The sequence below is a fragment of the Primulina eburnea genome, chromosome 17 (assembly GCF_022965805.1).
Source record: "Primulina eburnea isolate SZY01 chromosome 17, ASM2296580v1, whole genome shotgun sequence".
Taxonomy (NCBI): Eukaryota; Viridiplantae; Streptophyta; class Magnoliopsida; order Lamiales; family Gesneriaceae; genus Primulina; species Primulina eburnea.
In genome coordinates, this window is record NC_133117.1 from 8,357,093 (window position 1) to 8,429,181 (window position 72,089).

Genomic DNA, 72,089 nt, shown 5'->3' on the forward strand with positions numbered 1-72,089 from the left:
GTTATCTTTTGTGAGATGGAATCGTTTTTATTCTTAATAAAGTATCATTTCTAATTTGTTGTTGTGTTTATATTTTCTGCAAGTAATTTTATTGATAAAACAGCATCAATAATAATTTTAAGATAAGTCAATTAAACCAAGAATATTAGGAAAGTAAGAAAACTTAGTCTCGGGTAATGGTTTGGTGAAGATGTCAGCTGCTTGTTGCTCAGTTGAAATATACTCCAGTCTAATGTCCTTCTTCAAAGCATGATCTCTAATGAAGTGGTGCCTGAAATCTATATGCTTGGTCCTTGAGTGAAGAACTGGATTATAGGTGATGGCAATTGTGCTCGTATTGTCACAAAATATGGGCGATTCATTTGTAATTACTCCATAATCTCTCAGTTGTTGCTGGATCCAGATCAGTTGTGCACAACAACTACCAGCAGCAAGGTATTCTGCTTCAGTTGTTGAGGTAGCTATGGATGTCTGTTTTTTGCTGAACCAAGAGATCAGTCTATCACCTAGAAACTGACAAGACCCACTTGTACTTATACGATCAAGCTTACATCCTGCATAATCTGCATCTGAATATCCAACTAAATTGAAAGTAGAGTCTTTAGAATACCATAACCCAACATTTTGTGTACCCTTAAGATATTTCAAAATTCTTTTAGCAGCTGAGAAATGTGACTGCTTAGGATTTGCTTGAAATCTAGCACACATACAGACAACAAATACAATATCAGGACGACTGGCAGTTAGGTACAACAATGAACCTATTAAACCTCGATATAATGTCGCCTCAACTGATATTCCCCCTTGATCAGTGTCCAATTTTACTAATGAGCTCATGGGAGTATTTTCAGCTGAGCATGATTCCATGCCAAATTTCTTCAGCAGCTCCTTTGTATATTTAGTCTGACTGATGAATATACCAGTCTCCAGTTGCTTCACTTGCAGTCCAAGAAAGAATGTCATTTCACCCATCATGCTCATTTCAAACTTATCCTGAATTATCTTAGCAAACTTTTCGCATAATTTGGGATTAGTTGACCCAAATACGATATCATCAACATAAATTTGAACTAATAAAATGTGATCATTCTTAGCAAATTTGAATAAGGTCTTATCAACTGATCCAACAGAAAAATTATGATCAGTTAGAAATTTTGAGAGAGTTTCGTACCAAGCTCTGGGAGCTTGTTTAAGACCATATAAGGGTTTGTTCAAATGATATACATGATCAGGAAAGTTGTGATTTACAAAACCTGTGGGTTGTTCAACATATACTTCCCCTTGTAGTTGACCGTTCAGGAATGCACTCTTTACATCCATTTGATAGACTTTGAAGTTTTTGTGTGATGCATAAGCGAGAAAAATTCTGATTGCTTCCAGTCTTGCAACTGGTGCATATGTCTCATCATAATCAATTCCATCTTCCTGCATGTATCCGTGTGCAACTAGCCTTGCTTTGTTGCGCACAACTGAACCATCTTCGTTTAGTTTGTTCCTGTACACCCATTTTTTACCTATAACAGTTTTTGAAATTGGTCTTGGAACTAAGTTCCAGACGTTGTTATAAGTGAACTGATTTAGCTCTTCTTGCATTGCATTTACCCAGTTAGGATCAGCAAGAGCTTCATCAGTTTTCTTCGGTTCTAGTTGTGAAACAAAAGCTGAATAGATAAATAAATTTAGCATTTGATTGCGAGTTCTTACTGGATTAGATGGATTTCCTATTACCAGTTCAGGTGGATGTGATTTTCTTCATCTGTACTCAGTATTTGTTGTATCAGCAATTTCTTCAGTTGGTAACTGAATACAGTTTTCAGTCTCAGTTGGTTCGTCAACTGGTATTTGAATGTTATCATTATGCTCTATCAACTGATCATCAGCGACGACTTCCTGCACATCTGATTGGTCCAGTACTTCTGGTTAAGGTGTTTGAAGTATGTTTTGATTGTCATGACTTTCATTTTTGTCATCATCTTCCAAACTGATATCTGTGAATCGATCAACTAGCTCAACTTTATCAGTTGGCTTATCAGTTAGTTCAGTTTCATCGAAATCAACATGAGCAGATTCTTCAACATGTAGGGTTTTCTTGTTGAAGACTCTATAAGCTATACTAATTGATGAGTATCCAAAAAATATTCCTTCTACAGATTTAGCATCAAACGCTTTTAAATAATTTTTACCATTATCAAGAATAAAACATCTGCAGCCAAATATTTTGAAATAAGTAATTATACTTTTTCTTCCATGCCAGATCTCATATGTGTTTTCATATGATTTTTATTAATCATTGATCTGTTTTGAGTGTAACACGCAGTGTTTAATGCCTCTGCCCAAAATCTTTGAGAAATTCCAGAATCAGCAAGCATTGTTCTAGCAGCTTCTTTAAGAGTCCGATTTCTTCTCTCAGATACACCATTTTGCTGAGGATTTCTGGCTGCTGAGAGCTCATGCTTAATTCCAGCATTTTCTAGGAAATTTGAAAGAGTTTGATTGATGAATTCAGTTCCTCGATCAGATCTGATTCGATCAATTCCAACTGATTTTTCATTTAAAAGTCTTTTGAAAATCTTTATTAGTTGCGAAGCAGTATGATCTTTAGATTTGAGAAAAATAACCCAAGTAAATCTTCAAAAATCATCTACGACTACCAAGGTGTATTTCATTCCTCCTAAGCTCATGACTGGACCAAAGAGATCCATGTGCAACAGTTCTAAGCACCGGGATGAAGATTTACCGCCCTTGTTTTTAAAAGAAGATCGTACTTGTTTACCATTCTGACATGCTGAGCAAAGTTTTTCTTTTGAGAACTCTATTTTGGGCAAACCAGTTACAAGTTCATGTTTACTCAGATAGGCAATGGATTTAAATTTTAAATGATTTAGTCTCTTATGCCACAACTAGTTTTTAGATGATTTGGAAGCAATAAAACAAACTGGTGCATAAGTTTGATCATTCCAACTGACTTTCTATGTGTTTCAACAACGTTTGCCAGTTAGTATGATTTCATCAGTTGAAGTTTTGACTGAACATGAGTTTTTGTCAAAATGTACTCAGAATCCACTGTCGCATAACTGACTGATGCTAATCAAGTTATACTTCAGGTTTTCTACTAATAGAACATCTTTAAAAGTAAAGTTACGATAGATAAGCTTACCCTTACCCACGGTTCTACCTTTGGAATTGTACCCGAAACTGATGGACCACTGTATTTGATCAGTTGAGATAACGCACTTGCATCTCCTGTCATATGTCGCGAACATCCACTATTCAAGTACTATATTGAGTTCTTGTTTGTACCTGTTACCTGCAATCACACACATAATATAACTTGGTACCCATATCTATTTGGGTCCTAAACTGATTAGTCCCTTAGGAACCCACACTTGGATTAGTCTAACAGAATTTCTAGTAGCTGTATTCCAAATGGTTTTTCTCAGCTTTTGTGTGATTGGTGTGTAGTGTACATATGATACAATACGTGTTTTAGCTTTATTCAACTGATTGTTCAGTCTATATCTCTTCTGAACTGGCTTGCAGTTATAGTAATTGAAATAGCTATTCGAATAGTTCTTGTGAAACCTCTTTGATGACTGACTTTGTGAATCAGTTGAGAATTTTTGACTATAACCAATCCCATATCTCCTAGCCTTGTTCATATACTCAGTAGGTTGCTCAATCAGTTTACTGGGCTTAATTTGTTCTTGTATCACTGCTGCTTTGACAAAGTGAATGTATTTCTCTTTGTCTATTTTTAGCTTGGTTGAGTATCATTTGGATTAATTTCTCCTTGAGTGTTGAACCCTAAACCAGTTTTATCAGAAACTGATTTTTGTGAATTCCGCATCTCATTCAGTGTAGTAGATGACTTGTTACAAGACTGAATGAGCTCAGTCTGTTTTGAGTTTTCAAGAATCAACTTCTGGATTAATGACTGATTTTTGTTTCTCTCTGATTTTAACTCAGCAATTTCCCTTTTTAGACTCAACCCATCAACTGATTCATCAGTTTTGGTTTTATTGTTTGTGGGATCAGTTTGCTTTGCTTTGATTTTTTCAAATGATGATGCAAGCTTTTGATACTCATTTACCATGTCATGTAGTGTTAGAATGAGTTCTTCTCGTGTGAAATCAGTTGAGCTGAAATTAAATACATGTTGGATAGATGATTCCTCTTCTGCATCATTAGCCATCAAGCACTTGACTTCCTCATCATCACTAGAGCTGCATGAGCTTTCTAGTTCTGACTCCTCACTGTCAGTTTCTGCCCATTTAGATTTGCTTTCTTCAGCTAAGAGCACCTCATTTTTCTTTCTGAAGGACTTCTTATCTTCCTTGGGTCTTCTTTTGTGTTCATATGATTTCTTTCTTCTATCAGTTGAGCCTTGACTGTCATTCTTGGGTTTAGGACAATCAGCAATAAAGTGACCTGATTTGCCACAGTTGTAGCAGGCATTTGATTCATCTTTGGAGCTGTTCCTTTGGTATGGCTTCTGGAAGTTTCCTTGATTCTTTCTCATGAACCTTCCAAATTTTTTAATGAACAATTACATAGCATCACTGCTCAATTGATCAGCAGATTTCTCGACTGAACTGATTGGTTCTGTTCTGACAGCAGCTAGAGCAGTTGTGGCTGCAGGGGTAGATGGTTCTCCATCTCTGGTCTGCAGCTCAAATTCATAAGCCTTTAAATCAGCAAATAGATCATGAAGTTCAATCTGGTTCAGATCTTTGGACTCCCTCATTGCCATGGTTTTGACATCTCATTCCTTGGGAAGACCTCTCATTACCTTCAGTGCAATCTCTTTGTTGGTATACACTTTTCCAAGTGCATTTAACTCATTGATGATACTGCTTACTCTTTCATCATACTCGTGCATTGATTCTCCTGCTTTCATTTTGATGTTATCAAACTTTTGAACAGCAACTGAGAGTTTATTTTCTTTGGTTTGATCATTTCCTTCACACAGCTGGATCAGCTTTTCCCAAATTTCTTTGGCTGTCTTACACATCTTTATTTTGCTGAAGGTTACTTTGTCCAGCGTTTTGTACAGAATGTCTTTAGCCACATTATCAAGATTTTCTTTTCTTTTATCTTCAGTTGTCCATTCATCTCTGGGCTTTTCTATTCTTTGTGGTGCCCCTTCTGTTATGGCAACTGCTGTATTTGTTTTTAGAATCTTCATGGGTCCATCAGTTATAACATACCACATGTCATCATCTTGTGCAGCTAAATGAGCCTGCATTCTGATTTTCCAATCATCAAATTCTTCTCTGGAGAACATAATAATTTTGTTGAATGAAGTCATGCTAGCAAATTTATAGATCAAAAGTATTCAAGAACAAGATTCAACCGCTCTGATCCACTTGATAGGATCGATTAACGCAGTGTTTAGAAGGGGGGGTTGAATAAACACTCACAATTAAAACTGATCTTTTCGAATTTTGAGTTCAGTTTGGTGACAAACTGATTCTCGGAATCTTGTTGGTCAATGACAATCAGTTAAACTAAAGTAGTTGCGGAAAGTAACTGACTGAAAGATAGAATACAAAACTGAAATAAAACGCACAAGAGTTGTTTCTGGATGTTCGGAGATTTCAATTACTCCTACGTCACCCCTTCTATCTCAAGGATAGGATTTCCACTAAAAGACTTTGATCAAATACAAGATTTGTACTGACCCACTTCAGTTTGAATTTATCACTGCCAAAAGCTGAAACTCTTAGTATTACAAAATATTCTAAGTGCGTAACTGATCTTAGCACTATCGAAATTGATAATTATTACAAAATGCTAGTGAGCTCAAATTGTAGCCTTGACTACTACGAATAAACCAAGTAAGAGTGAAATAAGATTTTGGCAGAGTAACAACAAGTTTTAAATAGTGTGATCTTGTTATTTCTTCAGCTGTTCTTCTGTCATATTTATAAGCTTCCCTTCCAACGGTAACTTGAGATATTTTTGAATATTTGTATCTGTTGATTGCCACTTCATTATTCCTTGGGCATTGTTTATTTCATTTATTGTAATGCGGTGTCAATGCGTTGTTCTAAGCTGCGGCGTTTCATATTCAGTCGCAGTTTTCTATGTCTCTTTGTCGGTTGAATGTTCTTTCCCGAGACATAAGCATACAGCTGAATGTATCAACTGATCGGTTTCTAACTGATCAGTTTTCTTTATTAGATCAGCTGATTTGTTGAGTTCAGTTTGCTCGTTCAGTTGCTGAGTTCAGTTTTGTAGTGACCCGTTCCAGAATCACCTACTAATCAGAACTTAAGCATGCAAAATTAACATTTAAAACTGAATCAGGTAAACAGCGGAAAAACAGTAATACAACCCAATCGAATCTGTAAGTACAAAATACTTAAACAACCAGATCGAACTAAATACCAAGAACAAATACCAACAACTACAGGTCAACCTCTGCCAGCTCCCTGTCCACTGCCTCCTGGACCGTCTAACCTGAGACCTGCCCCATCGAATAGGGTTTCCAAAACAGAGATAAACCGAGGACGTGAGCATAAAACGCTCAGCACCGAAAGCATGAGTATACAAGACTATGACATGCATGTATGCAAAATGTACTGGATACCAGGATCTGGGTATAACGAAATACTGCTCAGGTAAATGACGTCAAGGTATGTAGCACTCTGCGCCGTCGCACCAGGAGGTGGCTCCCATACCAAATGAACCTGTGGATATACCGGTGACCTGACCACCGTCGGCCAACGGGGTCCAACCATCCACAACAAATGAGGGCTGAGCACCCTCTCAACAGGCTATCTCAAAGATAATCAAGCTCAACATGATTATGCAAATGCCGCATAATAAACCATGCATCATATGACAGATAATAATGCAACATATAAACATGCAACACATAGTAAAGCATACTCAATCCTGCTATCTCGGATAGTACTTTCGTACCTCAAACCAGTAGATCCTAGCAATCAGCCCTAGAATCAAGCCTACAATCCAAGTGATACCATATCACTAAACCACATCTAAAAGTCTTAACTAGACTAATAGATACTCCCAAATCTCAAAGGGAACCCAGAACTATACCTGCGTCCGTAGTCAGCCCACTGATGCCGCTAGCCCCCAACTAGAGCACAGCTCCGCTACAAAACCAGTAGCTCCCCGCTAGTGCCCGAACCTCGGGAAAAGACTAGAAACCCATCAGAAACGACTAAAACGCTCTGGAACTCTCGGAATTGACGAGTGAAAAGTGAAGCCTCGCGCTTCTATTTATAGACAACGATCGGACGATCCGATCCACTTCGGACGCTCCGATCCGGTACACTTCGGACGATCCGATCCACTTCGGACGATCCGAACATTGCATGTCTTCCACGTGTCCAGCCACCTGTCTTCGGACGATCCGAACCCTGATCGGACGATCCGAACTCTGACATGACATGACTCGTCTGACTCCGAACAGAACGGTCCATCCGAACCCACTTCGGACGATCCGAACCAACTTCGGACGATCCGAACCCGGTTCGGTCCTTCCGATCCCACCGAAATACAATTAATCCAATAATTAACTCAAATTAGGCATCGGGATACTACAAGTTTACTCGATCAGTTGGTTTGTAATTTCAGTTGGTTCGTATTTTGTCAAACGCCGGAATTTAGTTTCCTAACAAAACTGATTTTGGCCTCTCCAATACGCAGTAAACCTAGGTGAAGACCAAAAAAGGTTTCCAATAGAAAACTGATTAATGCCCTCAACTCACGGTCTCACGGCCAGCGGGTTGCACACACACAAAGAATTGTGGCCCCTTACTGTCACAAGAACAAACGAGAGAGAAAGGAACACAAAACAGAGAGAACACCGAAGACACTCAGTCATCGAAGGAATACGCACACGAAGCAAAGTCTCATTTTCTCTCTTCTCTCAAAATCGGCTGCTCACTCTTTTCTGCTGAGAAAGAAGCGATCAAAAGGCGGCCTTTTATTAACAGAAAAGGGGGAAGCTAATTTAAGCCCTACAGCCCAGATGCAAGAGAAAAGGTTGGAAGGAGAAAAGGGTTATGGTAATGGGTTGGAGAAAAATTGGGCCAAAACCCAACATTTCTCCACCTGTTTCCCAACACCGGTTCAACTGGTCAGGAGAGTCGCCTACAGCCATCATCATTGCCCCACTTGCAGAAAACACAAAGTTAGTAGTACCAATATGTAGCAAACACTAAGTAAGCTACACTACAGAACAGAAACAGAACACATCAATCAGAAGTATCAAAGTTTAAAATTTTTAGACAAGATATAAATTTTTCAGTTGATAAACACTTAGTTCCCATGTCAGCAGTATTAAATTGAGAAGAGATTTTTTCAAGATAGACTTCGCCTTTTGCAACCACATCACGAATGTAGTGGAATTTAACATCAATATGTTTAGTTCTATCATGAAAAACATGATTCTTATACAGTTGTATACCAGACTGGCTATCAAAAAATACTACAACTTCACCTTCAAGAAAACCAATGTCAGAAATAAGACCTGTCAACCAAATAGATTCTTTTAAAGCTTCAGTGACAGCAACATACTCAGATTCAGTGGTTGAAAGAGCAACAATGTGTTGTAATTGAGATTTCCAGATAATACAAGCACCACACAATGTAAACACATAAGAAGTTGTTGATTTTCTATTGTCCCTATCATTTGCATAGTTAGAATCCACATATCCAACCAATTTAACACCAACATCAGATTTTGAACATTTTAAACCATACTTTACAGAACTAGTCAGATATCTCAAAAGCCATTTGACAGCTTGCCAATGGTAAACACCAGGATTAGACATATACTGACTCAAACAACTCACATAATAAGCAATATCAGGCCTTGTGCTAACCATTAAATACATGACAGAAACTATAGCATTTGAATGTGACACATTCTTCATGTTTTTAACATCAAAATCAGTTTTAGGAGATTGCTCTTTACTTAGAACAAAATGACCAGCTAAAGGAACATGACTGGTTTTGCATTTGACATAGAAAATTTACTCAAAACTTTCTTAACATAAGTATCTTGATTCAATAAAATGACAGAACGTTTTCTATCCCTGTAAATGTTCATGCCAATAATACGTTTAGCATCTCCTAGGAATTTCATATCAAGTTTAGCACTCAAGCAATTTTTGACATGATCAATAGTTTTCACACAAGGACTAATCAAAAGCATATCATCCACATAGATAAGTAAGAAAACATGAACTTTAGCATTGTGTTTGAAATACAATAAATGATCATAATTACTTCTAGTAAAATCTTTAGAGAGCATGCATTCATCAAACTTTTTGTTCAATTGCCTAGGAGATTGCTTCAATCCATACAAAGATTTCTTTAACAAACAAACATGATCAGAATACTTAGAATCAACAAAACCATCGGGTTGCCTCATAAATTTTTTTTCATCAAGTTCACCATGTAAAAATGCAGTTTTAACATCTAATTGTTTCAACTCCCAATCAAACTGAGCAACAAGGGCAAGCATAATTCTCACAGTAGTAAACTTTACGACATGAGCAAATATTTCAGTATAGTCTATCCCTTCCTTTTGAGTAAATCCCTTAGCCACTAACCTAGCTTTAAATCTGACAGATTCACATTCATTCTTGACCTTAAATAACCACTTACAGTCCACAACAGAACAATTTTCAAGTTTAGGTACAAGAATCCAAGTGTTGTTAACATGCAGTGAATTAATTTCTTCATTCATCGCATTTATCCATTGCACAGAGTTTTCAGATTTTAAAGCTTCTTCATATGACTTTGGTTCAACATTATCAATTGACTCAAACACACTAAATGCATGAGAAGTCATATGAAAATCATCAAAATGTTGTGGCTGCCTAATATTTCTTTTAGGTCTATTCCTAGCCAATTGATAATCACTCAAATCACTAAGATCAATTTCAGGCATATTTTCAACAATTTCTTCATGTGCATCAATATCAACTTGATTATCAAAAACAGTTTCAGGCAAATTTTCAGGTAAATCATTCACATTAGGAGCATTCTGCACATTTTCAGAATCATGACATGGACCAAGTAAATGCTCCACCTTGTTTGGAGCAGTGGCAGGTTCAGGAGTAGGTAAAGGAACAGATAAACAGGGAAATTCAGAGTCATTGAAAACAACATCCCTACTGATTAACACTTTAAAACCAGGTTGGTCCTTTACCCATAATCTATAACCCTTAACCCCATCAAGATAGCCAAGAAAAACACATTTCACAGACCTAGGTTCAAGTTTGTCATTTTTCTGATGCACAAAAGCAGAACAACCAAAAACTTTCAAGTTTGAAATATTAATTTGCGTACCAGACTTCAAAGGCACATAAGGATACCTATTTATCAATAAGCAGCAGTACAAACAGCTTCACCCCAGAACTTTTTTGAAAGACCAGAACTTGCAAGCATACACCTCACCCTTTCAAGTAAAGTTCTATTCATACGCTCAGCTACACCATTTTGCTGAGGCGTATAAGGGACTGTCCTATGTCTTTGAATACCAGATTCAACAAATTGTCAAACGATCGATTACAAAATTCAAGACCATTATCAGTTCTTAGAATTTTAATTTTCTTACCTGTTTGATTTTTAATCAAGTTTTTCCAGTTTTTAAACTTCTCAAACACATCGGATTTGTTTTTCATTAAAAACACCCAAACTTTTCTTGAAAAATCATCAATAAAAGATAGAAAATACTCATTTCCACCATGCGTTGGCACACTAGTAGGACCCCACACATCAGCATGCAAATACTCAAGTATTTCAGAAGTGACAGAGTGTTTGGGAATAGGGAAACTCGGAAACTTAACTCTGTACTGTTTACCAGGAACACAAGAATCACAAAATGGCATACAAGACAATTTATCACTACCAAAATAACCATCTTTGTGCAAAATTTCAAGACCTTTAGAACTCATGTGACCTAATCTTTTGTGCCACAAATCAGTTTTGTCACTTAAGACAACATTCATAGAATTTTGCACACAAGGTTCAGATTCAGCATGACAAACATACAAGTTTCTCTTTTTGGCAGCTTTGAAAATCACTAAAGACCCTTTCATAATTTTCATAACCCCATTTCCTCACCTACCCTGTAAACCATCATCTTCTAATACAGCACAAGAAATAAAATTATGACATAAATCGAGAACATGCCTCACATTTTTCAAAGTTAACACATAACCAAAATCAAATTTCAGCGATACATCACCAAGACCAACAACTTGACACAAATTTTCATTTACCATAGAAAAGACCCATGCTTCACTTCTTTATAATTAGAAAACAGATTTTTAAATGGGGACATGTGGAAAGTGCACGCAGAATCAACTAGCCATTCATTCTCACACAAAGAACTTGAATGCACAAAATTCACCATAGACATATCACAAACCTCAGTCACAATAAAAATATCACCCATGTTTTCACTACCAGAAGCCATATTAGCATGGTCATCATACCGATTTTTAAAATTTTTGTTTTGGTTTTGGTTTTGCTTAGGCCTAGAACACTCTGTAATGTAATGACCAGTTTCACCACAATTATAGCATTTTTTATTCTTGGGCTTCGACTTGGACCTTGATTTACTCTTATCTCTATTTTTAACGAACGCTTGGTTATGGTTGTTTGAAGGTTTTTGATTTTGAAATCTATGTTGAGATCTTCCTCTAACAAACATAACCTCACCAGAATTATTACCGCCTTCATTGGTTTTTAAATCTATCTCTTTGCTTTTCAGGCCGTTCACAACAGTTTCTAAACTTACCAGATCTCTACCATACTTAATAGCAGATTTAACATCACTGTAAGAATCAGGTATGACATTTAAAAGAACAATAGGGGTGTAATCATCGATATTCTTATCTCTTGTTTGCTTAATATCTTGAACTAATTTGGTAAACACATCAAGGTTTTCATCAATGTCCTTGTTTAAATCAAGTTTGAAGCGAAAAAATTTCTCAAGCAAAAACAATTTTCTGGGCAACGAAGTTTCAGTATAAAGTTATTCTAATTTTTCGCAAAGTTCCTTAGCCGATTTCAGTTTACCAACTTTTCTTAACACAGAGTCAGACAAGTTCAAAATTATAGACGAATAAACAAACTCATCGATTTCAGCCCTTTTTTCAGGAGTTTCAGCAGCAGAATATGACAAGTCTATCGCTTTGAAAACTCTTTGTTGTACCAAAATACCTTTCATTTTCTACTGCCATATTGAAAAATCTGTTTTTCTGTTAAAATGTTCGAGATGATATCTAGTCATAGCCATTTTCAAAAAACCTCAACAGTTAATCAAAAACAACAAATTTTCACACAAAAAAATTTAATCACACAAGATCAAAACGAACACGAAGCAACTTTTAGCCACAAAAATGGAAACACAACAAGCACATAAAACCTAGAGTTCTACCAGCAGCAAATCACAGCACATAAATCCGCGGCAAGCAGTTACGCTACTAAATACAGTAAAAGAGGTTCCAGCCAATATACCAGAGCGAAACCCTAAGTAAGAGTTTCAAATTCCGACGAACCAATGGCGACGGCACGGTGGGCAGCAAGGCGGGCAGCAACCAATGGCTCCTATACCACTGTTAGGTGCACATCAGTCGGTGATGCTGTACCTTGCTTTAGGCTGGCCAACCTGCAACTTTTAGCCACAAAAATAACCAGTATAATATGATATGTTAGGATAAAAACGAGGCTCAGACAAACTGATTTTGGTCTCTCCAATACGCAGTAAACCTAGGTGAAGACCACCAAAGGTTTCCAATAGAAAACTGATTAATGCCCTCAACTCACGCTCTCACGGCCAGCGGGTTGCACACACACAGAGAATTGTGGCCCCTTACTGTCACAAGAACAAACGAGAGAGAAAGGAACACAAAACAGAGAGAACACCGAAGACACTCAGTCATCGAAGGAAGACGCACACGAAGCAAAGTCTCATGTTCACTCTTCTCTCAAAATCGGCTGCTCACTCTTTTCTGCTGAGAAAGAAGCGATCAAAAGGCGGCCTTTTATTAACAGAAAGGGGGGAAGCTAATTTAAGCCCTACAGCCCAGATGCAAGAGAAAGGGTTGGAAGGAGAAAAGGGTTATGGTAATGGGCTGGAGAAAATTGGGCCAAAACCAACAAACAACTTCAAGCGGAGATTTTCGCTAGCTTGAGAAATCCTTGAAGGTTTTCCCTGTTGCTTCTCATGTCCAGGCATCTTGGATTGGCTAGCATACAATGATTGAGCCAACTCCTTAATACAACCCACCGCAATAGTCATAATGTTAGCCAGTTCCTCGAGCTTCTTGCTAATGTTAGTATTAACTAGTGTTTTTGGCCCTTTTTTCGTCTTTAACTTTTCCATTTGTGTATAGATCTCCCACTAGATTCATCTTGATCCTCAGTCTCATGGAGTTCCTCCCTTGGGCCTTGGTTCTTGACGGCATGGTCTGTGTGCCAAAACTATTTACACGGAAAAGTTTGTGCGGGCATGCTAAAAACGTGAAATTTAACTTCCAAAGACAATCAAATTGAATCCCCGAATCAACAGTTAGTTTTGATTCCCTCGGTTAGGCGCCAAAACTAGGAAATTGATTTAAGAAATTGGAGTGGAAAATTCATAAATGACAACAACCTCTCTTTAAATTACAAATTTACATATCCGGAATTTCAAGAAATACAAGTCCAGTGACACAAACGGCTGATTCAAGTAATTCAAAGAAATCCACCTTCTCACAAATGGAGAAGCTCAACCTCTGAGCCTAAAGTAAGGCATGGCTTCCGTTTGCATTTGGTGGATAATAGAAGCGATCACCAAATGGATTTGGATTCCCCATCTGTGGTATTTGTTGCTGATAATATTGACTCGCATATGGATTATACGGGACCATCATCATATGCTGTTGTTGATGATGATGGAATATCATATGCTGCTGTTGATGATGATGATGATGATGCTGCTGCTGATGAAACATCGTCTGCTGATCATGCAAGTTTCTCGTTGGGACAACATTGTTCGACATGGCAAACGGGTCGTGCAGACCGAATGGATTTTGTGGTGAAATTTCGTACCCTTGGCTCCTGCTGTATCCTGCACTATGCATCTGTATTTGTCTCCGGGAAGCTTCATCTTCGTACAGGCTATCGAGTAAGAGCTTGTTGAATCCTCCGGCCTGGTGAATATTGGTTTCAAGTGTCATGACTTGGATGTGGTAGTATAAATTATCGGATGGAATTCATACTTTGGATATGAAAACAAACCATGTTAGTTTCCTGAGCTGGGTTTTGATTTGTGCTGCTTGGTGCTGTAACTAGAGCCAATTCCCACCCAGAATTCTTCCCAGAGTTGGCCAATGAATTATTAGTTGAGTCGCCTGCGAAAATGACTAATCAACTGCTAAATCTTCGTAAAATTTAATTCAAAACATTCAAATGCAGCAGAGAAAAACGACCTTGCTGAACAATGGCAAGGGCTAATGCATTGCTTTGGTCAAATACAGCCTTCGGTTTCTCCTCATTTAATCCCTGTGGACGATATTGCTTCCCACAGTTATTTCTCTTAGTATCCTTGATATGAGAACATAGAAGAGGAAAATTACCAGAAGATCAACAGGTTCTTCAACTGATGTTTTCGGCTGGATTTCTTTTTCTTTAATGGGATCAAGTTTCTCTGGTGTTTCAATCTTGTTTTCCTTGTTTTCAACTTGTTCATTGGCCTCTCTCTGAGCCGGGTTTTCGGGTTTTTTATGCACTTCTTCTGTTTTTTGTTGCTCCTGAAACGTCAAGAAAACGAGATGTTACCTCACATCCTGAAACGAACACCCCTAGGACAAGTGGAGTGATTTCTTACCAGCAATTTATTTGACAGCACAGGACCTGTCTGAGATGCTTCCTTTACATAATCCTCCATTGTTGCAAGAAATGACGGTGGAGGCTGTGGACTTCTCAAGATCAAATTCAATAATCCACAGAAAGAATAAAGATTATAGACTCGGAGAATACGAACGAAATGAACCTGTGTCAACGTAGGAAACTGAAAGGTCCGGGCAAGATCCAAGGTTCTGCAGAACCCATAAAAATCGGCTAGAAGTTCTGCCTACACGGATAATAAATCGACTCAATTGCATATCAAAAACACATTAACCCTTTCAAGATTTTTGTCAAATATACACCTGTTTTCCAGCTCTTTTGTAAATATCAAGAGCCCTCACTGCATCTCGTTTAGGCATTTCAAAAAACTGCAAAATATTTATATTCTGTCACTAAACCAGAGTTTTGATCCAGTAACATAATCTTTTAAGCGTTGTTTGGGACCATACCGTCTCGAGAAGATTTATGATCCCATCGTTGATGGCACGATAAATTTTAAAGCTCTCTTTCAAAACCAGCGCAAGGGCGTATTGGATGAGAAAGTTGTAGCTGGCTGCTCGTTCCGGCTGAAATTTTTTCAACAGATTAGATATCAAATCTATAGAAAACCAAATAAAACAATGCTAAATAGTCACCAACTTGTCATTTGAATCAATCCGGGGAAGTATTAAAGGTTACCTGACAACCAACAAGTCGATACAGAAGCTGTTGCAATGCTGGTAGCTTCCTCAACAGATCTTCAGCACTCAAGATCTGTGTTTTGTTATTTGCTTAATGTAATGAAAAGCACAGGATATTAAGGATCGAAATTGAAAAAGTTAACAACTTGTCACCACACCTTGGATTCTCCAACTGATGATTTTGGTACTTTATCTGATTCAATGTCATAGTTCAAGGTTTGAAAGCATTCTAGTCTTTCTTCAAGAAAGAGGCCATATGTTCGGATCCAGGCCGAGCAATCCCAAGCTGAATTAGATCAACAAATGTTTTACGGTACAATGAATCGATGACACTATTCGGGAAGGCTGGTTTTTCGTGAAGTGACACTGTCAAGAAATGAATATTTACCTAGAGCACTGGAGCCATCTCTGAAACTGGAAACTTGAAACAAAGGTCCACCTTTTGAGTAGCTCAATACTTCTTCTCTGAAGCTAGGATCCGCCTCTCGTAACGTCCGGTGAAAAACGATCAAAGTTTTTATGGCCACCTGAAATTTACTCGGTTGTTATCATCATGTGAATAAAATCCACATGCAAAATACAAATAAAATATCAGAATTATATGCTTAAATATTTTCATAAATTGTCTTTTGTTTCATTTCTTGAGAACTTTATTGAATGGTAGGAAAAAAATAAGCATACAGACAATTCATATGAAAATTAAGTTCTTTGTTGGGTATATTATAGACACGAAATCAAAAGACAAAATAAGGCAGAAAAACTAGATGAAAGGGTAGTCTTACAATCCAGTTGCGCGTTTTCGACAATCTTTTCGAAAGTGCATGAATGCAATAGGCAACATCTGCTCTTGGACGCGATACAGATACTGCTGCAAAGATCTCTGAAATAAATTATCAAGTAATCAATCAGAAATCCCATTTTTTCCAAAAAAAAATAGATGAGAATATTTTCAAATTAGTAAAAAGGGAAAAAAGACATGCATAATATAATATCAAAACCAAAGGGATTCTTATATGAATCTTGTATTAATCTGCATGTTATCAAACCAAATATAGAACCTAAAATAAATGGTGCTGCACTCACTTCTAACATATCGTTCCTTCGGAGGACGTTCGACGTGATTCGTGGCTTTGACAATCGCAATATCCAAATCCTTGACATATAAAGGATCAAGAAACCCAATGAATCCAAACATATAATCGTGATTCAAGCATTGCTTGTGTATACAAAAAATGTTCGCCTATACGAAACATACCTTAAAATCACTATTGACCTTTGCAAGGCCGACTTTGGTGGAGTCCTTGAGCGCGCCCGTAAGCTTTTCGAAAGCTTTCCATCTATGTAAATGCAGCAAATGTACATCAACTGCCGATCGAATCCGCGATGATCAACAGAAGAGGAGGAGAGATCAAGAGAGAGGAGATGGCTCGATTTGTTCTTCCTCCTTTCTCTAAACCATGTTATATTTTCGAATCAAACATTAGCAAAAAACCAAGAGGTCCTTTGTTTCTTTCTCTCTCTATTTTTGTAATTTGTAATGCATATCGTTTGTTAGTTATTGGAGGTTTGCATGCCAATTTGCGCAAGTGAAGTGACGAAATAGCCTCCAGAGATAACGGTAACTTGGGAAATATGCAGGGGTAAATTAGTCATTGCGTTGGGTGGGGGTGTGTTTTGCAATATGTAGTTCTTGCAACATTGGAGAAATCTGGTCAAATTTGTACAAGTTCAGATTTATTAGCTTGCAATAAGCTGAGGAAGTTGACAATTGCATGGTAATCTATTCCAAACACTAAATATAGTTAAAACCATATTTTTCTTCCCTACCCCACATTTTCTTAAACTTTGATGTTACAAACATTTTAGAGTTATTGTTACCCAAAATTTTTTACCGACGAATTTGCGACATTTTCTTAAACTTTGATGTTACAAACATTTTCGAGTTATTGTTACCAATAACTTTTCACGACGAATTTGCGACATTTTCTTAAACTTTGAACGTTGTTACAAACATTTTCGAGTTTTAGCCAAGGTTTTTTTTTTTTTTTTGCCAAAAACTTAGCGACGATTTTGTTCCCCCCAAAATTTTTTTGATCATAGGTGGAATCAGTTATGTAGTATGAAGTAATTTATATATATATATTTAAAAATATTTATAAATTTCGATTGTTTCATCCTTTTTTTTCTCTTCTTTGTAATGTGATACCAATTCCCTAGCATACAAACAAAAGCATATATTGTTTTTTTTATGAAAAATAACCAAAAAATTGTTTTTGTTTCATTGTCTCTCTTTAAATTTGTGATGTCGATCTAATTTAATTTTATACAGAGGCAAAAACTTGTGTGAGACGGTCTTACAGATCGTATTTGTGAGACGGATCTCTTATTTGGATCACCCATGAAAAAGTATAACTTTTTATGCTAAGAGTATTACTTTTTATTATGAATATGAGTAGGGTTGACCCGTCTCACGGATTATGATCCGTGTACAGATTATCTTGTTAAACTATACCATAAATTTACTTATACGTTATATTTAAAATTATTAATGTATCACTACAATTTTTTAGAAGTTAGTTCATCCAATTAATTTACACAAAGGTTACAAATCTCGAATTTACTTTTCACCCATCAAATTAATTTTATGACAAATTATATAAGAATTTCGTTGTAAAATACAAATTTCCAATTAGCCATGCATTCCAAGCATAGGCACGAATGAGCCATGACATCCATATAAACAAATAAAACAAAAAACAGATTTTTATAATAATATTTAAAGCAGATATATCACACTTTTTTGACTAAATAATCACATAGGCACACATCAGTTAACAAGAACAATCCTTGTAGAACAATATATGGAAGGTTTTGGTAATGGGAAAGAGAAATACATTTGGAAGAGTGAATTTAGAGATCTCATTCAAATTTGAACACAGAACGCCGCAACAAGAATAATTTTTACTGCATTCAGCGATCACTACAAAACTTTCATGCATTTATTGGAGTAATCTTCTGAACTCGATATTGTTCGAAATCAGGTATAATAGCATATTGAACTGGAAGTACCTTCAGCCACAGCGTCTTCATACGTCCAACAGCAGCCTACGAGGATCCTCCACGACGTCTTTGATTCTTCTCAAAAAGAACACTGCCTCTCTCCCATCAATAAGCCGGTGGTCGTATGTCAGCGCAATGTACATCATTGGTCTTGGTACTATGTTACCTCCGACAACCATGGGACGGTTCACTATTGAGTGCATTCCGAGGATTGCGGACTGCGGTTTCAAAAGAAATATGGTTTGGTTAATCATAAAAGTGTCGAGTGAAACAAACCATCCAGCAAACCAAAGAGACAAGTGGTATAGCAATTGGTTTTCCGTGACATAGGTGTTGGATTCAAGTCCCACTACTTGGTAAGCGTGATATAAAAAATTATAATAATCAATTGATGACTCAAGGGAACCCAACCAGTTAGCCCTGTGGAAGTCGCTCTTCACATGTTTGACTGTCACATTAGATGCTCGTTGAGTTATATTTTTTCACACAAAACCAAACTGAATTATATTTTTTTTCCACAAAACCAAAACATGAGCTTGAATTAGGAACAAACCTGAGGAGGATTGATGATGGGAGTACTTAAAAGGCTTCCATAGACGCCGCCATTGGAAATTGTAAATGTGCCCCCAGCCATTTCATCTATTGAGATGGTGCCGTCATTGGCTCTCTTTGCTAGAGTGTTAATTGCCTTCTCGACTTCAGCGAAATCCATTCTTTCAGCATTGCGGAGAACTGGAACAACAAGACCCTATGGAGATCTAAAGTTAGCTAATTAGCCAAGAATATTTTTATTTTAGATGGGTACCCGCAAATACATGCTGTTAGTTATGTTGCTGCCGAGGTAACTAGCTATACTCAATTTTGTGGTTGATCATGCAGACGGATTGACTAGATATGTCTTAGACATATTAGATCTTGTTTTCTAAAAACTTGTATACTCGCGCATCTCTTCTGAAATCTGAATTTACCCTCTGGTGACCTAGCCCAACTTCAGAAGGCGAGAAACCATATATGAACTATTTCATTTAGTGAAGTATTAAATTTAAACGAATCATTTCTTCTTATGACGTGTTGACAATAAATGAAACAAATTCTAAAATCTTGCCTTTGGGGTACCAACAGCGATACTGATATCGACATAGTCTCTATAAATGATATCATCGCCATCAATAACGGCATTCACTATTGGCTGCTTCTGCAAGGCACTGATAGCTGCCTGAAACCCATAGAGAGCATCGTTATTTAAAAGTACGTAAAGTGAAACTTGAACAACACAACAAGACATCAACATACTTTCACAAATCCTGACATTAGTCCCAGTTTCACTCCATGTTTCTCCAGAAAAGTGTCTTTGTAATCGGAACGAAGTTTCATCAAATTAGTCCTGTTACAAGAAAATAAGTGTAAAATGTCATGATTTGATCACCCAGTTTAAAAGAACATGCAACTTCCTCACTGGCTGTCAAGTAACAGAGCAAGTTCCTTACTAATTGACAGTAGAGAAGGATCAACATTCAGAGACACATTAATGGCATTTGATGAGATAACAGGTAAGATCTTTCCCAAACGTAATTCAGGAACATAAGATCAAATTGGAGTCAGATAAATTAGCTTGCATTAAATGTTTTAACTTTTAACTGTTTAGCTGAACAATAGAGGGTTGTCGTGACAATGGAAGTTCAGATATCAACAAGCATTTAGAAACTACAAATCCAATCAATGAAAATCAGATGCCTGAATTAAATTAAATATGCAAAAGAAACAGATATTTTAGGACTGTCTCCATCCAATCCCACATAAAAAAAAAATTAAAACACACAAACTCTCCACACACCTCCCTCTGTCCAAGAACCAACCACAACCAAAAATAATTGTGGGCAAATTTATTCTGTAAAATAGTAGTTTTAGATTGTACGATTGCCCAGTTGGAATACTCCAACCCCAGCAAAGTGAATTATTTCAAACATGACTAGCCTATTGATATAGAAATCTTGACTGTGGGATGCATTCCAATTGGCTCTTTAACCGAGAAGTTCATAAAACCACAACATAGAGCAAATAAACGAAAACCATCACAGCACATAACTTACATGTCAACTTCGTTGAATGTCGTCAACAATGCAAATGTGTTCTGGGAATCTTTCAATCGTGTGGCAACCCGTTTTCTTAGCCTTGTCATAGGAACCTGTCATTAGAGAGGATTCAAGAGTCATACTCTCAAACATATCATAAGAATAGGATGATAAAACTGTTAAAGAGCACCAGTATCTTTCAGTTAGAAAACTGAAACTCACTCGTCTTTCCCTCTCTTTAGGAGGGAGCTGGAGTTCCGTCGCTGAGGCTTTGGAAGGTGGTAAAGAACTTCCTTTAGGCTTTTCTAATACAGGTTTTGTCTCCACTTTAGGCTTTGGGTCCTCTTTGGGCTTTGGGTCCTCCTTTTTATCTTTAGCAGGAGATGGTGGTGGAGCAGCTTTGTCAGATGGCTTATCATCAGATGGTGCTACATGTGTTGCACCTTCACCAGATTTCGATATAATCGCGACCTTGGTGCCAGGTTCCACAGTATCTCCTTCCTTAGCCGTGAGCTATAGAAATATGAAGAAAAAGAAAATAAACAACAGTATCATATCCAAGGAAATAATGAAGTACCAGTCCAAAGTCAAAGAAGTTGTACCTTTTGGATCACACCTGCTTCAGGACTATTGACATCCATAGTGACCTAGGATGGCAAATAATTGAGGAGAAAACTGTCAGGTCACATGGTACTATAAAAGCTTCCAACGTCAAAAAGATATTTCAATTAGATGCTGCAAATAAAAGCCGCAAAAATTTGCACCATATTCCTTTTTTTACTAGTGGGTAAATGATGATGATTATTTATACTTTCAAGAATGGTTTTAACAGAAGCTGCTGGCTGCAAAAGTAGGAAAATATTTCTTCGTTACAGGTACCTTATCGGTTTCAATCTGAGCAATGGGCTCATCAACCTCTACTCTGTCCCCAGGTTCTGCACAAAACACAATGAGGCTATGGATTTGGCCATCATATCATAATTCTCAAGTGAAAAAGAAACTTGCCACACAGAGAGAGAGACATACTTTTTAAGAATTTCGCTAATGTGCCATCAGTTATCGATTCACCCATGTAAGGGACAACAGCATCAACAAGATCGCCTCCTGTTCAAGTATAGACAAGAGAACAGTTCAAAAGCAAGATGAAATTAGAGTAGAGTAGCTTTCCTGCACGTAGATACATTCATCCAAATTCATTATGGAGTAGCTGTATCCCACTTAGGGGTGCCAAAATTATAGTACTCGCATTTCACCGGATATCATGAGAATAAAAGCCACCACGACTTCAGGAAGCAGAGTGATTCTATGTCAGCCCAAATGCGACTACACTTACCATTAGCATTCATCCTAACGTTTTGCAAATTAGATAAAGCGATGGTGCTTTCAGAATTTTACAAAAGACATTTAGATATGATATGCAAACAATGTCCTGCTTTTGCATTTATTTTTAGCTAATAACCCATGTTGTCAAGGGCGCAAGGCACACCGAAACGCACAAGGACCATGGAGCCTGAGGCGCAAGGCGAGCGCCTTACCAAAGCAAGGCGTACATTTTTAAATGTTTTAAAAAGCATATTTATATTAGAATAAATGTATTAAAATATGAAATAATTAAGTAACAATATCAATCGAAACATAAAATAATTAATAAGTTCATAATAATTAGTAACATGATTAAAAATTTTCAATTATCCAAATCAAGTTCATCTTCTTCCATCAAATCATCAGAGTCTCCAGAACTTTCGGACTTATATTTTTCTTAGACTTCATAATTTTCTTAATCAACATCGATTCTTCTTCCTTTTAATTCAAAAGATGTGAAATCGGTTTTTTCCTAGAAGATTTAGATGGAGATGTTCTTACCTCGTTCTTCTGTTCAGTGCTCTCTTCTTCTGATCCCAGCATTGGAGTGTTAGGTTGCTAGGGTTTGGGTTTGGGCTTTTTGTTTTAAACAAGTAATTAATAGTCCAAGCGAGCACTTAGGCTCGCCTTAGTGAATCAATGTGCCTGGGATCTCGCATAGGCTAGGCGAGAGATGCTCGCCTTTGACAACTATGCTAATAACTGAACTCGAGAATAAGAAAATGCAAATAGTCCTCAAAATATCATATAAATATAGTCCTCTAAATATCATATAAATATAGTCCTCTAAATATCATAAAAATGAAAAACCAATAGTTGTCAAAGGTGGCCAAGACCCTACGTCTGGGATGTCAAGCGCAATGATTCATCAAGACGAGCCTGGACTAGCCTTGGAAATTCTCTCAGGCGCGCTTTAGTGAATTTTTTTTAATTACTTGTTTAAAACAAAAAAGGTCAAACCCAAACCTTTGCAACCCAACGCTACGACACTGAATCAGAAGAACAAGGGAGAGCATACATCTAAAACAACAAGAAATAGATCGATTTCACATCTTCTGGATAAAGAGGAAGAAGAAGCAATTGTTGATCAAGAAAATTATGAAGACCAAGAAGAATACAAGTTTGAAAGTTCAGGGGACTCTAATGATTTGATGGAAGAAGATGAACTTGATTTGAATAATTGAAGAATTTTAATAATGTTACTAATTACTATGAACTTATTAATTATTTTTTGTTTTGAGTGACATTTTGAATTAATATTTTAATATATTTATTCTAACATAAATATATTTTTTAAAAAATTAAAAAATGTGCGTCTTGCTTAGGTAAGGCGGGCGCCTCGCCTTGTGGCTCCATGGCTATTGTACTTCGCCCTTGACAATTATGGACAAACCATAGGAGACATCCCCACAGTATTAGCTATTCAATGTCAACAATCTTTCCTGTACCTAAAGCTGTTAGAATATTAATTTGAAACAAATACATCAACTGATCAAAGAAAAACTGAACTCTGAACACCAATCCATTCATTTCCCACTCATGTCTTGGAGAGTGACCATCTTAAAGCCATAACACAGGGTTATATGCGTATGAATTTAAATAAAATTTTGCTAATCTTCTATCTCTAGAAAGAGTTCAAGATGCTATGACACAAGAAGTCAAAATAACCAAAATAGGTCATTCATCATCATTCCAATTCTTTTTATTTCTTTTGCTACATTAATTTGATGAAACTTTTACATTCACAAAGTTAAATGCAATCCCAATAATAGTAACATTAAATACAAAGATCACATTTAAGCAGTTCATGGGAATATTATCAAGGTTGCCCAACCTAACAAGTTTTACCAATTCTGCAAGGAAACAGGTACGCAGGAGAAGAGAGACTGATGTTCAAGAGAATTTTATACCACCGTTTGAACAGAATGGCCTGCTCCAGATTTGCAAGGTTACATGTTGCTGAAGACTGCTTACAGCTTCCCTGCAAAGTATGCAAAGCATAAAATTTATCAGCTAAGAATTTTTTCGACCAATTGCTTATCTTTCTCCAGTCTTTTCCAACCCAATTAGATGAGAGGAATTGTTATTAGTTCTCATAACAGAAGAAAGTAGAGAGCAGCAATAATGTCATTCGGAAATCCGTGCTCCATGACCACCAGATACCAACTATGGTAGGTTCAGAATCTTCAGATGATATCTATTACTATATATTAAACTTAAGCACCCTAGAATAACGATTTAGCATGTTTGGTGAACCAAATTTCAGAATTCCATAAATGTACCTACCATTTTCGCACGAAAATACCCTTCCTCGTCCCATAAAAAATGGGGATAAACTACCTCCATCATCCCACAAATTTCCTCTAACCCCAAATAACTACCCCTTTCCCTGATTTTCATGGAAACCTCCATCGAAAACAGTTTTAAAGAAGTTGTCAATAAGAGATAATGAATTATGCACTATATTACATAATTATCCAGCTGATTCAAAATATTATGGACGTAATTGAAGATTTCATTTTTACTTTTTTCACTGAATTAGGTATTCTGTGAATTATGCAGTCGAATGGACGATTTTGATTCTATTTCCTTTTCAAATTTTGGTATTTTGTGAACTAATGCGTTTATCATCATGTTCTAAAATGCGCCCTAGGTGCTGGCAGCGACCTACCACACCGAGAAGGTGCTAGGCGGCCAGCCTAGGCGTCTGGGCGCGTCTAGGCGGGCCTATGCGGGCCTGGACACCCTTAAATAGACCTGATTTGTTTTGAAAAAAATTGTTTGGGGATTTAATATTTTAAAGCCTAATTAAAAGTTGAAAAGAGGCTGCTCTAAATCTAACGCAACACCAAAGAAATCGAGAAGCCTGATGGGAAATATTTACATCTCCGGTCTTGTGAAGCAGCAGCAATGTCTTTCTTCTACCTCTTTTTTCTTTCGGTTTCTTGCATTTCTTGATATATCTGCCTTTGCTACCTCAAGTACATGAAACAGATTTGAAGAATTTTCATCACTGATTCTAGTATCATTTTATTATGCAACTTCCTCTGGTTTTATCGTTATCTCAATCTCTCCGTTTCAATCATCCGTGCATCGCACGGGTTAAATACTAATTATGCTTAATATGTTATGGCTCTTGATGTATACGTGGATTTTGGGCAACACTAATCATGCAGTACTAATATATGGATCTTAATATATTACGGCTCTTAATGGCTAATGCATAATTTTTTCTCTTAATTTTGCTTCTTGGAATCAAACAAATTTTGAGAGTAACAATGATTAGCAATCCATCTGAATTCTTTCTTATTTTATAGAGATGACACAATAGATTATAATTCTTATTTTATAGAGATGACACAATAGATTATCTTCATTTTGGAATCCAGGTATTCTGCAATTTAGTTTCAGATATTGAAGGTTAACTTTTTCATTTTATCTTATGCATTTTGTATTCAAAGAATTTCCAACAACAAAAAACCTCTATTCTTCAGTGTCAATTTAGGCAAGATATTGTATTTAGATTTCCTTTCCTCAGTCTAAAAAAATCATATTTATGTGGAAATTTTTTGTGGTCTTTTAGTTTGGTTTTGTTAGAAAAGTGAGAATTTACTAGACTTGGGGTTTGATGATGCGGATCTGGCATTTGTTAATTTGCAATTTGTGCACAGGTACAAGTAACAATATATGAAGTCCTTCTTTCTGCTTTCGGATGGATATTTTTCGACTTCTTAAATTTTGTATTATTTTTATTTGTTTGTATACGAGTTACGACATTAATCATGTCATCCAATTTTACAAACAATTGGATTACAATTTTGTGTGACAATTTTAATATTTCAGAAGTAAATGTGGTGGTTCCATATTTTCCTACTCTACTAAGAGCAACCACAATGGGTGTTACCCTTTCTCCATTGTGAGTGGGCTTTATAACGCCCACTCACAAGAGAGAGAAAGGGGAGCGTTCATATATTTGAACGCCTCTCTGTCCGCTTATTTTTTTAAAAAAATTGGACATTTAGCGACAAAAACCGTCGCTGGACATTTAGCGACGGTTTTTGAAAAAACCGTCGCTATTTGCGACGGATCTTCACAAATCGTCGCTGAACGCGGGCCCCACACACGTGATGATGTTTCCTTAGGGCACCCGCATTCGTTATTGTTATAACACCAACCACCTCATCAAAAATCGTAGGGTTCACATGCCACATATATTCCATTAACACATCTATTTTCCCACATTCATTTTAACATTCACACTCATTATTTGTAGGTCCCGCTGTCCACTCATTCATCTTATTCTTACTTTAAATTAAATAAATTCAATTTCAAATTTTTTAAGAAATTTAAATTATTATTATTTTATATTAATAATAATATGTTTTATATATTTAGTACGTAAAATAATTTAATTTTATGAGTGTCATTTATTTAAAATTTATTATAAACCTAAAATAAAACGGTACAACATATAATAATAAATAACAACTTGCATAAAAATAAAAGAAAATAAATTAAACTTAAGAGAAGATGCAAAATACTAATTCAAGGATTGTTGTATTGTGACCAAATATGTTCAACTAAGTCGGCACGAAGTTGATGATGCACATGAGTGTCACGTATTTTGGAATTTGTTCGGAGATATTCATGAAATCCTCGGTTTGAGCCCTGGACGGGTTGTGCGGGTTCGTCACCTTCATCGTTGTACCAATTTGTCACGTGAACCCCTTCATCTTCGACAATCATGTTATGTAAAATAATGCATGCTAACATAATATATTTTAACTTTTTTCTGTACCAATAACGAGCCGGACCTCTGACAATTGCCCATCGAGCTTGGAGCACCCCAAATGTTCGTTCAACATCTTTTCTTGCAGACTCTTGTTTTTCCTTAAAAAACCTCCTCTTTGGATCCTCCGGGCAAGGAAAGCCTTAACGAAAGTGGCCCATTCCGGATATATTCCATCTGTTAAATAATACCCCTTCGTATATTGAGTCTCGTTGACCATGAAATTAATCTCTGGTGCATTTCCTTGCAAGACGTTATTGAATATGGGAGATTCGTACAACATGTTAAGATCATTACGGGAACCGGCGTCACCAAAGAATGCATGCCATATCCACAAGTCTTGAGACGCGACCGCTTCAAGCACGATTGTCGGTGACCCCTGGCCTTTCCAAGCAACTGGGCATTTTTTCCATTCCCAGTGCATGCAATCAAGACTGTCCAACATTCCAGGGAACCCGTGCCTTTCATCATGCATTTGAAGAAGACGTTGAACATCATCAGCATTTGGCTTCTCAAATATCGATCACTAAATAGTTCAACCACATATCCGCAGAACTTGAAAAGACACTTGATGGCAGTTGATTCACCAATGCGTAGGTACTCGTCAAGATGGTCGGCCGGGACTCCATACGCCAATTGACGAATTGCAGCAGTGCATATTTGTAGTATTGACAAGCCTTTTCTTCTCGCAGCATCGTCTCTTTGCTGAAAATACGGTGAACGATCCTCAAGTGCATTCACTATTCGAAAGAATAACTCTCTTCGCATGCGAAATGGTCTTCGAAATATTTGATCTGGATACACCGGGTTTGTGGAGAAATAATCATTGAAGAGCCTCGCATGCCTGGCTTCACGATTTCTTTGGATGAACCTTCTTCTTCGCCGCATCACGTTATTACTTTGATATGCTTTAACTATTTGTCGACTTTGTTGAAGTATCAATGACATTAGCTCTTTCCCGGATCATAATCTTCGTCATCAACTTCAACTTGGACTTCGTTTTCACTTGTCGAGCTAGAGGTTGAACTACTGGAATATTGAGACATTTTGGAGTAAACAAATTCAAGTGTATGTGTTTGCCAAATGGTATGTTTGTAGAATGAAGAATTGTATAGTTCAAGGTGTCTATTTATATTGAAATTTGCCACGGCTATATTCCGACGGCTACTTTGCAACGGCTATATTCCAACGGCTACTTTCTAACGACCATATTTGCAACGGCTATGTTCCAACGACTACTTTGCAACAACTGCATTAATTGATCGGAGAGTTACATTAACAAAAATGAATATTACAATGAATGAAAATTCCATCTCCCCCTAATCTCTTGACATAGACATTCGTGGATGATAAGTTGCTCATATGTCATTTGCGAAGTATCCTTCGAAAGGATTGCATATTCCTTTAGTTGAACTTTGGCCATAGCAGCTTTTGCTTTCATCTCCTCTACTTCGAGTTGTTTTTGTTTCATTTCAACTTCAACTTTTTTCATGCTTGTATATTCAGTAACCTTTGCAAACATATTGTACAAGTTTGTTGGCATACACTCCATGTCCGATCTCGTTTTACCTTTTCCTTTTCTTTTTGCTGTCTTCTGACCCATTGGACGATTTTCTTCTTCGTTTAGGTCTACATGTAGACTCGCATCTTGGTTGGATGACGGGTTGGTTGCTCCCGACTCCGAGGTCCTTGCCTTCTTCGTGCTAACAAGGTGATCAACGGACTGTGGAGTAAACATTGGACGGTCTTTTACGATCCTCCACACATGCTCAAGATTAAATGCAATGCCGTTATTTTCTTAATGATATTTTTCATACGCAAGTCATAGTATATCCTCATCACTGTGGCCACTACGATATGCACTATGAATATTATTGTAATTTGCATTGAAGCGATATACTTTTTTTTGGATGGTATTGTGCCAGTGCGATCGTATGACACTTGCACTTCTATTGGGTGTACCATAGTTGTCAAGGGCGCAAGGCGCACCGAGGCGCACAAGGGCTCTGGAGCCTGAGGCGAAGGCGCAAGGCGAGGCGCGCGCCTTACCGAAGCAAGGCGCGCATTTTTTATTTTTTTTAAAAATATATTTATCTTAGAATAATATATTAAAATATAAAATAATTAAGTCACAATGTCACACAAAACAACAAATAATTAATAAGTTAATAACAATAAGTAACACAATTAAAATTCTTCAATCATCCTTAGAAGTTACGTTTGGGGTTGGTTTGGGCTTTTACATTTAAGTTACTATTAAAAAAAAACAGAGAAGTTGCATTTTCGAAATGCAACTTTTGTGTTACTGAATTTGTTTTTTAAAAAAAGCAACTCAGGCGTGCTTAAGGCGCGCCCGAGAGCCTTTCCAAGGCGAGCCCAGGCGCGCGCCTGGGCGAGCCTTTGTGAATCGTTGCGCCTGGGATGGCCCCAGGCGCAACACCCACGCCTGGTGGCGCCTCTCGCCTCAAGGCGAGAGGCGCTCGCCTTTGACAACTATGGGGTGTACCTGCGGGACGACTGTCATTGTAGTAGCTTGCAACACGTCCCCAGAAAGCTTCCGCCTTTTGATCATTGCCGATAATTGGGTCATCGCTGATAGTGACAAACGATCTCGCTAAGACCTCGTCTTCAACCTTTCTCCAAGTTGACCGTTTTTTTACCCTCAGCGCCAGAATCCACTTTTACCAAATTTACAACTTCAATTGGGGATTCACGGTCAAACAATTGAGTCTCTGGGACGAAAGTCGGAGTGGCCGGTTCATTTTCCGTCGGAGAAATAAATGACATACTGGTTGCATGTGGATTAGATGGATAGTTTGGTGGATATGGATTATATGGATAATTTGGTGGATATGAATTATAAGGATAATTTAGTGGATATGGATTATGTGGATAATTTGGTGGGTATGAAAAATATGGATAATTTGGTGGAATTTGCGAATTTTGGGAAGAATTATTTTCTTCCGGATTTTTTGGATAATTCACGAAATTTCTAAAAAACCCTCGGTAATTTTCATCCATTTCGGAACAAAGTAGGATTTAAGAAATTTTTAAAAAAAGAATTTAAGATGATGAAAATAGAAGAGAAAAGATTTTTGGAGTGAAGAATAATATGTTTTGATGTTTGAAATAATTTGTGTAGTGTGTGAGTATTTATAAATGAATATATATTTTTTTTTATTAAACTAGCCGTTAATTAGCCGTTAAAACAATTTTTTAACTTTATAAATAAAAACAACCGTTAGTTTTTAATTTAACATTATTTTTAATTTATTTTAATATCCGAATTTCTTTTTAAAAAATTAAAATTTGATATTTAAACCAATACATTAAATAACATTCTTTTTTAAAAATGAAAATTTTGTTGAAAAATAATGTTTAAAATGTGTGTATTGAATATTTGAATGTTGAAAATAAGAGTTGTAAATATTGAAAATTAGTGTGTGATGATGTAGGTGATGATGAATTTATTTTTGGATTATTTGTAAAAAATTTCTATAAATAGATCTCTCATTTGTGAAGAAAATCACAATTGAGTAGAGAGAAAAATATTATAAAGTGTGTAGTTTGGTAAAATTTGAGAGTTTGCGATTTTTACTTTTTACCATAAATTTTTACTTTTTCACAACACGTTATCAGCACGAAGCTCTAAAAGTCCTCCATATTTTCCAAGCTCCAGACAGAAGAAAAAAGTAACAAAAATAATAATATTTATTTTAATGTGTATATATTTAATATATAATATAATGTTATTATTAGAAATAATAAAAATAAATTTTTCAAAAACTTGTTATAAATCCTGGGAGGATGTTAAGACGACATCCCACACTCCCGGTAAGGGATACAACAAGTATAAAAGCCTATAAGGTTTTTAAACAAAATAACTTATGATATCTCATTATAATAATATGATATGATATACATAATTATTTAAACATGACTAATATTATATACACCATATTATTACCATAAAATTATACAAATACATACCTTTATTTTTTTGTACACCAACGGTCATAAACGGTAAAAACGGCTAGTTTTTGCCCTATAAATATGATCTCACAAACACATTCAATCACTCCAACTTTCTCTTCTTCTCTAAAAATTATTCTTCATCAAATTTTTCGAAGAAAAATGAAGATGGCTTTCTCAAGGTTATTTTTAATTATTTTGGTTATCATACCACGAGTCTTTTATTTATTGGAGAATATCCTCCTCGTGTCTTTTCTTTATTTATACGAATGCTTGTATTTGTTGTTTATCCATTACTTTGTATTGCAATATTCATTAACTAATAAAATGCATCGTAATTTTTTTAGTACCACCATGTCAAATTTGAAAAAGCTCGAATTTGTTGCGCTCGACATCACGGGAAAAAATTATATGCCATGGACTCTCGATGTAGAAATGCATCTTGAGTCATTGGGTCTCAGCAAGACCATTAAAGAAAATGGTATATCTTCATCACAAGAAAAAACAAAAGCTATAATATTTTTGCGTCGACATCTGGATGAATGTTTAAAATGTGAATATCTCATTGAAAAAGATCCCATGGCTCTGTGGAAAGGATTGAAAGAAATATTTGAACATATAAGGTAAGTTATAATTCCGACCGCCCGTAATTAATGGAATATGTTAAGATTCCAAGATTTTAAGAAAGTCAATGATTACAATTCAGCGATGTATCGAATAATCTCGCAGCTAAAATTTTGTGGACATGAGGTCACAGAATCGAAAATACGTGGAAAAACATTTTCCACATTTCATGCATCAAATATTACTCTACAACAACAATATAGAATACGTGGATTTGCGAGATATTCTGAACTTATCGTCTGTCTTCTTGTGGCGGAAAAGAACGAGCTATTAATGAGAAATCATCAGTGGGACCCACTGGATCAACAGCATTTTCAGAAGTAAATTCTGTAAGTAAAAATGAATTTAAACCTGGAAACCAAAATCAAATTCAAAGACAAGGTTTTGGTCGAGGTCGAGGTCGTGGTCGTGGTCGTGGTCATGGACGTGGAATTGGTCGTGGTCGTGGACGCGGTCGTGGTTTTGAAAATAATCGAGATAGTTACTTTTATAACTCATCTCAAAAGAGCGTCACAAACCATCCACCGAAAAGGCATCATGAGAATAGAGTGTTAATGATAATCACTCAAAAAGAATTGAAAGTACTTGTTTTAGATGTGGTACTCCAGGACATTGGTCCCGTATTTGTCGAGCCCCTGAGCACCTTTGCAAACTTTATAAAGAATCAATAAAGAGAAAAGAAAAGGAGACCAACTTCACTGAACAGAGTGAACCTTTGAGTGATTCAACTCATTTTGATGCCGGAGATTTTCTAATTGATTTCTCGGACAATAATCAATTTGCTGGTGGAATAAATATGTAAAATATTTTATTTTTACATGTACTCGTTGATAATGTTTTATCGTGTGATATATTTTTTACATATGTATTGTATTGTATTTTATTTTTATAAATGTATTGTCAGTAATTTTATTTCATTGCATATTTTTTTTTGAAGTTCAAATATGGAAAATGCTATGAACAAAGCTGAAGTTTGCATACCCGATAGTGGTACAACGCACACTATCCTCCGAGATAAAAGGTATTTCTTAGAACTAAAACCAACAAAAACAATGGTGAATACAATATCAGGTCCTGTAGACTTGATTAAAAGATGTGGTAAAACACAATTTTTGTTACCTAATGGTACAAAATTTTTGATCAATGATGTTTTATATTCACCACAATCGAAAAAAATTGGTTGAGTTTTAATGATATATATTCCCATGGGTATGATACTCAAACAATAAATGAAGGGAATGAGAAATATTTGTATCTTATCACATACAAATCAGGAAAGAAATATGTAGTTGAAAAACTACCAATGATATCTACTGGATTGCATTATACATATATAAGTCCAATTGAATCAAACATGGTAGTTGATAATTCTTCATTACTGATCAATTGGCATATGATCGATTAGGACATCCTGGTTCAACAATGATGCGAAGAATTATAGAAAATACACATGGTCATCCGTTGAAAAACCAGAAGATCTTTCAGAATAATAAGTTTCAATGTAAAGCATGTTCTCTTGAAAAACTTATTATAAGACAATCACCAGTCAAAATCCAAACTGAAACACCAATATTTCTTGAACGTATTCAGGGTAATATTTGTGGACCAATCCATCCACCATGTGGACCATTCAGATACTTTATGGTATTGATTGATGCCTCCAACAGATGGTCACATGTATGTTTATTGTCAACTCGAAATGTTGCATTTGCAAGATTCCTTGCTCAAATAATAAAATTGATGAATCAATTTCCCGATTATACAATCAAGAAAATTAGACTTGATAATGCTGGTGAATTTACTTCCCATACTTTCAATGATTATTGTATGTGTATGGGAATCATTGTTGAGCATCTTGTTGCTCATGTATATACACAAAATGGATTGGCTGAATCATTGATTAAACGTCTGCAAATGATTGCTAGACCAATGATTATGAAAACAAAGCTCCCTATTTCTATATGGGGACATGCAATTTTACATGCTGCTTCATTAATTCGCATCAGACCAAGTGCATATAATAAATACTCCTCATTGTAGCTTGCATTTGGTAAAGAACCAGACATTTCTCATCTGAGAATTTTTGGATGTATGGTGTATGTGCCTATTGCACCACCGCAACGAAAGAAAATAGGACCTCAAAGAAAGATTGGAATTTATATCGGTTATGATAGTCCATCGATCATTCAATATCTTGAACCTCGGACAGGTGCTGATTGTCATTTTAATGAGAAAATCTTCCCAATGTTAGGAGGAGAACAGAAACATACCGAAAAAGAAATTACATGGTATGTATCATCATTGTTACATCTGGATCCAAAAACAAAACAATGTGAAAAAGATGTACAACAAATTGTGAACTTGCAAAGAATAGCAAATCAAATACCAGATGCATTTGCAGATACAAAAAAGGTAACTAAATCATATATACATGCTGCAAATGTCCCTGCTCGAATTGAAATTCCGAAAAAACAAATTGAAGATACTCATGATGTCATTAAACGCCTGAAGCGTGGAAGGCCAGTCGGTTCCAAAGATAAAAATCCTCGAAAAAGAAAATTCATAGAGAAACATGATGATCACAAAATAGAGAATGATGTTCCTGAAGAAACACATGATGATGATGTTCCTGAAGAAACACATGATGATGAAAATGTTCTGTCAGAACCACAAACTGACGAGAATCATGAAATCTCTATCAATTATATTAATACTGGAAAAATATGGAACCGAAAAGATATAGAAGAAATTGATGATATATTTTCTTATAATTTACATCATAAATGATAAAGAAGATCATGAACCAAAATCTTTTGGTGAATGTAAAAATCGACAGGATTGGATAAAATGGAAGACGTCATCAAGGTTGAATTGGATTCGCTAAATAAACGTAATGTTTTTGGACCTATAGTCTTAACACCTGAAGGTGTAAAACCTGTTGGATACAAATGGGTTTTTATTCGAAAGCGAAATGAGAAAAATGAAATAGTAAGATATAAAGCTCTACTTGTTGCACAAGGTTTTTCTATAAGGCCTGGAATTGATTATGAAGATACGTATTCTCCCGTGATGGATGCAATTACGTTTCGGTATTTGATTAGCTTGGCGGTATCTGAAAATTTAGAAATGCGTCTTATGGATGTTGTTAAAGCTTACTTATATGGATCACTTGATAGTAATATATATGAAAATCCCCGAAGGATTTAAGACGCCTGAAGCACAAAGTTCAAAATCCAGATAATGTTATTATGTGAAATTACAAAGATCATTATATGGGTTAAAGCAATCCGGCCGAATGTGGTATAATCGGCTAAGTGATCACTTGATGAAAAAGTGATATGTAAATAATTCAATATGCACTTGTGTTTTCATTAAGAAAACAACATCCGGATGCGTAATTATTGTTGTATATGTTGATGATTTAAACATCATTGGAACGAATAAGGAAATTCAAGAAGTTGTGTCATATTTGAAGGAAGAATTTGAAATGAAGGATTTTGGAAAAACCAAGTATTGTCTGGGTTTAGAACAAAAAGAATGTGGAATATTTGTTCACCAGAAAAATTATACAGAAAAGATCCTTAAACGTTTTAATATGGATAAATCAAATCCTTTAAGTACTCCAATGGTTGTTAGATCATTCAACATAGAAAAAGATCCATTCCGTCCATTTGAAGATGATGAAGATATTTTTGGTCCAGAAGTACCATATCTAAGTGCTATCAGTGCCCTTATCTATCTTACAAATTGTACAAGGCCTGATATATCTTTTGCCGTAAATTTGTTGGCAAGATTTAGAATATATCCAACAAAGAGACACTGGAACGGAATTAAACATATATTCCGTTATCTACGAGGAACGACAGACTTGAGACTTTTGTATTCAAAAGATGCTAATCAAGTATAATTGGTTATGCCGATGCTGGATACTTATCTGATCCACACAAGCCACATTCCCAAACTGGATATGTATTTACTCGTGGAGGCACTGCAATTTCTTGGCGTTCACAGAAACAAACGCTCGTAACAACTTCAACAAATCATGCCGAGATTATTGCAATACATGACGCAAGCCGTGAATGTGTATGGTTAAAATCAATGAGCCAACATGTCCAAATCTCATGTGGATTATCATTCGACGAGAAGCCTGTGATACTATATGAAGATAATGCTGCATGTATTGCTCAAATGAATGAAGGATACATAAAAAGCGACAGAACTAAACATATTTCTCCTAAATTCTTCGCATTCACCAAGGAGTTTGAGAATAATAAATGTATTGATATTCGTCACATTCAATCAAGTGAAAACTCATCAGATCTCTTCACAAAGGCACTTCCTACGACAATATTCAGAAAGAACACATATAATATTGGGATGCGCAATCTACGAAATGTGTGAAGAATTGTTCGTGTCAACATGAGAGGGAGTTTACGTGACTGCACTCTTTTTCCCCTACTATGGTTTTTATCCCAATGGGTTTTTCCTAGTAAGGTTTTTAACGAGGCAGTATAAAAACACGTAATGAAGACAATTATTATGATCATCATCACAAGGGGGAGTGTTGAAAATTAATATTTAAAATGTGTGTATTGAATATTTGAATGTTGAAAATAAGAGTTGAAAATATTGAAAATTAGTGTGTGATAATGTAAGTGATGATGAATTTATTTTTGGATTATCTGTAAAAAAATTCTATAAATAGATCTTTCATTTGTGAAGAAAATCACAATTGAGTAAAGAGAAAAATATTATAAAGTGTGTAGTTTGATAAATTTTGAAAGTTTGAGATTTTTAATTTTTACCATAAATTTTTACTTTTTCACAACAAATTTAAACCTTATTTAATGTTATTTAATGTATTGGTTTAAATTTTAAATTTTCATTTTTTAAAAAGAAATTCGGATATTAAAATAAATTCAAAATAATGTAAAATTAAAAATTAACGGTTGTTTTTATTTATAAAATTAAAAAATTGTTTAAACGGCTAATTAACGGCTAGTTTAATAAAAAAATAATATATTCATCTATAAATATTCATACACTACACAAATTATTTTAAACATCAAAACATATTATTCTTCACTCCAAAAATCTTCTCTTCTATTTTCATCATCTCAAATTCTTTTTTTAAAAAATTTCTTAAATCCTACTTTGTTCCGAAATGGATGAAAATTACCGAGGGTTTTTTAGAAATTTCGTGAATTATCCAAAAAATCCGGAAGAAAATACTTCTTCCCAAAATTCGCAAATTCCACCAAATTATCCATATTTTCCATACCCACCAAATTATCCACATAATCCATATCCACCAAATTATCCTTATAATTCATATCCACCAAATTATCCATATAATCCATATCCACCAAACTATCCATCTAATCCATATGCAACCAGTATGCCATTTATTTCTCCGACGGAAAATGAACCGGCCACTCCGACTTTCGTCCCAGAGACTCAATTGTCCGACCGTGAATCCCCAATTGAAGTCGTAAATTTGGAAAATGTAGATTCTGGTGCTGAGGGTAGAAAAAAATTGTCAACCTGGAGAAAGGTTGAAGACGAGATCTTAGCGAGATCGTTTGTCACTATCAGCGATGACCCAATCATCGGAAATGATCAAAAGGCGGAAGCTTTCTGGGGACGTGTTGCAAGCTACTACAATGACAATCGTGCCGCAGATACACCCAATAGAAGTGCAAGTGTCATACGATCGCACTGGCACAATACCATCCAAAAAAAAGTATATCGCTTCAATGCAAATTACAATAATATTCATAGTGCATATCGTAGTGGCCACAGTGATGAGGATATACTACGACTTGCGTATGAAAAATATCATTAGGAAAATAACGGCATTGCATTTAATCTTGAGCATGTGTGGAGGATCGTAAAAGACCGTCCAATGTTTACTCCACAGTCCGTTGATCACCTTGTTAGCACGAAGAAGGCAAGGACCTCGGAGTCGGGAGCAAGCAACACGTCATCCAACCAAGATGCAAGTCTACATGTAGACCTAAACGAAGAAGAAAATCGTCCAATGGGTCAGAAGGCAGCAAAAAGAAAGGGAAAAGATAAAACGAGATCGGACATGGAGTGTATGACAACAAACTTGGACAATATGTTTGCAAAGTTTACTGAATATACAAGCATGAAAAAAGTTGAAATTGAAATGAAACAAAAACAACTCGAAATAGAGGAGATGAAAGCAAAAGCTGCTATGGCCAAAGTTTAACTAAAGGAATATGCAATCCTTTCGAAGGATACTTCGCAAATGACATATGAGCAACTTATCATCCACGAACGTCTATGTCAAGAGATTAGGGGGAGATGGAATATTTAATTTTCAGTTATTGTAATTTTCGATTATTGTAATTCTCATTTGTTATAATTTTCATTCATTGTAATTTTTATTTTCGTTAATGTAACTCTCCGATCAATTAATGCAGTTGTTGCAAAGAAGTCGTTGGAATATAGCCGTTGCAAATATGGTCGTTGGAAAGTAGCCGTTAAAATATAGTCGTTGCAAAGTAGCCGTCGGAATATAGCCGTTGCAAATTTCAATATAAATAGACACCTTGAACTATACAATTTTCATTCTACAAACATACCATTTGGCAAACACATACACTTGAATTTGTTTACTCCAAAATGTCTCAATATTCCAGTAGTTCAACCTCTAGCTCGACAAGTGAAAACGAAGTCCAAGTTGAAGTTGATGACGAAGATTATGATCCGGGGAAAGAGCTAATGTCATTGATACTTCAACAAAGTCGACAAATAGTTGAAGCATATCAAAGTAATAACGTGATGCGGCGAAGAAGAAGGTTCATCCAAAGAAATCGTGAAGTCGGGCATGCGAGGCTCTTCAATGATTATTTCTCCACAAACCCGGTGTATCCAGATCAAATATTTCGAAGACGATTTCGCATGCGAAGAGAGTTATTCTTTCGAATAGTGAATGTACTTGATGATCGTTCACCGTATTTTCAGCAAAGGGAAGATGCTGCAAAAAGAAAAGGCTTGTCACCACTACAAAAATGCACGGCTGCAATTCGTCAATTGATGTATGGAGTCCCGGCCGACCATCTTGACGAGTACCTACGCATGGGTGAATCAACTGCCATCAAGTGTCTTTTCAAGTTCTGCGGATATGTGGTTGAACTATTTAGTGATCGATATTTGAGAAGGCCAAATGCTGATGATATTCAACGTCTTCTTCAAATTCATGATGAAAGGCAAGGGTTCCCTGGAATGTTGGGCAGTCTTGATTGCATGCACTGGGAATGGAAAAATTGCCCAGTTGCTTGGAAAGGCCAGTTTACAAGAGGCCATGGGTCACCGACAATCGTGCTTGAAGCGGTCGCGTCTCAAGACTTGTGGATATGGCATGCATTCTTTGGTGTCGCCGGTTCACGTAATGATCTTAACGTGTTGTACGAATCTCCTATATTCAATAACGTCTTGCAAGGAAATGCACCAGAGATTAATTTCATGGTCAACGAGACTCAATATACGAAGGGGTATTATTTAACAGATGGAATATATCCGGAATGGGCCACTTTCGTTAAGGCTTTTCCTTGCCCGGAGGATCCAAAGAGGAGGCTTTTTAAGGAAAGGCAAGAGTCTGCAAGAAAAGATGTTGAAAGAGCATTTGGGGTGCTCCAAGCTCGATGGGCAATTGTCAGAGGTCCAGCTAGTTATTGGTACAGAAAAAAGTTAAAGTATATTATGTTAGCATGCATTATTTTACATAACATGATTGTCGAAGATGAGGGGGTTCATGTGACAAATTGGTACAACGATGAAGGTGGCGAACCCTCACAACCCGTCCAGGGCTCAAACCGAGGATTTCATGAATATCTCCGAACAAATTACGAAATACGTGACACTCATGTGCATCACCAACTTCGTGCCGACTTAGTTGAACATATTTGGTCACAATACAACAACAATCCTTGAATTAGTATTTTGCATCTTCTCTTAAGTTTAATTTATTTTCTTTTATTTTTATGCAAGTGTTATTTATTATTATATGTTGTACCCTTTTATTTTAGGTTTATAATAAATTTTTAATTTTAAATAAATGACACTCATAAAATTAAATTATTTTACGTACTAAATATATAAAACATATTATTATTAATATAAAATAATAACAATTTAAATTTCTTAAAAAATTTGAAATTTAATTTATTTAATTTAAAGTAAGAATAAGATGAATGAGTGGACAGCGGGACCTACAAATAATGAGTGTGAATGTTAAAATGAATGTGGGAGAATAGATGTGTTAATGTAATGTGTATGTGGCATGTGGACCCTACGATTTTTGATGAGGTGTTGGGTGTTATAACAATAACGAATGCGGGTACCCTAATGATTCATTGTGAATGCTTGTTACCTAAACAAGGAAAAAACCATGGAAAAATACTTGAAAAACATTAATGTAGATCACTAACCTTTTCGGAGTCAAATTAGTTATGTGTCCTGTGACGAAACAGAAATGGATAGAAATCATCAAACTAGATCAGAGGCCATGTAAATAACAGTTTGAACTATACATGCACGTACCAGCCAAAGGGAGGCAAGAATAACTCTGAACATGGCCAATACCCCTCTCGTAACGTATGATCTATTCACACGCTCATAACAAAAGGGAAAATTGAGTGAATACCCAAAATCAATCTGATTAGTTTCATCGAAATTATAATAGAGCACAACTCAACCATCTATATCACTCCAATATACTATATTGTTGTAGTAGCATATGATTATCATTCACAAAACATCATCTCATATAGCTCCCACAAATGGAAGAGCAATACAAAGGAAATACAGTTAGGCTTGATACTGATTTAACGAATCAAAAAGTATATATTATATAATATGAAAGATTAACTCAAAATGAATACCGAAGTGAGTCTACAACTAATAAAATCTAAAATCGCATCCCATCAGCATCGCTAACACAAACTAATTCAAAACATGAAAAGAGAAATTCGCCATCACCATTTCACACCCTCATCAGGTCATCCACGCTTCTATATCAATACATAAACCAGTGAAATTACCTCCTCCGAGAAGGCGGAGCAAGTTCTTGATGTAGAAACAGCAGGACTAATTTTACCCAACGAAATCCCAAAAGCCTGCCCCAAAAGCAACTGAAACGTGTTACAACAAGACACACACGTATAAAAAAAATCCACTCACATAAAAAAAAAGAGAGGAGAGTTACCTTAGTAGACGAGGCACCGGACGCGGCCTTCCGCCTTAAAACACCCAACATCACGCTTTTGATCTTTTACCACCTGAAAACCCCTAAATAATCAAAACCCACAACGAAACAGTCAGGAAAAATGCAAAACAAGCAGATCAAATCAAACTACATGGAAAATGCGTTACAGATCTCGGAAGCGACGCTTACCAAAAATGAAAAAAGCGGAATCGGGGCTTGATTGACTATCAGAAATAGGGTTTCGATAAATGTGATGGGGAAGCTAGAAGAAAAGTCTGAATTGAGGGGAAGAAGTACCTGGAAAAGTAATAGACCCGTCCCAACTCCCAAATATGTATGAGATCTTTACCAATAATGAAATCGAATGCACACCTCCAGCTTCAGTATATTCGTTTTATTATTACCTATATATCATGTTTAAATATCGGTAAATTATTGAAAAATATATCAGTCAATATCTATATCTATGTTATCTATATTATTTTATTAAATTTGAGATATTTAGAATAATTAAATTTGATATCATGGTCTATTTTAATAATTATATATATTAATAATTTGAGTTAAGATTTAGTACATAGCCTCACTTTTTTAAGGAATAGTATCTAGCAATGCTAAAATTATAGTTTTAACTCCTTAAAAACCCAAATTTACATTTTTGTCCTTTATTATTTAAATAAATATATTATTTTATCCCAAAAATTACATATCACGCCCCGAAACTCGGGATTTGACACCGGCGTCGTTTAACAATCACACAATTGAAACGACCAGCCTCGTAGCATAGTATAAACCGAAAACCAGTTTATTATTCATAATTTCTCTAAAACCAATGTCTTTACAATTGAAATAAAATAAAGTTGCGGAAACGTCTAACATAAAATTTAAATTTGCTAACATCAAAAAAATCTCTAATACTAAATCTCGAAATAACAATTATTCACCAGCCCCAAAATTGTTCAGATTCTTCTTCTTCTACCTGTTCTTCGGATTTATCTAGAGAAGGTTGTAAGGGGTGATTATTTTGGGAAATACTCAGCAAGTGGGGGGAATATCGAGCACAATAAGACAACATGCATTATTTTCGAGAATAAAACATGACTTGCATACATACTTCATAAACATGCATAACATTGACCCAGCCACTGTGATTTATCTACCTTCTATGGTTTACTGATATCAGTCCCTAATTTTTACTCCTCTAAGGGGGCGAGGCCGTATAACGGTTATGTCCCCCATCACGTAAGGGTACGTCATGGTTGGGATTCCCCACCCATATACAGTCGATTCCTCACAGTGTTTTTAAAATCATATGACAACACAAAAGTAGAAGAAATATTGTACTAGACTATTTAATAATTTTTTTTCCCAAAATTTCGAAAAAAAATCCCATATGCATAACCGAAATTTTAAATGTTTAAAATAGCCCACTTACTTTAAATTCTTGGAGAAAAACGTGAAAAAGACTAAGATTGCTTGCACAGGAATTTTCGAAAATTCCTCTTCGACGGCTGGACTGCGGCAGCGCTTCGCTGTGCTCAAAATTCCTAGGGAGACTAGAGGCACAAATCTCGAAATTTTGAGTGATATGAGGTGCGATTTTCGAGTCTACAGGGCCCTCCTATTTATAAGGGTTGGCTGCTATCGTGATCAAGAGTTTTAGTGCGTTTGAATTCTGAATCAATTCTAGGATCATGATATAATCGTGATATTGGTTGAAATCTAAATCTTCCATTCCTAATTTTCGAAAATTGCATGATTCATACACTGTAATTTCGAATTCTAGGGATTTAATTATCTCTTGTTTGATCTTTTATCCCGGTATCTCAATATCATCTCAAATCGTAGACATTTATCAGCTTATATATTTTTTTTTCGAAATTCCTTAATAAATCCTTAGATTGATAACCAAAAATTATCTCTTATATTCTGACTGATTTAATATTCAAGATTACACCATCTTAGCATAATCAATTTATTAATTTGATATGATCATGATACTCTGAAATCTCGGGTTTTACATCCCTCCCTCCTTATGGGAAGTTTCGTCCTCGAAACTTGGGTTGACTTGGTCTATGAAGAGGTATGGGTACTGGTTCCTCATCCTTTCTTCAAGCTCCCACGTAGCTTCTCTTTCCGTGTGGTTAGACCATTGCACCTTGACGTAGGGAATGATACGTCGTCTTAGTACCTGGTCCTTGGTGTCCACGATTCTGATGGGAACTTCTTCGTACTTCAGCTCTTCTCCCAAGTTGCTTTCGGTCATGAGCAGTTCTACTTCCAACACGTGGCTTGGGTCTGAGATGTATTTCCGTAGTTGGGACACGTGGAAAATGTTGTGAATTCTAGACATGTTCGGTGGCAGTGCTAACATGTATGCTAGTGTGCCCACCTTTTCCAAGATCTCAAAGGGTTCTACATAACGGGGGTTCAGCTTCCCCGCCCTACTGAATCGGACAACTCCTTTCATAGGCGAGACTTTTACGTAGGCCTTCTCGCCAACGTTGAATTCCACTGGCCTTCTTTTCAAATCTGCCCAACTCTTTTGTCGGTCTTGAGCTGCCTTGAGTTTCTCTCGGACAATTCTAACCTTGTCCACTGTCATCTGGACTAGCTCGGGTCCCACTATGGCTTTCTCCCCCACTTCATCCCAATACAGTGGTGACCGACATTTCCTTCCATACAGAGCTTCGTATGGAGCCATCCCAATACTGCTGTGATAGTTGTTATTATAAGCAAACTCGATCAATGGTAGATGATTGCTCCAATTGCTACTGAATTCTAGGGTGCAGGCTCGCAGCATCTCTTCCAAGGTTTGAATTGTTCTCTCGGTTTGGCCATCGGTTTGTGGATGATAGGCCGTACTAAGAGTCACTTTAGTTCCCATGGCCCCCTGAAAGCTCTTCCAAAAACGTGAGACGAACCTTGGGTCTCTGTCAGACAGGATGCTCACTGGTACCCCATGAAGTCGTACAATACTGTCCATGTACAGCGAAGCCAACTTATCGAGATTGTAGTTCATACGGACGGGTAGGAAGTGTGCGGATTTTGTGAGTCTATCCACGATTACTCATATTCCGTCCTGACCTTGCCTCGACTTTGGTAAACCTACCACAAAGTCCATGGAGATATGTTCCCATTTCCACTCAGGTATCTCCAACGGTTGTAATAATCGTCCGGGTCGATGGTGCTCTGCTTTGACCTGTTGACACACTTGGCATCTAGCGACAAATTCCGCTACGTCTCTTTTCATTCCATTCCACCAAAAGTTTCTCTTAAGGTCCCTGTACATTTTTGTACTCCCTGGATGGACTGAAAATTTGGACTTGTGCGCTTCTGACAATATTTCTTGGTGAAGGTTATCGCTGTCTGGTACCCACAGTCGTCCTTTCATCCATAGGACTCCCTTTTCATCCACTTGTAGATCTTGAGACTTCCCGCTTTCGACTTGTTCCTTAAATTCCTTTAGTTCGAGATCTCGGTCCTGATTTAACTTGACGGTCTCTTGCAGACATGGCGGAGCGGAGAGTGAAGCTAGAGTGATCTTGCCTCCATTTTTCCGACTAAGAGCATCGGCCACCTTGTTTGCTTTACCGGAACGGTAACTTATAGTCAAGTCGTAATCCTTAAGTAATTCGATCCACCGTCTTTGCCTCATGTTTAGTTCTTTTTGGGTGAACAAGTACTTGAGGCTCTGGTGATCTGTGAAAATTTCACACTTGGCACCATAGAGATAGTGCATCCAAATTTTTAAGGCAAAAACCACTGCTGCTAACTCCAGATCGTGTGTAGGACAGTTTTGCTCGTGCGGTCTCAACTGCCTTGACGCGTAGGCGATCACTCTTCCCTCTTACATGAGTACACATCCCAGACCTTCTTTAGATGCGTCACTGTAGATGGTGAATTCCTTGTCTTCAGTGGATAAGATTAGTACCGGTGGTGATGCGAGCTTTTCTTTTAATGTCTGAAAACTTTTCTCGCAACCTTCGTCCCAAAAGAACTTGAAATTCTTCTGAGTGAGTCTCTTCAGTGGTATGGCGATCGAAGAAAAACCTTCGACGAACTTTTTGTAATAACCTGCAAGTCCAAGAAAGTTCCTGATGTCGGTGGCGTTCTTAGGTTTTGGCCACTCTGTAATTGCTTCCACTTTCCTGGGATCCACTGATACTCCTGCTTCAGAGATTATGTGTCCTAAAAAGGATACACTCTTTAGCCAGAACTCACATTTCTTAAACTTAGCATAAAGCTCCTTCTCTCTCAATGTCTGACGTGCAATGCGGAGATGTTCTTCGTGATCTTGCTCGTTGGAAGAATAGACGAGGATGTCGTCAATAAATACCACTATGAACTTATTCAGGAATGGTTTGAAAACTCTGTTCATTAGGTCCATGAAGGCTGCAGGCACGTTGGTCAGCCCAAAAGGCATCACTGTGAACTCATAATGCCCATATCTTGTCCGAAAGGCTGTTTTGGGGATATCTTCCGTCCTGACCTTCAGTTGGTGGTATCCCGTCCTCAGATCCAGTTTAGAAAATACTGCGGCTCCCTTAAGTTGATCAAATAGGTCGTCAATCCTTGGGAGGGGGTACTTGTTCTTGATGGTGATCTTGTTCAGTTCTCTATAGTCGATGCACAATCTCATACTCCCATATTTCTTCTTTACAAAGAGTACTGGAGCTCCCCATGGGGACACACTGGGTCGGACTTGCTTTTTGTCTAACAATTCTTGGAGTTGTTCCTTTAACTCCTTGAGTTCAGCTCGCGCCATCATGTAAGGTGCTTTCGAAATTGGTGCTACACCCGGAACCAGATTAATTTCGAACTCGACTTCGCAGTCCGGAACTGTCCCTGGGAGTTCTTCTGGAAAAACATCCGGGAACTCACATATTACTGGGATGTCTTCTATTTTCAGTTCGACTTCTTTTTGCACTTCGCTAACCATTGCTAGGTAGATATCTTCTCCGGACTTCATGGCCTTCCATGCCTGGGAAGCGGAAAGGAGTGATTTCCGTTCATTGGATTTACCATGATACACGATCTCTTCCTGATTTGGGGTTCAGAGCTTAACTCTTTTCCATTTACAATCCACTATTGCATTATTACTGGCTAACCAATCCATTCCTAGAATAATGTCCAAGTCGGCCATAACTAATTGTATCAGGTCTGCACTGAATGTCTGATTACCGATACTGATTAAACAGTTCTTGTGAACCTCATGGGTTTCGATGGCCTTACTTGTCGGTGTGGCAATTCGAAAAGGTTCAGCTAATATTTCGGGCTTAAGTCTTCGTTTCCTTGCGAATCTCTTAGATACGAACGAATGCGTAGCACCACAATCAAACAATGCATAAGCAGGTACTTTTTGAAGTAAGATGGTACCTGAAACGACTTCATTGGCGTCGTCCGCCTCTTCTTGGTTCATAGCGAAAACCCTGGCATTGGGCTTGTTCTCCTTTGGTTTGTTGGGGTTAGCTACCACATTCGGCCCAGTTCCTTTGTTGGGCCTGGTTGCTTGATTGGCGGCAGTAGGACATTCTGCGATTCGGTGCCCTTGTTTCCCACATCTGAAGCATACACCACTAGCTCTTCGGCACTCCCCCGTGTGTTTGAAATTGCAGGTTGGGAACGGCTTGAGTCCTTGATGGTTTGCCGTGGAGGGTTGCCCTGAAGAAGGTCCGCCTGATTGACTGGGCTTTCTGAACTTTTGTCCACCCTGTGAAGACTGACCGGTATGGGGACGTGGTGTGCTGTCGTTGACCACCAAATTAATTCCTACTCTTTTAAATAATAACGAGTGTAATGGTGAGTAGGGTCGAATCCACAGAGAACGGTAGATTTATTTCTTTTGATACTAAAAATAAATAAAGGGGGGATTTGTTTTGATAATTACTAAATAAAATATTCTAAACTAAAATTACCAAGCAAGAAAGAATAATGAATCTAGAATTGAAAATTAATCGACGAGAATAAATTGAAGAAATTAATACGAGAAAAATACTGATTCAAGGGGATTCTACTATTTAATTATCTCACTGTTCATCGGTTAACCAATCATTTATTCATTTTATTCCAAACAATTAACCTGAGAATAATAGGGATAGCCGCTAAAATTCTTGTGTTTTCCTAAATTAATTGACCGAACCCAGCATCCAGTCAAAACTTACCGATAATCAACTGGGCACGATAGCGTTCCATATTAATTAAAGATAGCATTTAGGTTTCGTGAAAACAGTTAATCCTAAAATCTAACAATCGAGATAGCTGCAATTGGAAGATCTAGTTCCGCCTATTATTTAGATTACACACGTTATGATAGCACAACACATCTAACCTATTGCTACTTACGTACCAATCGTTCATGACAATTACGGATCACTGAATTCATGATTAGCATTAGAAAATCATACATCAAATTAAATTGTCAGATTAATTGATATATAACATTCATATAATTAAATCATAAATCAACGAATATTTGGGCAAACAAGAATAATAAATTAAAGCGCGAAAAACCTCACAGTGATAAAATTAAACAGTAGACTATCCCTTGAATCAGACTAAGAAAATTAGCCTAACATAGTTTGATCTACAATATTCATGAAAAATAAATAAGAAAGCATAAAGAAAATGAAACTAATTTTTTGTTGGGAAAATTCTTGAAGCCTTGCGCCTTGGTCTCTTACGTGAGTTGTGTTGATTGTAAAATTGGTGAATGAATTCTTCCTTGCCGCCTCCTTTGTGCTGTACGTGTAGATGGAAAATTGGTGGGTCTAAAATAATTAAGCTAAAGGCCCACTAACTCTTAATTAACCTAATTCTTAAAATATAATATAATAGATAATATTTTATCTAGATTTTCCTTCTTTCTAATTTTTGACAGCTGAAGTATCATCACAAGGCGTGGCCACGCCTTATTCCTGGACCTCTTCTGGTTTGACCATTCTCTTTCAACTCTATCTTGGAAACTTTAAATGTGATAAACATCACCTTTTTAGCTCAAATTTGCTCCAAGACCGTAAAAGTTCCTCCTACAATAAAATTACACAAAAGTGTGTCAATTAAACATATCGGAGGTTAAAATAACGGGAAATATGAAGATAAAATATTAACTATTACTAGCCTATCAAAATCTCTCACACCTAAACGATGCTTGTCCTCAAGCATAAAATAGATCAATTCATTATCTCAATTTTCGTCCTCCTTCCGTTTCCTCTACTTATCCAAAACATTTTTCATGCAAGAAGACATTTTAATTTCAGAGCACCCCACAAATTAACATCATGAACAATCACTGCAATCAGAATGTGTAGAAATTAAAATGCATGGGATTTAACAACTTCTCACAAGATTCGCTCATTTCGATCATTAGTGTCTAGGATATATATATCAACAAACTCTCATGTCAAATGCATTGAAATTTATTACCATAGGCTTGCAAATATATCACATCCTTTCACTAAATGAATGAATTAAAATACACAAACAAAAAGGGCTATAAATGGGTTGTAATGTGGCTAGGGGTAAGGTAGGATAAAAGGGAACAATGAGCTATAGAATTAGAGAAATCATATGCACTTTTCCCAAAAACAATTGCATCCAAATAATAACATCTTCAACCTCGTAATAACATCAAGAGCAAAATTTTTTTTTTCGGCTCTTTTTTTTTTTCTTTCTCACTTTGTCTACTTCTCTTCTTTCTCTTTCTTTTCTTTTTTTTTTGTTTTTTTTTTGTTTTTGTTTTTGTTTTTGTTTTTGTTTTTTTTGTTTTTTTTTGTAGACGGTGACGACAAGGATTCGAGATTGACTAAATTCCAACAATTCACACTATTTTGGATTGAATGATGCTATTTGTGAAAAGCTTATATGATTCTCCAATTTAAGGTTCAAAAAGGGGATAACCAACAAAAAGGATTTATCACGGCTTGTAATGTGGTTATTTTAATTCAAAGAAAAAGGCTGAGGCCCAAACTTGGTTCACTAGGGTTCTATGAATCAGGGTAGGCTCAAAGAACGGCTCAGACGATGCGAAAGACAATGGTTTAAACCTAATGCCCTTATCATTTTGTCTATGCACCTAATCCACCACAAAGTGTTGACAAAGACATGTATAACAATGCAAGTTCTAGAAAAATTAACAATGCAATGACAACACACATCAAAGAAAATGGAGCATGATATCATGATTGCTCATAGGCTCAAAGCTCACCAAGAAAAAATATAGCAATTGTGTTAAATCCCACACACTTGTTCTCTCTAACTATCATCAAGAGCAACTTATTCATATTGCAAAAGTGAGAATGCAAAAACAATTTGCACGCAAAGAAAACATCATTTTTTTTTATTCGCATCGGAAGCAATCAGGATTCAGAAGAAAGAGATAACAAATGAACTAGATGCTTGGGACTAACAACGTCACTATTTTTAATTTTTTTTTCTTTTTTTCAAAATGCAGAAAAATTCAATCAAAATACTAAAGATCAAATAAAATATAAAATATCAAAAATTCCACAATCAAGTCAAATTTCTCACAGCACATCAAACACTCCCACACCTAAACTTGACATTGTCCTCAATGACAAAAAATAGATGCTCGACTAAAACGATAAAATAGTATGAAGTTAGAGAACTCCCCTGAAAAGTGTCGAGCATCGTAAAGAAACATCATCTATTGCTGTGGAGGGGGAAACGGTGGTTCGAATCCCATGTGTCTGTAGAATGCCAACTGATTCAGTTCCATTCTGGTCAACCGTTGATTGAGCTCATCCACTTCCACGTCGATACGCCTTCGTGATGGGGTAGCAGAGGTGGATGGGGGCGCACGTGAGTCCAAAGGGTCATCCGAACCATCAGATTCAGAATTATGGAGGCCGGGTCGTGCAGTTACTGGACCTGGTGGACAAAAAGAAAACACTCCCTGCACTTGTTCTATCAATCCCATAGTCTCTAAACAATGCAAATCAAGAGGAAGCATAGGACAAGCAACATGAAGGTTATTATTTTCAAGATCAATCAACTTCAGGTTGACAGCTAATGCAGTGATCAATGAACCAAGAATCAAATGGCGTTTATGAGCAACGACACTAGCAAATTGAGAAGCCAACCAAAAACCCAAATTAACTCTTATTCTATTTTGCATGCACCACAAGAAAAACAATTCGGCTTTAGTTAACACACCCGCAGAATCTTTTCGACCCGAAAAAGTAAACGCAAGGAAACGGTGAATGTATTTCCACTCTGGGTTGTGCAAGTAGTAATCCTTGGATTTACTCGGGTCGTAATCATCCTCTGTGGACATAGCTCGATAAAGGGCAATGGGATTAAATTGGTCATGAAAATCACACGCACTATGCAAATATTCATCAGTTGTGGCAAAATCTTTGTCAATAAAACCAAAAGCAATGTTAAATTCAGTGATTGAAAATCTGAAAGTGCGTCCCATCAACCTAAAACGAAATACTCCTGGACTGGAGAGTGTGAAATTATCAGGTTTGATCAATTCAAAAGTGGTATAAAACTCACGCACAAGTTCTATATAAGCAGGGCATACGACAGAAAAATATGATTCCCACCCAATGTTACAATCAAATCAAGCACACCAATTTTAATATTCAATAATTCCATGGTGGGGTGGTGAATATGCTTGCATGGGATGATTTTTTTGGTACACAACGCTTTATATTTATCCTTTTCCACCTTTTTTGTGAAGGTCAAATGACCATTCAAATCTGCTTCAGACGGTGGTAATGAATTCATCCCCTTTCCCATTCTAGCCCTTTTCCGTCCCGACGAAGAACTTGGGGTACCGACTTTTTTATTCGAGGCTTGGGAATCCCGTTGCATTCTATTAATCAATTGTACACTTCACACAATTATACCACAACCCACAATAAACACGAGCACAATCACAATTCAAGTCAGTAATAATAGGCGCACAAAACGATATGCAATTGTTAGTGTAAAGAATAAGTCAACAAAGCACCATCTAAGCACAAATAATCGAGAAAAGAGAGGTGTCGGAGAGATGTCACCTAAATTGCGTGACGGCTGTGCGCTGGTGGAGAGCCGTCCGGGTGAAGGTGTTTGTGGCGCTGCTGTTGGCTGGTGGGTCGATGTGCAGGGCCGAGAGGGAGAGAGGTGGCCGAGATGGGAAGCGCTGGTTCTGGAATTTCACCGATGGTTGAGGATACTTGAGGAAATCCGATGGAGAAGGTGGCGCTGGGGAGTCTCGGCTGTGTTGTTGGTTGAGATGCGGATGGTTCAGAGACGTCGAGCGGCTGTGGTTGGGTTGAAGATGGGAAGAGCGCGCGGCGCTGCAGTGTTGCAGGGTGGGGCGCTCTTGCTGAAGTTAGGAGGGGTGTGTGTGTGCAGCGCGATGGAGAAGGTGGCGCGAGCGGTGGTGTTCTGGACGAGCGGAGATGGCTGGTGGTTCGCGACGGCGCTGATTGCTAGTGGAGGTGAGTGATGTGCCGAGCGAAAGTGCTTCGCGAAATGGGAGGAACGCGCGGCGCTGCAGTGTGGCAGGGTGGTGCGCTGTTGCTGAAGTTAGGGGTGGTGTCTGTGTGCGCGATGGAGAAGGTGGCGCTGGAGAAGGTGACAAGCGAGAGAGTGGATTTGGAGGAGGTGCTCGGTTGGTTGGACGGTGCTGTAAAGAACAAAAGAATTTAGGTTATAATTTTTTTTTTTTAAATTGAAAATAAAAAGGGTTCTAACAGAAGAGGTGTTTTGATAAGGCGTGGCCACGCCTTATTAAAAAACCTCTGCTGTAAATAAATAAAAAGTTCCTAGCAGGAGAGGTGTGTGAATAAGGCGTGGCCACGCCTTATTCGAATACCTCTACTGGAAAATTTATGTAATTTTTTTTTTTTTAAACAGTAGAGGTGTTTTAATAAGGCGTGGCCACGCCTTATTCTAAAACCTCTTCTGTAAAAATTTTTATTTATTTTTTTATTTATTTATTTTTTATTTTTTAAACAGTAGAGGTGTTTTAATAAGGCGTGGCCACGCCTTATTCTAAAACCTCTTCTGTAAAAATTTTTATTTATTTATTTATTTATTTATTTTTTTTTTAAACTTAATTCGGTAGAGGTGTTTCAACAAGGCGTGGCCACGCCTTATGCTAAAACCTCTACTGGAACAAAATAGAAAATAAAAAATTAACAAGAACTAAAAATTTGGGTTGCCTCCCAAAAGCGCAATTTTTTTAATGTCGTTATGCTCGACATTCTTCGTCCCATCAACTTTCAGAATATTGGGGTTTTTCCAACTCGATTTCTAGTACTTGGGACGCGCTTTCATCTTCATGTAACACCTTCAATCGATGTCCATTTACTTTGAATGTTTTATTAGTATCCAAACTCTTGATTTCCACTGCACCATAAGGGAAGACATGAGTAACAACAAAAGGACCAATCCATTGGGAACGAAGCTTACCTGGCATAAGTTTTAGCCGAGAATTGTACAGTAGTACTTTTTGACCAACGCTAAATTGCTTTCGCAAAATCGCATTGTCATGGAACAACTTCGTTTTCTCCTTGTAGATTCTCGAATTCTCATATGCCTCCAATCTTATCTCCTCTAACTCTTGTAGTTGCAGTTTTCTCGATGCACTCGCCTCTTCCAAGTTCATATTGCAGTTTTTAACTGCCCAATATGCCCTATGTTCAATCTCCACGGGCAAATGACACGATTTCCCAAAAACTAACCTGTAGGGAGACATCCCTATTGGTGTTTTATATGCAGTCCGATAAGCCCAAAGTGCATCATCTAAACGGAGACTCCAATCTTTCCTTCCCGGATTGACTGTTTTTACAGGATAGACTTGATCTCTCGATTAGAAACTTCGGCTTGGCCATTTGTTTGTGGATGATAGGCTGTGGCAACTCTATGATGCACCCCATATTTTTTCAACAACGCTTCAATTGTTCGATTGCAAAAAATGGGTTCCTTGATCACTGATTAGTGCCCTTGGGATACCAAACCTGCTGAAAATGTTAGATTTGATAAAACCTGCAACAACTTTGGAATCGTTAGTCCTAGTGGGTTTTGCTTCCACCCACTTCGAGACATAATCAACTGCCAACAATATGTAAAGATAACCTCCTGATGAAGGGAATGGTCCCATGAAATCCATGCCCCAAATATCGAAAATATCACATACAAGAATTGGGTTTTGGGGCATTTCATTTCTATGGGACAAAGATCCCGTTCTTTGACATTGTTCACAGTTTTTACAAAACAAATAGGCATCCTTAAAAAGTGTCTCCCAATATAAACCACAATCCAAAATTTTCCTAGCAGTCCGTTTTGGTCCAAAGTGGCCACCACATGCATAATTATGACAGAAAGTCAAGATCGACTTATGTTCAAGTTCAGGTACACACCTCCTAATAACTTGATCAGCACAAAATTTCCATAAATGAGGTGCATCCCACACATAATACTTTGTCTCACAACGAATTTTCACTTTACGAGACTTGCTAAGATCATTAGGTAAAATTCCGGTAACCAAGTAATTAACTATGTCTGCATACCAGGGATTTATACCTTTCACTTGAAATAGTTGCTCATCAGGAAAAAATTCGGAAACAGGCAAAACATTATCTTCGTTCACCAACCTACTCAGATGATCAGCTACTGGATTCTCAATTCCTTTCCGATCTTTGATCTCGATGTCGAATTCTTGGAGTAAGAGTATCCACCGTATCAACCTCGGTTTTGACTCCTTTTTTGTCAACAGATATTTCAATGCTGCATGATCAGAAAACACAATTACTTTAGAGCCTAGCAGATATGATCGAAATTTTTCTAAAGCAAAAACAATTGCTAAAAGCTCCTTTTCCGTAGTGGTGTAATTGCATTGCGCAGAGTCCAATGTTCTTGAAGCATAGTATATGACGTGACTCTTCTTATCAACTTTCTGACCTAGAACAGTCCCCACAGCATAATTGCTCGCATCACACATGATTTCAAAGGGCAAATTCCAGTCAGGTGGCTGGATAATAGGTGCTATGGTCAACAAGTTTTTTAGCTTGTTAAAAGCCTCCTTGCAATCTTCTCCAAACTCGAAAGGTACGTCTTTTTGGAGCAACTTGGACATCGGTAGAGCAATCTTTGAGAAATCCTTGATAAACCTGCGATAAAAACCTGCATGTCCAAGAAAACCTCGAATTCCTTTAACGTTAGTGGGGTATGGTAAATTTGTGATTAAATCAACCTTTGCTTTATCAACCTCAATACCCCTAGAGGAAACCACATGTCCTAACACAATGCCTTCGGTCACCATAAAATGACACTTTTCATAATTCAAAACCAGATTGGTTTCCATGCACCTTTTCAAAATCTTAGACAAGTGACTCAAACAATTGTCAAATGAATCCCCATAGACAGTGAAATCATCCATAAATACCTCAATACAGTTCTCAATATACTCTGAAAAAATACTAAGCATGCACCTTTGGAACGTACCTGGAGCATTACAAAGTCCAAAAGGCATACGTCTGTAGGCAAAAGTTCCAAAGGGACATGTAAAGGTTGTCTTCTCCTGATCCTCCTGAGCAATGACTATCTGGTAATAACCTGAAAATCCATCAAGAAAACAAAAGTAAGTTTTTCCAGCTAATCTTTCCAATGTCTGATCAATAAATGGCAAAGGAAAATGATCCTTTCTAGTAGCTAAATTAAGCTTTCGAAAATCAATAACCATACGCCAACCATTTTGCACTCTTGTCGGTACCAACTCACCATTTTGATTTCTTACCACAGTGATACCTGTTTTCTTTGGTACGACATGGATCGGACTCACCCATTTACTATCCGAAATAGGATAGATTATGCCTTCATCTAAAAGTTTGAGAATCTCTTTCATTACCACTTCTTTCATTGCCGGATTCAGCTTCCTTTGGAATTCTCTTACTGATTTGGCATCATCCTCTAAACGAATTCTATGCATGCAGATGGAAGGGTTTATGCCTTTGATGTCCGCCAATGTCCAGCCAATTGCGGTCTTATGTTCTCTGAGAATTGTGGTTAATCTATCTTCTTGCTCTTCAGTTAACCTCTTCGAGATGATCACAGGCAAAGTTTCATTGTCTCCCAAATAGATATACTTCAAATGATCTGGTAAGTCTTTCAATTCCAATTTGGGTGCCTGCAAAACAGAGGGTAGCAATTTCTTATGAGGGATCGATATTTCAGTTTCTAAATTTGGAACCACAGTTTGTGATTCCTCATCAGTTTCCGCAATTTCCCAAGCTTCAGCTATCTCTCCTTCCACCTCCAACTGTGCCTGCATGTGAAAATTGTCAATCCCATATGTCTCCTCAAAACATTCCTGCACAATGGAATCAACAATATCGATTGAACATATGGAGTGGTTTTCATTTGGGTATTTCATAGCATCAAAAATACTAAATTTCACAATCTCCCCGTCGAATTCGACGGAAAGAGTACCCTCTTCCACGTCAATCTTGGTTCTAGCGGTTTTCATGAAAGGTCTCCCCAATAGAATTGGAGCTGAAATCGTAGTGGAGTCTTCTTCCATTCGCAATATGTAGAAATCCGCAGGAAATATCAATTCTTTAACCTGCACAAGAACATCCTCCACAACTCCTTCAGGGTAAGCATTAGATCGGTCAGCTAATTGAATCACCACTCTAGTTTCTTTTAAAGGACCCAAATTCAAAGCACAGTATATTGAATAGGGCATGACATTAATGGATGCACCTAAATCTAGCATGGCACGCTCAATTTTCAGATTTCCAATAACACAAGGCATTGTAAACATACCTGGATCCTTGCATTTGTTTGGCAGTGACTTCTTAATAACTGCGGACACACTTTCTCCCACGCTTACTTTTTCATCACTTTTCAACCTCCTTTTGTTAGTGCACAATTCTTTTAAAAATTTAGCATACCTTGGAATTTGTTTGATGGCATCAATAAGAGGAATGTTGATCTCCACCTTTCTAAAGGTTTCCAACACTTCTTTCTCGTAGTCCATTTTCTTGGATTTTTCCAACCTGGAAGGAAATGGAGGAACAACTGCATTAGAAATAGTAGATGAGAAAGACTTAGAATTTACCTTTGGTTGTTTCTCAGATTTTTCTTCGGTTTCTTCAGTTGTGCCTTTTTCTTCAGTATCCTTTGTTGGTGAAGTGTTCTTTTGGTCAATCTCCTTCCCACTCCTCAATATCATGGCACTTGCATTTTCTTTTGGATTAACCACCGTTTGCGACGGTAGTTTTCCAGAATTCTGAGCTTCCAACTTGCTGACTGATGTAGCGATCTGAGTGATCTGAGTTCCTAGATTTTGAATGCTGGCCCTCGTTTCCTGTTGAAATTTTTGAGTATTTTCAGCTAAAGCCTTTACAATTTCGTCTAGAGACATACCTGAGTTGGATGCTTGTTCTGGTGCGTGTTGTTTGTTCCAATTTTGCTGTGGGTATCCCTGTTGGCCTCCTTGATTCTTATAGCTGAAATTAGGATGATCTCTCCATCCTGGATTGTAGCTATTAGAAAATGGGTCATATCGACGCTGGGGTTGCCCAGGAAATCAACCGATTGCATTGACCTGTTGTGTTGGATCTTCCTGTAACGTAGGGCACATGTCCGTCGCATGTCCAACTATCGCACATATTCCGCAAGCTTTTACCTGCTGTACCTGTCCTACGACCAACTTTTCCAAAAGGGAAGTCAAAGAATCTAACTTTTGATCGATAGGATTAGTGCTTACCTCATTAACTTGTCGTGGGGGAGCATCTTGCCTAGTTCCAAACTGCTGTGCATTGGCAGCCATGTTGGAAATTAGAGCTCGTGCCTCTTGAGGCGTTTTGTTTACCAATGCACCTCCACTTGCAGCATCAATCATGTTCCTATCAAAAAGTGAGAGACCCTCGTAGAAATATTGGACTAAGAGTTGTTCTGGAATCTGATGTTGAGGGCAACTAGCACATAACTACTTAAATCTCTCCCAATATTCATATAATGTCTCTCCTTGTAACTGTCTAATCCCACAAATGTCCTTCCTGATGTTTGCTGCTCGCGAAGCTGGGAAGAACTTCTCCAAAAATTGTTGTTTCATGTTATCCCAAGTCGTGATTGTCCCAGAGGGCAAGTAATAGAGCCAATCCTTAGCTTTGTCGGCTAAAGAGAATGGAAAAGCTCGCAATGATATTTGTTCCTCGGTGATCCCATTTGGTTTCATGGCTGTGCACACAATATGAAACTCTTTCAAATGTTTGTGGGGATCTTCACCTGCAAGACCACGGAAAGTAGGCAGTAAATGAATCAAACCCGATTTTAATTCAAAAGTAGCATCAGTATTAGGAAATTGAATGCATAATGGCTGTTGAATAACGTTAGGATTAGCTAACTCCCTGAGGGTTCTTTGGACTGGTTCTGCCATTACTTCTTCGTCACTCTCGCTTCTTTTGGTGTTGAGATCAAGATCGGATCCTCCTTCAGTGTCAGTTGACTCCAAGGCTACGTTTAAACCAGGAGATGATGATGATGATGGTTGTTTGCCCCGTAGCCTTGCTTCCTTTCTCAATCTTTTAGCTGTCTTCTCGATTTCCGGATTGTATTCGAGTTCACCTGTACGAGAAGAACGAGACATAAAAAAAAATAAAGAATAAAATCAAAAGAAATTAACCTTACACCGTTCCCCGGCAACGGCGCCAAAATTTGGTGTGCTGTCGTTGACCACCAAATTAATTCCTACTCTTTTAAATAATAACGAGTGTAATGGTGAGTAGGGTCGAATCCACAGGGAACGGTAGATTTATTTCTTTTGATACTAAAAATAAATAAAGGGGGGATTTGTTTTGATAATTACTAAATAAAATAATCTAAACTAAAATTACCAAGCAAGAAAGAATAATGAATCTAGAATTGAAAATTAATCGACGAGAATAAATTGAAGAAATTAATACGAGAAAAATACTGATTCAAGGGGATTCTACTATTTAATTATCTCACTGTTCATCGGTTAACCAATCATTTATTCATTTTATTCCAAACAATTAACCTGAGAATAATAGGGATAGCCGCTAAAATTCTTGTGTTTTCCTAAATTAATTGACCGAACCCAGCATCCAGTCAAAACTTACCGATAATCAACTGGGCACGATAGCGTTCCATATTAATTAAAGATAGCATTTAGGTTTCGTGAAAACAGTTAATCCTAAAATCTAACAATCGAGATAGCTGCAATTGGAAGATCTAGTTCCGCCTATTATTTAGATTACACACGTTATGATAGCACAACACATCTAACCTATTGCTACTTACGTACCAATCGTTCATGACAATTACGGATCATTGAATTCATGATTAGCATTAGAAAATCATACATCAAATTAAATTGTCAGATTAATTGATATATAACATTCATATAATTAAATCATAAATCAACGAATATTTGGGCAAACAAGAATAATAAATTAAAGCGCGAAAAACCTCACAGTGATAAAATTAAACAGTAGACTATCCCTTGAATCAGACTAAGAAAATTAGCCTAACATAGTTTGATCTACAATATTCATGAAAAATAAATAAGAAAGCATAAAGAAAATGAAACTAATTTTTTGTTGGGAAAATTCTTGAAGCCTTGCGCCTTGGTCTCTTACGTGAGTTGTGTTGATTGTAAAATTGGTGAATGAATTCTTCCTTGCCGCCTCCTTTGTGCTGTACGTGTAGATGGAAAATTGGTGGGTCTAAAATAATTAAGCTAAAGGCCCACTAACTCTTAATTAACCTAATTCTTAAAATATAATATAATAGATAATATTTTATCTAGATTTTCCTTCTTTCTAATTTTTGACAGCTGAAGTATCATCACAAGGCGTGGCCACGCCTTATTCCTGGACCTCTTCTGGTTTGACCATTCTCTTTCAACTCTATCTTGGAAACTTTAAATGTGATAAACATCACCTTTTTAGCTCAAATTTGCTCCAAGACCGTAAAAGTTCCTCCTACAATAAAATTACACAAAAGTGTGTCAATTAAACATATCGGAGGTTAAAATAACGGGAAATATGAAGATAAAATATTAACTATTACTAGCCTATCAGGACGCTTGTTCTTGTTCTCTCCTTCCCTACGGCGAATGTCGGTTTCAGCTCGAATTGCTGCACCCATAAGATATGCAAAATTGGCGGGCTGATAAACTGCTAAGGCCGACTGGACTCGGCTGCTCAGTCCTCTCTTGAAACGGTGCAGTTTAAAAACTTCGTCCGCCATGATTTCCGGCGCATAAGACCCAAGAGCATTAAACTGGGAGGTGTATTCCACAATTGACATATCTGGGGCTTGGGTGAGATTTTCAAATTCACTCAGTTTCTGCAGTCTGACCTCGGCTGGATAATACTGTTTCAGAAAGGCTTCTCGAAATCGCTGCCAAGTGATTGGTCCTGCAGCTGTATGGTTGGCGAGATTGCTTCCCACCATTTTCTTGCTTTATCTTCTAGCAACGGCACAGTCACGTACACTTTCAGTGCCTCGGGAACTTCCAATAGTCGATGCTGAGTCTCCACACTCTTCAGCCAGCCCTGGCTGACTTCAGGGTCTGTAGCTCCACTGAAGGTTGGACATCTATTCTTGTGGAGTGATTCATAGTGGAACTTGATTCCATTTGGTGGTGGAGGTGGTGGTGGCTGATTGGCGTTCTGGTTTCCCAGCCCTTGCAATGTTGTCGCCACAATGGTGGCTATGGCCATAAGATCAGCTTGGCTTAAGTTGACTACAGGCGGGGGTCCATTTGCCTGTTCATTCTCTTGTTCGCCTTCACGGTTGGCATCAGCGTAACGCGGGTTGCGGTTCTGTCTTGGGGGTCTACCGGCCATTTCCTACAATTGCAAGTTCTAAGAATTTGTACTAGTAGGATTTATGCAATAGATTGCGCAGAAATAAATTGAAATCAATGGAACAAATAAAATATTTTATTGATTTCTCAAGCAGGAAAATAAATGAACATGACCAATCCAAATGAATTAAAAATATTTGACCAATCTAATGAAATGAATGTACTGAATAGAAAAACGTAGCGACAATGGAAATTAACTACTAAGAACGGTTCACTAAAACACTCTAATCCGATATCTCTCCATTTCCTGGAAACAATAAAAAGGAAATCCTCAGAATATCAAAAAAATAGGACAGAATAAAATGTCAGGATAGAGTAAGGTACTGAAAATGGAAATTTTCGAAAATTTCCAAAAAGAGGTGGGTTGACTCGCTAAGTCGGCCGAGTTGACTCGCCGGAGTATGGTCCGAGTAAAGGCGTGGGTCGGCGAAGGGGTCAGGGTCACGGAACCGGTGGTGGCACGGCCAGAATCGGTCGGAAACTACTTAATTTGGCCGGAATTCACTAAAACTCAGTTAACTCACTTGAATTTGGGCGGTTCCGATTGGTTGATCCGATCCAAAAATTGATCGTTGGGAAAAGTTACCAATGGATCTTATATTGTTTGGGTAAATTTAATTGAAAATCGGAGTAGGATTGGTAGGGTAATTGGACAAAATAATTTTCGGGTTAGGGTTCATACGCCAAATCCGTAGATCTGAAATTCCTGTTGCATCCGAACGCGAAATCTGAAATTGTTTGAGGGCTTTTGTTCGTCTCATCGAGGCGGTACTAGATCTGGTCTCCGATCAAAGAAACACTACCGGAAGCGGCGGAATCGGCAAAAACGCGGCGGCGCGCGTAGGGGCTGTTTGGCCGAAATTTTTCTTTTTCGAAATTCGATTTTTTTTTTCGAAACTCGATTTTTCCCACTCGGATTATGAACCTGGCGGCTCTGATACCACTTAAATGTCACGCCCCGAAACTCGGGATTTGACACCGGCGTCGTTTAACAATCACACAATTGAAACGACCAGCCTCGTAGCATAGTATAAACCGAAAACCAGTTTATTATTCATAATTTCTCTAAAATCAATGTCTTTACAATTGAAATAAAATAAAGTTGCGGAAACGTCTACATAAAATTTAAATTTGCTAACATAAAAAAAAATCTCTAATACTAAATCTCGAAATAACAATTATTCACCAGCCCCAAAATTGTTCAGATTCTTCTTCTTCTACCTGTTCTTCGGATTTATCTAGGGAAGGTTGTAAGGGGTGAGTATTTTGGGAAATACTCAGCAAGTGGGGGGAATATCGAGCACAATAAGACAACATGCATAATTTTCGAGAATAAAACATGAAATGCATACATACTTCATAAACATGCATAACATTGACCCAGCCACTGTGATTTATCTACCTTCTATGGTTTACTGATATCAGTCCCTAATTTATACTCCTCTAAGGGGGCGAGGTCGTATAGCGGTTATGTCCCCCACCACGTAAGGGTACGTAATGGTTGGGACTTCCCACCCATGTACAATCGATTCCTCACAATGTTTTTAAAATCGTATGACAACACAAAATTAGAAGAAATATTGTACTCGACTATTTATTTATTTTTTTTCAAAAATTTCGAAAAAAATCCCATATGCATAACCGAAATTTTAAATGTTTAAAATAGCCCACTTACTTTAAATTCTTGGAGAAAAACGTGAAAAAGACTAAGATTGCTTGCACAGGAATTTTCGAAAATTCCTCTTCGACGGATGGACTGCTGCAGCGCTTCGCTGTGCTCAAAATTCCTAGGGAGACTAGAGGCACAAATCTCGAAATTTTGAGTGATATGAGGTGTGATTTTCGAGTCTACAGGGCCCTGGTGAGGCCCGGGGCCGAAGAGGGCGGGGGGTGATCGCCGGTGCCATCAGTTGCACGGTGCATCTTCTTTTCGGTAGCTCATCACATAAGAACTTCAAAGTTAAGCGTGCTAGACTTGGGGAAATTTTGGGATGGGTGACCTCCTGGGAATTTTCCTAGGGTGCGTGTGAGTGAGGACATAAGCACGCTGGAAAGACTCGTCTTGGTACAGTGAGGACAGTCGTCAAATCTGGGGCGTTACAAGTGGTATCAGAGCAGACCTCTCTTAGTACGGTGTGGTTCGGGGACGAACCAAGCGGAAGCTGGTGGACATGTGAGGCTCGGGGCCGAAGAGGGCGGGGGGTGATCACCGGTGCCATAAGTTGCACTGCCAATGAGCAGGCTCCTGGCAGGCTTCTAGGTGGAGGGAACATGAATGAACCGTACCCACACGGGAATGAGAGGGATTCCGAGACTGTTCAATGTAATGGACTGTACAGGTTGAAGAGGGCTTAAAAGATTTGATTGGTACTACTCATATCAAGAAGGTGCATCTTCTTTTCGGTAGCTCATCACATAAGAACTCCAAAGTTAAGCGTGCTTGACTTGGGGCAATTTTGGGATGGGTGACCTCCTGGGAATTTTCCTAGGGTGCGTGTGAGTGAGGACATAAGCACGCTGGAAAGACTCGTCTTGGTACAGTGAGGACAGCCGTCAAATCTGGGGTGTTACAGCCCTCCTATTTATAGGGGTTGGCTGCTATCGTGATCAAGAGTTTTAGTGCGTTTGAATTCTGAATCAATTCTAGGATCATGATATAATCGTGATATTGGTTGAAATCTAAATCTTCCATTCCTAATTTTCGAAAATTGCATGATACATACACTGTAATTTCGAATTCTAGGGATTTAATTATCTCTTGCTTGATCTTTTATCCCGGTATCTCAATATCATCTCAAATCGTAGACATTTATCAGCTTATATATATATATATATATATTTTTTTTTTCGAAATTCCTTAATAAATCCTTAGATTGATAACCCAAAAATTATCTCTTATATTCTGACTGATTTAATATTCAAGATTACACCATCTTAGCATAATCAATTTATTAATTTGATATGATCATGATACTACGAAATCTCGGGTTTTACATTACACATGTCTTCTCGTTTAAAATATAATTATAAAAAAAATATTGTTTCTCAATTATCGTAGAATATGCGTAAATATTTATTTTGACATATAAAGTACCTATTGTGGGGTTTCAGATACTTGATTTCGCTCTTTCAATACTCGAAATATATAAAAAAATAATATATTTTCAAGTAAACACCACAAATTCAGTCATTGTTGGTCTTTTCATTAAAAAATACATTAGGATGACATTTAATGTCATTTTATTTTTTTTAAAAATGCATAGTTCATCAATCATCATGAAATAATGTTAAGTATTTATTTTGACATACAAAGTATCTCTTTTGAAGTGTCAGATGTTTGATTTGGCTATTTAAATACTTTAAATATGTAAAAAAGTACTGGATCTTCGAGCGATCACTATAAATTCAATAATTGTTGGTCTTTTAATTGAAAATGCATTAAGACGACTTATTCACGTCATCTAATTTTTGAAAAACACAGTTTCTCACTCATCATTGAATTAGAAAAAATACTTATTTGGACCGATAAAGTACCTATTTTTGGGTTCCAAATCTTTGATTTTGATATTTGAATACTTCAAATGTGTAAGAAAATACTTGAATTTCAAATAATATGAAATGACATTTGATGGTGTCCTTTGTGAAGTTAAAATGTGATACCTAAATTGGTAGAAATAGTATCTAATTAGAGTCTACAAATACATTATTTTACTCCGTAAATACTCATCCATTTATTTGGGGATGCCAAAATATAGATTGAAAGTTAATATTAAGTGCCACTGATAATGATATTCGTGAAGTAAAAATGTGATATCTAATTTAATACACATAAGACATAATTCGATTCCACAAATACTTGAATTCGTACAAGGAAAACCTAAATTGGTACAAGAAAAACCTAATTCGAGTTACAAATAGTTGATTTAACCCCCTAAATACTCATATCTGATTATTTGGGGACGTCGAAATATATAGTTTGAAGTTAATATCGAGTGACATTTGATAATTACATTCGTGAAGTAAAAATGTGATATCTAATTTAATAATAATAGTACCTAATTCGACTCCATGAATATTATCGAGTGAATTTTGGTGACGACACCAACAAAAGCTATTAACTTCAAATTATAATATTTTTATATTTGTGAAGTGAAAATGTGATACCTAAAAACATGGCATATTACTTATTTGATAATAACATATATGAATTATAAATATGATACTTAAAAATGTGACATTAAAAATGTTTAATTTGACATCACCAAATATTTGGATATGAGTACTTATGAGGTAAAATAAACTATTTGTAACTCGAATTAGATTTTCCTTGTACCAATTTATGTATCACATTTTTACTTCACGAATGTCACCATAGAAAATATTAACTTCAAACTATATATTTTTGACATCATCAAATAATCAAATTTGAGTTTTTAAATGGTAAAATCAAGTATTTCTGGACTCGAATTAGATATTATTTGTATTAATTTAGGTATCACATTTTTATTTCACGAATATCATCATCAAAGGCCACTCAATATTACCTTCAAACTATATATTTTGAAATAAAAAATTAATTAAATTTAATTATTTAGGGAGTAAAATTGGTAGACTCAAATTAGATACTATTTGTATCAATTTAGGTATCACATTCTAACTTCACAAATAACGCATCAAAAGTCACTCAATATTACTTGATACAATATTTTTTTATATACCAAAATAATTAAAATTGAGTCTTAAAAGGATAAAATCAATTATATACGAGATCGAATTAGGTACTATTTGTACCAATTTAAGTACCACATTTTTAATTCACAAATCTCATCATCAAAGGCTACTCAATATTAGCTTCAAACTATATATTTTGTACATCTTTAAATAATTGAATTTGAGTATTTAAAGGATAAAATCAAGTATTTATGGACTTGAATTATGTCTTATTTGTATGAATTTAGGTATCACATTTTTACCTCATGAATGTCATCATCATTGCCACTCAATATTAACTTCAAATTATATTTTGACATCCCCAAATAATTGGATATTAGTATTTAAGGAGTCAAATCATGTATTTGTAGACTCCAATTAGATACTATTTCTACCAATTTAAGTATTACATTTTCATTTCACAAATGACACCACCAAAAGTCAGTTAATATTACTTGAAACTCAAGTATTTTCTGACACATTTTAAGTGTTCAAATAGCCACATCAAAAATTTAGAACCCCAAAATAGGTACTTTATCAGTCAAAATAAGTAATTTTTCTAATTCAATGATGAGTGAGAACCATGTGTTTTCAAAAATTAGATGACATGAATAAGTCATCTTAATGCATTTTCAATGAAAAGACCAATAATTACTGAATTTATGGTAATCGCTCGAAGATCCAGTATTTTCTTACACATTTGGTTGTATTCAAAGAGCCAAATCAAGCATCTGAAACTCCAAAACAAGTACTTTGTATGTCAAAAAAATATTTAATCTTATTTCATGATGAGTTATGAACTATGGTTTTTTTTTTTAGAATAAAATGACATGAATAAGTCATCCTAATGTATTTTTCATGAAAAGACCAACAATGACTGAATTTGTGGTGATTACTTGAAAATATATTATTTTCTTATACATTTCGAGTATTGAAAGAGCGAAATCAAGTATCTGAAACCCCACAATAGATACTTTATATGTCAAAATAAATATTTACGCTAATTCCACGATAATTGAGAAACAATATTTACCAAATGTGGTATGAAACAAGACTGATTGTTCTGAAGCTTTTTGCAGGAACTTTTTTGACAATAAAGCTGATTCTATCAGAAGTCAAAAAAGCCGTTCTATTTATAGACGTTGGATTCAAGACTTCTATAAATACACAAGATCAACGACGTTTATAGGTTACCGAACAACAATCACATTCTCGCATATACGAACGTCGTTTGAGCACTTAGAACTACTTATCATCTTCAATCTCAATATACAGAAAAGCAGCACACACTTCATAATAGTTATCGGATCTTTTGAGATCATATTGTGCTGGCTGTTTCTTACTCTCTCTACAATCATATTCACATTACTATATCTTTGAAAAGAGTTTATAATCTTGAAAAGAGTCTTTTCCAGAATTTTGTCGTATTTGTCTTATTGTGTTGAGAAACTAAGAGTTTCAGTAGGCAAAGGATAAGTCCTGCTGAAGTGGGTGTGTAAAAATGTTGTACTTGAAAAGCCAAAGTCTTTTAGTGCTACCTTCTGGAAACAGAATAAGTGGAGACGTAGAAGATTTCATCTTCGAACTTCCATAAACAACCCTTGTCTACTGCTTACTATTTTATTGTATTTCACCGTACTCCATCGGATCGTTTCCGCACTTTTTATTGTGATATGCTGGACTTACTCTTGAACAAGATAAGCTATAAATCTCTCACAAGATTCTAGCAACCTTTGCAAAATCAACCAACAAAGGAAATAGTTTATTCACCTCCCTCTAAACTATACATCGATTCCCAACAAGTGGCATCAGAGCAGATTTTTCTTGTTCGATATTTACAACAGTTATGACACACTTCAGCAAGGTTCCCATGTTCTCAAAAGAAGACTTTGATGACTGGAATATCCGGATGCAAGCTCATCTTGCAGCTCAAGACAATGACATGTGGTTTGTCATCACAGATGGTCCTTTGAAGATCTTAAAATCTAACACTGATGTTGTTGTTACTGAGGGAGCACCCCAGATGGTTGAGAAGAACAGAAGTGAATGGAATGGCGAAGATAAGAAGAAAGCCAATCTTGATAATGTTGCGAAGGACATTCTTTACAAAACCCTCGACAAAAATACCTTCAGCAAGCTCAAGATGTGTTCTACTGCTAAAGAAATTTGGGAAAAACTCATCCAAATCTATGAAGGAAATGAGCAGACGAAGGAGAATAAACTGTCTGTAGCAATGCAGAAATTTGAGAATCTCAAAATGAAAGCTGGAGAAACTCTAAATGAGTTTGACGAACGTTTCAGCAGCCTGATTAATGAACTAGCAGCTCTTGGGAAAGAGTGTGGCAACAGGGATATAGCACTCAAAGTGATGAGAGCTTTGCCCAAGGAATGAGACGTTAAAACAATGGCTATGAGAGTCTCTAAAGATCTAAACAAGTTGGAGCTACATGACTTGTTTGCTGACTTAAAAGCCTATGAGTTCGAACTAGAAGTGAGAAGCGGAGAAGAGCCCTCCACAAATCTACCAACCAAGGCTCTTGCTGCTGCTACTACTGCTGCTGTTGTTGTAGTTGTTCCACAAGCATTGCCTACTACCACCATTGAGAGCACTTCTGAAAAGACTGCTGAAAAGATCATCAATGATGTTATGTCTCTTTTTGTGAAGAAATTCTCCAGATTCATGAAGAAGAACCACCGAGTTTACCAAAGCCCTAACCGGAACTTCAAGAAGGATTCACCACCCGGTGACATGACGTGTTTTAACTTTGGAAAGATCGGTCACTTTATGGTTGATTGTCCAAAGCCCAAGAAAGATGACCAGAAGAAAAAAGGAATACAAGAGGAATGACAAGAAATTTAGAAGAGACCGCAAAGAGATGACTGATGATTTAAAAGTTGAGATAAATAAGTTAAGAACTGAGAATGAAAGAGTGAATGCAGACTACCGAACAATGAGGTCAGAAAACCAGAAGCTATCTGTTTTGGTAAATGCATGGAACAAGTCTTCTGTTTCTTTAGAGAATATGCAAGAATTGTAGAAGCAATCCGTGACAGGAGTGGTCTCGGATTCTATAATAATGAAAGCACTTCTGAAACGGGTACTAAGCCAGACCTGGATAAAGGCAAAGGGAAATTCATTCACTTGGTCAGATCCAGCGTGTTATATGAACCTGAAGTACCAATTGTTCGAGTTGAAAGGACTGTAGATCAGATGAACAGAAGGAAGCATTATGCTCTGAGTTATGTTGAACCTAAGAGAAGAGTTCACCAGAGTTCTGGATCCAGCAAAAGATTCAACTCAGGAGAACAACCCTCTATGAAGGTTAAAAACTACCAGTACTATAATTCTAGAACTGTTCAGAAGAGATACATAGGCCAGACAACAAAAACAGAAGGGAAGAAAAACATTTTAAGATGCATTCTGTTAGAAATAGCAGACCTTCTGTTGCACACACATCTTTGGATACCTGAAGTACAAGGTCACCTAAAATTGTACAAATGTGGGTTCCCAAAGGACTGATAAGGATTGGACCCAAATAGATTGGGTACCAGATATTAAAATTTGTGTTTGTAGGAACAAGATAGGAAAGCCAAAATCAGCAACTCCACATGATATCTGGACAGTGTATGTTCCAGACACATGACTGGACAGAAAAATCTATTATTAGAAGTTATGAGTTGTACTTGACAAAGATAACATTTGGGGACAACTCAAAAGGTAAAACCGTGGGTAAGGGTAAGATTATCCATGGTAACATTATTATCAATGATGTACTATTAGTTGAAAATATTTGTTACAACTTGATTAGCATTAGTCAACTATGTGATAATGGTTACTTTGTTGCTTTTCAGAAGCACACATGCACAGTTAAAAATGCTGAAGATTTTACTGTATTAATTGGAAAAAGAGAAGGTAACACATACAAAGTTTCATGGAATAAAGATCATATTAATGTTCCTACATGTTTAGTTGTCTCTCTTAGTGATAAACATTGGCTATTGCACAAGAGATTGAATCAACTGAATTTCAAGTCAATCATTAATCTCAGAAAGCTGAACATAATTGATGGTTTGTCTGATATAAACTTTGTTAAGAATCATGTCTGTTCTGCATGTCAACTTGGTAAGCAATTCAGATCTAGCTTCAACAATAGAGGTAGTAAATCAACTTCAAGGTGTTTGGAATTATTCCATATAGACCTATTTGGTCCAATCACTATCATGAGCTTAGGGGGAATGAAGTATACACTTGTTGTTGTTGATGATTTTTCCAGATTTACTTGGGTAACATTTCTTGCTGGGAAAAATCAAACCAGTTGTCTACTGATCAAGCTTCTGAAAAGAATTCAAAATGAAAAATCAATTTTTATCATTAAAATTAGAAGTGATCGGGGAACTGAGTTTACTAACAAGATTCTTGAGTTATACATGGATAAACAGGGCATTCATCATGAATATTCAGGTGCCAGAATGCCTCAACAGAATGGAGTAGCTGAGTGGAGAAACAAAACTCTTAAATAAGCTGCTAGAACAATGCTAGCAGATGCAGACATCTCTCAGCGCTTCTGGGAAGAATCAATCAACACAACATGCTACATACAGAATAGAACAATGATCAACAAAAGGCACAATCAGACCTCGTATGAGATATGGAAAGGGAGTAAGCATAACGTATTTTATTTTCATGTATTTGGTTGCAGATGTTTTGTTCACAATCATGGAAAAAATTATTTGTCTACATTTGATTCAAAATCAGATGCTCGACTATTTCTTGGATATTCAGCAGTAAGCAAAGCTTTCAGGATTTTCAATAATAGAACTCTTAATGTTGAAGAATCTATTCATGTTGTTTTTGATGAAGATAGCAGTGTTCCTGGAATTTCTAACGTGTCAAATCTAAGTAACAGGTTAGACATGATTCATCTGGAACTGGATAGTGAAGATGATGCAGAACCTAGTGTTAAAGATGCTCAAAATCCAGAACCAGACATTCCTCTGGTAGAACCAATTGTTCAGACACAAGATTTACCAGAACCAGAAGTGAACATTCCAGAACCTGCTTACTGCTTTAGCTGAGCCTGATTCGAATCCATCAAACTAGGAAGAAATTTCTTTAAACCCTTTTGTTTGGAGGAAATCCTATCCTCCATCTTTGGTTATTGGTAATCCAGCAGCTCCATTAAGAACCAGAAGGCAAATGATTAATGAATATATGCATGCTGCTTTTATCTCTCAGGATGAACCAAAGAAAATTGAAGAAGCTCTTCCGAATACCAGTTGGGTCGAAGATATGCAAGAAGAGCTGAATCAATTTAAAAGAAATGAAGTTTGGTTTCTTGTACCTAGACCAACTCATCAAGCTGTTATTGGAACACGGTGGGTGTTTAGAAACAAACTAAATGAAGAAGGCACTGTGGTCAGAAATAAAGCAAGACTGGTTGCTCAAGGTTTCATAAAAGAATAAGGAATAGACTATAATGAAACCTATGCACCAGTAGCAAGGCTTGAAGCGATCAGAATATTTTTAGCCTTTGCTGCTTTTGAAAATATCAAAGTTTATCAGATGGACGATAAAAGCGCCTTCCTAAATGGTCTACTGCAAGAATAAGTCTACGTTGAACAACCTCCAGGTTTCATCGATCATTTCTTACCAAATCATATGTTTAAATTACACAAAGTCCTGTATGGTTTAAAACAGGCACCTTGAGCTTGGTATGACACGCTCTCACAATTTTTTGCTAATCATGATTTCGCCATCGGCACAATAGACAAAACTTTGTTCACTTTAGTTAAGAATAAGCACATTCTGCTAGTACAAATTTATGTTAATGACATTATCTTTGGGTCAACTAACCCCAAATTGTGTGCAAAGTTTTCAAAATTAATGCAGAAACAATTTGAAATGAGCATGATAGGAGAATTAACATTCTTCCTAGGACTGCAGATCAAGCAACTTGATACTGGAATCTTTTTAAATCAGGCTAAGTATACTAAGGAACTACTGAAAATTTTTGGCATGAAAACATGCTCTGCTGCTTCTACTCCTATGAGCTCATCTACTAAACTTGACAAGGACGAAAATGGAATTTTAGTAAAGGTTGCAAATTGGACAGGAAAAGCACAAGTGGTTTTAGTCAATTTCTTGGTGATAGGCTAATCTCCTGGTTTAGTAAAAAGCAGACTTCCATAGCTACATCTACTGCAGAAGCAGAATACCTTGCTGCTGGAAGCTGCTGCTCTCAAATACTGTGGATACAACAACAACTTAAGAACTATGAAGTTCAAGCTTCTGAATCACCTACCTTTTGTGACAAGACCAGTGCTATAGCAATCACGCAAAATCTAGTACTTCCTTCCAGAACAAAGCACATAGATATCAGACATCATTTCATTAGAGATCATGTGCAGAAGAAGGACATTCGTCTGGAATACGTTTCTACTGATCAACAAGCAGCAGACATCTTTACAAGCCTCTGCCTGAGAATAAGTTTTCTTACTTTCGAAATGTTCTTGGTTTAATTGATTTAACTTGAGTATATTGTTGCTATCAGTTTGTTAATTATTATCACTTATTTGTTACTCATCTAATATCAGTATGTTCATAAGGAGAAGAGACAATTTTTGAGCAACTACTGATATTTTATTGAAAATAAAATCGACGCCTTACAACTTGATTCAAATTACTCTCTACAGCATCTTGCCACAACATCAACTAGTTATTCAAGTCATGAATCCTAATATTCGGAAAGTTGTTGGAATTAGAAACTATATTCAACAACTCCCACTCCCTCGACAGCAGCATGTGATTCAGCACGTCATCCTTGACCTTGCTCGGATATGTGATCAACCCGAGCAAGCCTCTTGAACCATCTTGCCAATGACCTCTGCCAAGCAGAAGCATGAAATTCTCCGGTCTGGTGTTGATTTTTTGGAGGTCATGAGCAGTAGTCCAAATGGACATCACCTCCGCAAAGATGAAGTCTTCTGCACCTTGTTTTAATTCTTGCAGACATTGAGGTGTACATGAAGGATGAGGAACATGTGTGCTGCTTTCACAATCCATTGGAGTACAAAAGTAGTATATAAACGGAGATATGACAAAATGGAATATTTCATCCATATAACTAGATGAATTACATTGTCCTATCTATTACATTTTGTTCATATCAGCAGTTTGAAGTACTGCAAAGTACTTCAGCAGGAACCTAACTAAGCTCTGCTGGAATCCCCTCGCTTCGCATGATCACGGTTTGTAAAATGGGTTATTCCGTAGCTTAGTCCTTCTAAGAACGAACAATCTAATTGATTGTTCATATTACAGGCCAATGAATATCTTCCAAGTCTTCATATCTTGAAAAAGAATTGAAAGGATCGGTTAAACGAATAAAGAGTGTTTAGAAGGGGGGGTTGAATAAACACTCCTCAAATTTAAATATTCTCCGACAGTATGAGTTCAGTTTTGTTACAAACTGATACTAGGTATCCCGTCGGCCAATGACAATCAGTTAAACTGAATGAAATAGTTGCGGAAAATAAACTGACTGAAAGATAGAGTATCTAACTGAAAAGTAACGACTGAATTAAGATAACACAATTTGTTTCTGGATGTTCGGAGGCTTGAATAACTCCTACGTCACCCCTTCTATCACGAAGATAGGATATCCACTAAAAGACTTTGATCAAATACAAGATATTGTACTGACCCACTACAGTTTGGACTTATCACTTTGCCACAACTGAAACTCTTAGTATATAACACTTTTACAGATAGTAACTGATCTTAGCACAACTTAGAAAAACTATCAAAGATTACAAAGTGCTATTTAAGCTCGAGAATGTAGCC

At 36.8% G+C, this 72,089-nt stretch overlaps 4 protein-coding genes, 1 long non-coding RNA gene, 1 other non-coding gene and 1 pseudogene across 10 annotated transcripts; 1 reads left to right on the forward strand and 6 right to left on the reverse strand.

Moving 5' to 3' along the window:
• Positions 1–7,914: 7,914 nt before the first annotated feature.
• Positions 7,915–8,909, reverse strand: LOC140817827 (secreted RxLR effector protein 161-like). Its single transcript, XM_073177618.1, has 2 exons — positions 8,441–8,909; positions 7,915–7,991 (listed from the first exon to the last, which is right to left on the reverse strand). Exons 1-2 carry the CDS (start codon positions 8,907–8,909, stop codon positions 7,915–7,917), a joined length of 546 nt encoding a protein of 181 aa, XP_073033719.1.
• A 4,661-nt stretch (positions 8,910–13,570) lies between these two features.
• On the reverse strand, positions 13,571–17,095 carry LOC140818239 (putative clathrin assembly protein At5g57200; annotated as a pseudogene).
• Positions 17,096–18,310: 1,215 nt separating this feature from the next.
• Positions 18,311–41,037, reverse strand: LOC140817774 (dihydrolipoyllysine-residue succinyltransferase component of 2-oxoglutarate dehydrogenase complex 1, mitochondrial-like). Of its 5 annotated transcripts, none has more exons than XM_073177557.1 (15): positions 40,975–41,037; positions 40,678–40,760; positions 40,514–40,588; positions 40,014–40,074; positions 39,902–39,929; positions 23,968–24,038; positions 21,722–21,799; positions 21,575–21,630; positions 21,298–21,342; positions 20,918–21,208; positions 20,714–20,808; positions 19,917–20,007; positions 19,729–19,839; positions 19,177–19,371; positions 18,311–18,841 (listed from the first exon to the last, which is right to left on the reverse strand). In XM_073177557.1, the coding sequence occupies exons 2-15, from the start codon at positions 40,726–40,728 to the stop codon at positions 18,650–18,652; spliced, it is 1,440 nt and encodes a 479-aa protein (XP_073033658.1). In that variant the 5' UTR covers positions 40,729–40,760; positions 40,975–41,037; the 3' UTR covers positions 18,311–18,649. The 5 variants fall into 5 exon arrangements, with proteins under 5 accessions (XP_073033658.1, XP_073033660.1, XP_073033661.1 ...); XM_073177559.1 differs by having other exon boundaries at positions 40,678–40,750; positions 40,975–41,036; XM_073177560.1 differs by having other exon boundaries at positions 23,971–24,038; positions 40,867–41,028.
• Positions 24,045–37,110, reverse strand: LOC140817776 (uncharacterized). The gene is made up of 3 exons (XR_012114889.1): positions 36,282–37,110; positions 25,419–26,194; positions 24,045–24,694 (listed from the first exon to the last, which is right to left on the reverse strand). It is a non-coding gene; the product is annotated as an uncharacterized lncRNA (long non-coding RNA).
• A 1,657-nt stretch (positions 41,038–42,694) lies between the features above and the next one.
• On the reverse strand, positions 42,695–43,282 carry LOC140817828 (uncharacterized). The gene has a single exon (XM_073177619.1). The coding sequence runs from the start codon at positions 43,280–43,282 to the stop codon at positions 42,695–42,697; it is 588 nt and encodes a 195-aa protein (XP_073033720.1).
• An 8,628-nt stretch (positions 43,283–51,910) lies between these two features.
• LOC140817829 (uncharacterized) lies at positions 51,911–56,542 on the reverse strand. Its single transcript, XM_073177621.1, has 4 exons — positions 56,327–56,542; positions 52,656–56,209; positions 52,108–52,379; positions 51,911–52,044 (listed from the first exon to the last, which is right to left on the reverse strand). Exons 1-4 carry the CDS (start codon positions 56,540–56,542, stop codon positions 51,911–51,913), a joined length of 4,176 nt encoding a protein of 1,391 aa, XP_073033722.1.
• A 58-nt stretch (positions 56,543–56,600) lies between these two features.
• LOC140818900 (small nucleolar RNA R71) lies at positions 56,601–56,707 on the forward strand. Its single transcript, XR_012115130.1, has one exon. It is a non-coding gene; the product is annotated as a small nucleolar RNA R71 (small nucleolar RNA).
• Positions 56,708–72,089: the final 15,382 nt, after the last annotated feature.

Bases quoted from the DNA above. Each gene is read 5' to 3' on its own strand.
- LOC140817827 (XM_073177618.1), bottom strand. From the start codon at position 8,909: ATGAAGAATGTGTCACATTCAAATGCTATAGTTTCTGTCATGTATTTA. The intron at 7,992-8,440 runs GTATACAACTGT...TCTGGGCTGTAG, and splicing joins ATTTTTTGATAGCCAGTCTG to GGCTTAAATTAGCTTCCCCC.
- LOC140817774 (XM_073177557.1), bottom strand. From the start codon at position 40,728: ATGTTGGGTGTTTTAAGGCGGAAGGCCGCGTCCGGTGCCTCGTCTACT. The intron at 39,930-40,013 runs GTACGTGCATGT...GTTTCGTCACAG, and splicing joins TTCTTGCCTCCCTTTGGCTG to GACACATAACTAATTTGACT. The intron at 21,800-23,967 runs GTATAAAATTCT...ATACTTGAACAG, and splicing joins GCCATTCTGTTCAAACGGTG to GAGGCGATCTTGTTGATGCT.
- LOC140817828 (XM_073177619.1), bottom strand. From the start codon at position 43,282: ATGACAGTGGACAAGGTTAGAATTGTCCGAGAGAAACTCAAGGCAGCT.
- LOC140817829 (XM_073177621.1), bottom strand. From the start codon at position 56,542: ATGATTGATGCTGCAAGTGGAGGTGCATTGGTAAACAAAACGCCTCAA. The intron at 52,380-52,655 runs GTTTGGTATCCC...GTCTCCCTACAG, and splicing joins AAATCTAACATTTTCAGCAG to GTTAGTTTTTGGGAAATCGT. The intron at 52,045-52,107 runs GTAAGCTTCGTT...CTTATGGTGCAG, and splicing joins TCGGCTAAAACTTATGCCAG to TGGAAATCAAGAGTTTGGAT.